This window comes from Hyperoodon ampullatus (genome assembly GCF_949752795.1).
Source record: "Hyperoodon ampullatus genome assembly, chromosome: 17".
NCBI classification, from domain to species: Eukaryota; Metazoa; Chordata; class Mammalia; order Artiodactyla; family Ziphiidae; genus Hyperoodon; species Hyperoodon ampullatus.
The window spans coordinates 5,601,482-5,673,570 of record NC_136930.1 but is presented as its reverse complement, the minus strand read 5'-3'; the positions used below and the strand labels follow the sequence as shown (position 1 = coordinate 5,673,570).

Sequence of the window (72,089 nt, the reverse complement as noted above, 5' to 3'; positions counted from 1 at the left end):
GTGGCTGTAATATTTCATTCTCCTTTCCCTGAAATCTCCTTTTATTAGTGTCAGCTGCCGAGAAAAGAAGGCCTTGTGTGGGGAGTTTTGTTTTCGCTGAGCTTTGCTTTCTGGGAGGTTTGGGTGGGTGAGGAAACCACTGTATAATGTGACATCGGTGTCAATGTAGTACAGGACAGGAACCTCACGTGAGGGGCAGTGGGGTGACTGTTCATAAATCCAACTAGTTAAATGGAAGCAAGGAGCTTAGGGCAAGGGATTCTGACTTCTTGGACATGGAATGGAAGTTAGAGCCAATTTCCTCCAGAACTCAGAAGGAAGGGAAACCATAGTTACTACTGGGAGAAGTACTTTTTTGCCTGTATTTCTCTCTCTTTGGGAAGCGGGTAGTTAACAAATACGTAAGTATCTTGACACAACTTTTAATTTTCTCACCTTTGGGAGAGGTTAAGATTAAACTGTGCATTTAATTTTATAGATGAAGACATGAGAGCTCTGAGTCACTCTTCCAGGCCACTCAGGGATTAAACTGAGATCTGGCTCCAGGGCCATGTTTATTCCACCAGGCTACACGAAAGTGACAAGGACCCCTGGAACTGCTGGGAAGCATACTTACCCTGGGGGTGGGGAGGACCTCTGCTGACTTCTGCTCTAAAAAGCTCGTTGTCCATATATTAGTGACTCTGTTTATTGATCTGTATATTCAGATCCCTAAGGAGATAGGTAGGAGATTTAAAAGGAACAAATGACCTTTGCCCTATCATCATTTTCATTTTATCTTTCAACATCGGTTCTTCAACAGAGTCAGTCTTCTTGGGTGAATCTGTTCCAGAAAATAGAAAGCTTCTGTTCTTTTTTACAGAAATTGTAGGAATTGGAAAGTACATATGATGAAAACATGGGAAAGGATTCATTACGTGCACATAAGGGACAAGTAGGCTGCAGTTAAACGTGAGAGTTCAATAAATTACTGGAAAAGCAAGAAAGCCAGTTAGATGTAAATAGTTACAGGTGAGATCAGATGCTAATCACAAGCAGCTGAAAAATGTGAGCATTACCAATCACAGTGAGGATTTAAGATCTAGTTTAGAAAGAGGAGGTTAAGGAAGACCTTAGCACAGCTGTTTCTGACAAGTGAGGGTGACAGAGGTCAGAGCGGGAACTGGAGAACTGGAGGGTGGACATGGAAGCAGCTCAGGGGTCAGCAGAGCACGTCAGGGGCAAACTTGGCTCAGACTCCACCGAAGAGCGAGATACAGGAGACATGGGGACATGCAGAGTGCAAGAACATGCAGGGAGAACAGGTGTTCTCCCTTTTATCTCTAATGAGAGAGAGAGAGGGAGGGAGAGGCAAAGTGGGAGAGAGTAGAAGGGGAGGAGGGAGGAAGGGAGGGAGGGAAGGAAGGGAGGAGGGAGGGAGGAGGGAGGGGAGGGAGGGAGGAGGGGGAGGAGGAGGGAGGAGGGAGGGAGGAGGGAGGGAGGAGGGAGGGAGGGGGAGGGAGGGGGAGGGAGGGGGGAGGGAGGGGGGAGGGAGGAGGGAGGGGGGAAGGAGGGAGGGGGAGGGAGGAGGGAGGGAGGGGGGAGGGAGGAAGGGGGAGGGAGGAAGGAGGGAGGGGGAGGGAGGAGGGAGGGAGGGGGAGGGAGGAAGGAGGGAGGGAGGGAGGGAGGAGGGAGGGAGGAGGGAGGGAGGAGGAGGGAGGGGGAGGAGGAAGGAGGGAGGGGGAGGGAGGAAGGAGGGAGGGAGGAGGGAGGGAGGGGGAGGGAGGGAGGGAGGGGGAGGGGGGAGGGAGGGGGAGGGAGGGGGAGGGAGGGAGGGAGGAGGGAGGGAGGAGGGGGGAGGGGGAGGGAGGAAGGAGGGAGGGGGAGGGGGAGGGAGGAGGGAGGGAGGAAGGAGGGAGGGGGAGGGAGGGAGGGAGGAAGGAGGGAGGGGGAGGGGGGGAGGAGGGAGGGAGTGTTATTTTAGGAAATAAACACTGAAGCAGATTATGAAGAGTCAAGAAGAAAAACATACTGTCCCAAGTGAAGACTGAGTCACAAAGTGACAACGTGGCACAGATTGTTGAATTTTTTAGTGACAAAAAACCTAAGAGAAGTGGATAATTATGTAATCAAAGTACTCAACAGCACAGAGATAACAAGGGATAATTTCACACTGAGTGCCCCTAGTACACAGAGATTGAAAGAATCACGAGTGGAAATAATGAAATCAAGTGAAAGTTTAAAACAGCAAGGAACAAAGAAGAGAGTTTTAAAAATGTAGAATAGAAGACAAACAGGTCAAGCGTCAGGAGGTTAATGGGAAAAGGACAGTAGTTGTTAAACTGTGAATATCTCATATAATTCCCATTACCTGTCAAAGGTAGGTATAGCATAGAGGTAACTAAGGCACACAGTTTAAATGCCTTGACCAGCTGGTAAATAAAGTCAGGGGTCAAACCCAGGCCTGTCTCCAAGCCAACACTGCACCACGATTGATTTTTTTTTTTTGTATTAATGAGCATGAACATTTTTGGAAGATTTTACTTTAGCACACATTAAATATTTCCTTCTATATGGCTAAAAACATTATCCCATTTCACAAAATTAATTACAATTTTCAATATACCTAGTGCACATTTCACAAGTTGTCCTCAAAATATGATGGTCTGGTCTATCCAAATCAGGATCCAGTCCCAGTTACAGCAGCCTAGTTGTATTCCTTACCTCTCCTTTAATCTAGAAGAGTCTTTTTCTTCATGACACTGATCTGTCCTGTAGAATGTTTCATCATCTGGGTTTGTCTGATTACTTCTCTGTGGCAGCTTTTAACTTATTCTTCTATGTACTTTCTTGTAAACTGAAAGTTACATCTGAAGGCTTGACAGATTCAACTTAAATGCTTTAGTTGAGAATACACCCCTGGTGATGTGTAGACACGTAGGCAGTCCACTTGGGGACGCACGGTACCTGGTTGTTCCACCATTAGAGCGGCCAAGTTTGGTCACCGAATTAGTGTGAAGATGGCCTTATTCTTAATGTTGTACAACTTTAGCCTCCCTCCTCCTCCGTCGTACAGTTAAGACCTCGTCCTTATCATGAGCGTGATCTTTTGTGATGTTAGTTGGGCAAAGCACATACAAAATTCACTGCCCCATCCATCCCTCATCTAATAATTTTAATACCAACTGATCATCCTTGTCTGAGTCAGTGATTTCACTGGGGACTGCAAAATGATGATTTTACATTTCTGTTTGTCACCATCTACCTCTCCTAGCTGGTATTCTTTTTTTTTTTTTTTTTTTTTTTTTGTGGTATGCGGGCCTCTCACTGTTGTGGCCTCTCCCGTTGCGGAGCACAGGCTCCGGATGCGCAGGCTCAGCAGCCATGGCTCACGGGCCCAGCCGCTCCGCGGCATATGGGATCCTCCCAGACCGGGGCACGAACCCGTATCCCCTGCATCGGCAGGCGGACTCTCAACCACTGCGCCACCAGGGAGGCCCCTAGCTGGTATTCTTTAAGCCAGCTTTCCCTTATCAACTAGGGCTACTGGTTTCGAGAAATAAAGGTTTTCTTGGAAAGGCAGAATAAAGGCATAAAGTTTTCAAAGTAAGGGGTTGGTTTAATGACTACCTCCATTGGTGACAAACTGGTTTTAGTGACTCATTTGATAATCACGAATGACTTATGGATTTTCATGGACCCAGTGAAGTTCAGTTAACTACGATCTTGATAATTTGGCTCAAATGGTGTCAAATAGGCCAGTGAGAACTACATCAACTTGGCTTTTGTGCCCTTTTGACATGACCCCATTGGTCTTTGAAAGCTTCTTTATTTTTAGTCCCCAGATAATCTGGGCTCACCTTGTATTTCCCTTTCCCTAACCTGGAGTCAACCACTTCTTCAAAGGGCTCTGGCTATTTTTAGTCGGGAAAAATATGAGAGACCAAAATTTGGGCTAGAAATGGTAAGCAGTGCCCCACTCCACCCCTCAACTGCACTGTAATCGCATGGCAAATCTTTTCTAACAGCTTTATACTTATTGTAAATTTTTTCACATCATTATTTTACTAGACATTTTTCAAAAGACTGAATAGTGTACTATGAAGGAACCATAATTTTTGTTGAATAGGTCTGTGCCGTTAGATTCTAAAATAATTTTTTTTAAAGGCTGTTAAACATTAGGCCCAGGAAAATTGTACTGGCCTGCAAAGTTTTCACTGTCTTTAACCTGTTGCTTAATGTTATCCTTTACCAAGCTATTCCACAAATATTATTAGACTAAAATGTTTTTAATAAGAATTCTCAAATTCTCTTACCAGTAGACAGTCCCAGAAAAGCAATCCAAAAGGAAGAGAATAAACAACACGTTATATTTTCTCTGGATTTACTCGTTGGTTTCCGTTTTTGGCATCACTTGTCCATCTTTACTTCCGTCGTAACATCTGTAGGCATGTTATGTTGGTTAGTGCTTAATTTTGTGGAAAAGAATCAGAATTAAGAACTGAAGGACGGTGTTCTGATCTCCTGGTTCTGGAGATGAGAAAATTGGGACTCAGAGTTGGTGGTGGAGGTGTGATGAGGAATTTAGGATGTCCACCTCTATGCCAATTCTCTCCATTTTCATTTACAATTCTGCTACTCACATCTCTGCTAGTGGCCTTGAGGATTGTGAACGTGCACGCACAGTTTTGTAAGAGGGAAAGGCAAAGATCAAAATAGAATTTACCGTGGTGAGAGCTGGTGACTGCAGATAAAAAAGGATGAAGAATTGAAATCAGAGTAATCAGAATTTAGCTATAGGAAACAGGAGGGGATATGGCGTGGGTAAAAAAAACACAAAACAACCAAAAAACAGAAACCCCAAAAAACCAAAAAAAAAAAAAAAACCCAACACAGTAAAAGAGTTAAGAAGTCAGTTTATGGCAGTGCATTAAAACAGAGAATGTCTTATCAAGATTTGAGACCTTAGTGGGGCATTTTAAATGCTTTCCAGGGAGAACGCTCAGTGGGTAAGACACCAGTGATGGACATCTGGGCCATGTGTAATGGGCAGTATTGCACTGAAAAACCCAAGGCCCAATACATTGAAACTAGCAATATTTTTACGATTCAACATTGTTACATTTCTAAAGATGCTAATTATATTTAGCCAAGTATTCCTTATCTATACTGCAAAAGGTCAGAGAAAAGCAGTGCTAAATGATATTGGCGTAATTCCTAGTTTTTATTTTAACAACTAACCTTCATCCTCTCTTTATTTTATTAAAATATCAAATCACTATGTTGTACACCTGAAACTAATATAATATTTTAAGGCAACTATACGTCAGTAAATAAAACAACAGACCAACCAGCTGAGGGAAAGATAATGATGAGATTCTTTTACAAGGCCCGCACGCCGTCTGGTGGAGGAATAAGTAGCCAACATCTCGCACACAGATGCCCTAATGTTACCTTCTCAGAGGCAACTAAAAGTCTTGTTTTACTATCAGCAACACCTTGATCTTTGTAAAGGTTAACAGGGCCTGTGGCCTTAAACATTTATTGCCAGATGATGACATATGAAAAATTTTTTTTCTTCGCTCACTCGACCCCATGTGGCTCCTCTCCATACATATGTATTGGTGGGAAGAAATGCAGTTCTTTCTCCTCTGACATCCTGGGCTGTTAATTTTAAGATTGGAGTCACCTCGTGAAAGAAGTTAAATTGTAATCAACAACAGCATTTTTGAAATCGTTAAATGCTGCCAGGCAATGTCACCTGCTGTAGCAAACGTTGTCTCTCTGCCCCCACTCCCCCATGTTTTAGTACATTAAAATTTTGAAGGGCCTGCATTAAGAACTTTTCAGAGTTCTAAGTTTATTAATCTTTTTGGCTTTCTTTCAAGATATTCTGGCTTATAGTTGTATAAGAATACTAGATTCTTGTACTAGATCAATGCAAAAAAGAATTTGATATTTATATCTCCAGTTTAAAATAAAGACATAATATTCTTTTAGAAAGTGTCAGACCCTTTCAAATAGTTTGCTTTTTCTGTTCCATCAGTCTTGATGTAATAAAATTGCTAGGAAGACGGCAAACATTGAGGGAAAATATAACAAAACATTGAAGTGGTTTAGAGTACTCCACACAAGAGTTAAATGGAACCAAAATTACCAAATCATCATAAATTAACATTTCACCTGAGGATGTTTCTGGTGGTGAAACTAAGAGTTACCTTATTAGCTGAATATCCTTTACAATGTTACTTCATATGCTGAAAATTACTTAAAGTGCTGAATACTCACACTTTTGCATACGCTTAAATGCAATTATTTAGGTAAAATCTTAGCCTCAATTGGACAACCATCCATTTAAAAGTGGAGTTAGGGGACCTATTTGTAGGTATAAAACAAAAACTTGTCATAAAATAATATAAAAACCTCTAGAAGTGCAAACATATCTTACAATTTTATTTTCATTAACAGATTAAGGGAGATCCTCTTATCTTAAAAAATAATTTAGAGGAAGAAAAAATAGTTTGTGAATCGCCCCGTGCTCCTTTGCACCTGGGGAGATGAGATCAGATGAGCTGTGTGCCACACACTCACCGAGGCACGGGTGTGAGTTGGAATCAAATCTAGCCTTTTTGTTGTTTTCATTACATCTAAAACCAAAGGTTTAAGATGCCTATGGATACCATTCCTTGTTAAAAGTCATGTCTTATTTCCAGGACTGCACAGAGAACCTACTTCACTTACCATTATAAGCTTTAGTGCCATTTCTCATGTCAAATAGAAATACTTAAGATTTTGTACTTATGTTAAAAAAGAGAAACATGCAAATTAAATAAGTACTGGTTGAGTATTTTAACCTATATAAAAGGGTGCTATTCAGGAATATCAAAATTAAGAGAATTTTATAACATCATTCTTTCTGAGAAATAATTTCAAGAAGAACACTGAAACTCATACATGTTTGCAGAGATCATCCTTTTCTGTTTATAAAAGTTATTTGGAAATCTGTAACTCCAGGTCATTTCTGCCTTCTTTGCTTGCGTGGAAGATTGGGTAATAGGGTTAATTTGGAGAACAAGAACAATATATAATGACTAGTGAGTTTTCTTTATCAGTTCAGCCAAATTGAGAGGGTAGCCAAAGTCAACATCTCCACAAACTAGCTTGATTTCAAAGGCACGAGCAATGTGCGGTTATGGCCTTTAGCGTCATCTGAGTTTCTGCAGCTTTTCAGTTAACAAGAGTGTTGCCATATATCTTAGCACACTCCCAACTTATTGTGATTAAATCAGCTCTCGCATTTTGGGGTATCAGTATTAAAGTAACAAATGAGGATGGGGTATTACATTCAAAAATAAAATATCAAGGGCTAAACATTTTAAATAAATGATGTGATATTAATAAATTAAATAGCTATTATAAGACTAGTAATATTTTAACTCTGACATGAAGATCAAATCTACAAGAACAACCGTACTTAGAGTAAGCAAATAGAACAGAGCCCACGGAGATTGGGATTGACATATATACACAAATATATATGAAATGGATAACTAATAAGAACCTGCTGTATAAAAAAATAAACAAAATAAAATTCAAAAAAAAATATTGGTGATGTGGCCACAAGGCCATCTTTGTTCCTTTGACTTGCCCCGAGTAACAGCTAGTAGTGGCCTTCCATGGTCCCATGTTATTTTTTTTCTAGGAAAAACTCACCTTCAAGAACATTTAAAAGGATTGTTTATATTTATATTCTCCTTCCTGAAAAAGTTGCAGAACGTCTTTAACCTTAGTCAATTTCATTTTAAGGGGGGTTATTTTCTCCATTCCTTTGTAACTCGGAATGCCAAAATGTAAGTCCTTTCACTGCTAATTATTAAAATATAAATATGAATTGATTAAAAATATAGTGGTGATAGTGGACATCTTTCTAGTATATGTCATTAAAAAATGCTGGCTTTTGGGTTGAAATACATTTTATCATATTAAAGAAGTAACCATCAAAAAAAAAATAATAACTGAGCCCACTGAGGGGTTTCTACCAGGTCTTTATAGAGCAGTGTTCTTCCTTATCTCTAAACTAGAATCACAGCCCCTGCTACTGGCTTTCAGACAATCCCAGGCATCTCACCTACGGCAGGCTTCTCAGGAGCACATTCTTCAGCCCTCTTCACCCCAATTCTACCTGGGGAAACGCCCGGACCCCTGCTCACAGATACAGGTGTTCCCACTCTCAGGATGAGTCGAGGCCCCCACTTCTAGATCCACTTTTCTCCTTCTCCTTCCTTTAAACCCAAACAAAATATACAGATGTTTTCTGTCACCAGTATCGACTCTATTGGAGCTATTCGGAATCTCCTTTTTAAAACGAATGCATATATTCTTCCAACGTTCAGAGGGTCCCAATCTTAATTCACTGATTTGTTACTTATGGACCACTTACTGAGGGACTCCTAGGTCCAGGTTATTGTTTTAGGCTCTAAGGACACAGCAGTAGGTTAAAAACAAGCCCTGCTCTCACAAACTCACATTCTGAGAATCTGGGGTGATAAAGTTAATTCATTTAGGGAGACCCATGGAATAATGGAGGCCGTCCTAGGGGCTTGCCCATGCCACAGACCTAAAACTCAACCAGCCTGATTTCTAGGAAACACCTGACAAGGAATCCTAACACCCACCAATCACAATCCTCCAATTCAGCTTTAGTGAGCTCACCTCACCCTAGAAAATGGGCCCTGCCAGCCTCATAGGAAGCCCCCCGCCTCATAGCCAGTCGGGCCCTGTGTCCAGGTTGCCTCTTCTGGGCTCTGTGAACTCACTCCTGCCCCCAAACCTCCCTCACTGCTTGTAGGGCTCTGTACTCCCCAATCCATGGATTGTTTTCTCTTGGATAAAGGACATCAAACTCATCACCAAATTGTTTTAGTTGTATAATTGTCAGGGGGAGCAGGAAAAAGCGCCTGAACGTTAGGAGGTAGGGATAAAATCAAATAAATGGACAAGGAAACGCTGGTATTGCGAATGCTATAGTAAACAGGGTAGTGGGGCTGAGAGTTGTGGACAAGGGAGGATTTTAGACCAAAGCATGAGTGGGGCTGGGGAGTGGGGGGCTCTCCGAAGAAATCACATCCAGGCTGGGGTCACAGTGACACTGACCGCAAGTGACATGCTGCCCGCCAAATACAGGATACAGGATTCGTGTTAAAGAATGGAAAGTCAGATTAGTTTGAATAGCCGTAGAACACCTTTGTACACACTGTTTCAAACAGTAACATTTGGGACTTCCCTGGTGGCGCAGTGGTTGAGACTCTGCCTGCCGATGCAGGGGACACGGGTTCGAGCCCTGGTCTGGGAAGATCCCGAATGCTGCGGAGCAACTAAGCCTGTGTGCCACAACTACTGAGCCTGCGCTCTAGAGCCCGTGAGCCACAGCTACTGAGCCCAAGTGCACCTAGAGCCCATGCTCCGCAACAAGAGAAGCGACCGCAATGAGAAGCCCATGCGCTGCAACGAAGAGTAGCCCCCGCTCGCTGCAACTAGAGAAAGCCCGCACGCGGCAAAGACCCAACGCAGCCAAAAATTAATTAATTAATTAATTAAACCCCCCCCAAACAGTAACATTTACTTCCGTTACAAACATTTATAATAGGTTTTCAAGGGAAAAAACACTCCACCTCTCAGCCTTGGTGTTATTATCATGTATTTATAACATGCATATATGCAACTTCTATTTGCATATAAGTTCACTGCATTAATAAGACTGACCTCTTCAGCTCAGGGAACGTGAAATCTGACATTGATTTGTAGGAAGGATGAACATTTCTTTCTAGAAGATGTTACTTCGTCCTATGCCCTCCTGTGCTCAAAAGCCCAGACCCAGTTAAAAATCCCAGGCTGGGGGCAGGACCCCCAACTTGTATCAGCCATGTTCGTGCTTTCACTTCCAAGCCTACTGATGTTCTGAGTATTTGTAGTATTTATTGTTGCTACTTCCTAATCAACATAGATTCTGATAGAAAACTAAAACTTATACTTTCTACCATTCTTGATTCTACGATTAAAAATGATAAAATCTGTTGACAACAGAAGAAACAAGCCTTTCCCACAGGGACAAAAATGAAAAACAAAGTGGGAAAAATGTTAACTACAGAAACTACCATGTCGGACCTTTTATAATTAACAATGTTCTAAAAAGAACACTGAAAGGTGCTCTATGCAGACAAGGAAAATACAAACCAAAAAGCAGACACAGAGGCATAAAATCAAAGGACATCCACTCATTTTAAGTACTCTTCTATCCCCAGGGTTAGAGCAAGGAAAGTCACTGTTGTACATACGTCTGTGTTGACATCTACACAAATAAACAGCAGCACTAAGAGAGTTTACACTCAAGAAGGTAAAGAGCAGAAGAGAATTTTTGGAGGAAAAAAGGCAGTTGCCTTTAATCTCATGGACCTCTTTTATTGGTGCCTAATTAACACACATAACTTCATGCAAGAGAAGTGCCAACTACAACTTGTCGCTCGCCACCTGGCTCTACAAGGATGAAGTCAGTCACCAGCGCAGCCACTGACCTTCAACGTCCCCTGAAAGGAGTTCGGGGCTGAGATCAGGAGTGAGGCATCTGTGCTCTGGGAAAAACTGGCAGAACAGGCCTTCAGATAGATATTTTCAAGATTTTTTTTTTTTTTTTTGCAGTACGCGGGCCTCTCACCACTGTGGCCTCTCCCGTTGCGGAGCACAGGCTCCGGACGCGCAGGCTCACGGGCCCAGCCGCTCCGTGGCATGTGGGATCCTCCCGGACCGGGGCACGAACCCGTGTCCCCTGCATCGGCAGGCGGACTCTCAACCACTGCGCCACCAGGGAAGCCCAAGAGAAGATTTTATGAGCTCAAATTCTTGCATCTCCTCGTATCTAGAAGAGCACTAAAATCACAATGGGTGACGTCTGCTCCACGGGACTGGCAGCAAGCCTCTGGCAACATGTGTGCTTGACTGCACGCCCGCCCTTCGCTAAAATCCTATATAGCACTGACCTTCCCCCATCTCCTTGGAGCAGTTCCTCAGGGCTATCTGAGACGCTGTCTCCAGGGCTATAGTCCTCATTTTGCCCCAAATAAAACTTAACTCGTAACTCTCATGTTGTGCTATTTTTTTTCTTCAGTCACCAGGAGCCAATTGAAAAACTACTGTATTGCTGATTGTATGACGTCTCTAAGTCCATGCTAATAAGTTGCTAATTATCTCCAAAGAAAGCAAGAAAGGTTGTGATATACTCAACAGAATGGACTTATTTCTACCTACTGTAGCTTTCCTCTGAGCAGCCTAAGAAGCCAGCTGAGATCACCTCGTCAGGACTCAGGAAGCTGTAAGGTTGCAGCTCCCCAGAATGATTCTGAAAGTCTCTTGCTTCATAGCGTGAAAAAAAAATTCAAATGAATAAATTTTAAACATCTTGATGAATTTATTGAACACTTCACGAATGGGCAGCAGCCAATCTAGCAAACAGAAACGAGCTCCCAGTAGCTGGTCAAGCTGAGACTTTTTTAGGCAGAAGAGGGTGGGAACAGGAAGGTACACTGGCAGAAAAGCAGGTTGGTTATGGCAAAGGTCACCTTCCTTTAGGGGGTGGCAAGGGTTTATCAGACAGATAACCTCATTAGTGCTGATCAGATTGTCGATTGACTGGTTTAAGATTCCATTTCTGGGAGAGCCCACGCTGTAATGAAGTCAAGTCAGGGTTTGGTGACGTGGGCCTTGGCATTTAGGGGCCCCATTTTGGGCTATGGTCTTGTTTTTAACAATATAGAAACATTTATCTAAAAGAAAATAAATCATCAAGTTCAAATTTTCTAAAAAAAGCTCCCCGCCCTCCTATTTTTTCAGAGACTTAGGTCATAGCCCTAAATTCTAAAGAGGTCAAATTGTTAAGTATTAAGCTAAGTAGACTATAGCTAGTTGTTAGTTCTGGGCCACGAGTAATTTACATGTGCCGTACAAACACCATGCACACTGTTACACATATGCAATGGGGCTCCTTTTACAAAACATTTACTTGGAATTAAAAGATACTTTAAAATTAGATAGAGGATTATAGAAAGTGTTTCTTAGCCTTTATGACAACACTGGACACATAGGTATTTATGTGCATCGCTGATTAGGGACAAAAACTCTTAAGTGGAGAACACGAGGCACTTTATCAACAACACATGTCGTGACAAGGTTTTCAAGAGATCCAGTGTGGCCAAAGTGAAGAAAAACCTGCACCTTTATTTTGGTGGAATAAAAACAGAATCAGTAATGGGAAACAGATAACATCGCTACAGTTCAGATCCTTCTGCCCATCAAAAAGACGTACCACGAGAAATGTTACCCTTACAGTGCTCCACTAGGCCACTCAAATAAAGCTGCAAATCAAAGGAAATTTTGATAAGGATTTTCAATCACTTTCAGTGAAAACATTCTTTATTGGTAAGTGAAAACGTCCTTACTTACACACGTCATGCAAAACAACTGACGTCACACAATCTCTTCTGAGAGGATTATAAATTTTAAAAGTTACAGCAACTGCAACAGTACAAAGAATTCAGGAAAACTCTAAAGGAAGCAAAACACTTTGTAGAACACACGAAAGTACTGTTCATCCCTCTGGATGTTTGATTCTCCCTCCCGATGTGAATCTATTTTGGAACCATTATATACAGAAATGGCAGTCGTTTTTGTATGTGCGTCTACAGGCACTTCATCTAACTGACTAAAAAGAAACTACAAGAATAACGTTTCAAATAATTTCACAGGGTTTGGTTAATTGTTTTCTCCATTTTGTTAATCCAAAACAGGGCAATGCCCTTCTATTTAAAATGTTAATTTGTTTCAATAGATTATTTCTGCAGGAATACGATTTTGCTCCATGAAAATGTAGTTTATCCCTGGTAACCCTTCTGAACAGAGGCTGACTTCTTGAACGGTCATTTACATATTCTCCAGGTTATTTTCAACTAGCGGAAAGGAACAGAGATTCCCATTCCGAGAAGACTCAGGACTACGCTTCGTGCTCTGGATTACGACACTGAGAACAAGTTTTCTCTGCGGTGCCGAGACCAACACTTGCGCGGTATCCGCCCCTCACACGGGTGAGTTCAGCTCCTGGAAGCGAGGGGAGCCCCGGAGAAAGGTCACGCCCAAAGCTCCTCCTGGCACATTCCAGTCACGTGGCAGCGAGGAGGCACAGTGGGCGTTGCCAGACACCCTGCAGCGAGCGCTGCTGTAACGAAGACCTACAGGTGCAGAGGTGGCCTTGCGCCTGGGCGGCGGGTAGAAAGAGCCGAGGCCGCCTCGAGCCCCGCGGACGGCAGCCAGCCCGGGCTCCGAGAAGGCCAGGGGTGCTCGCGGCTGCTGGGAGGACACGCCTACGAGCGACAAGGACCTGAAAGGCGCTGCCAGTGAGGGCTCAGGGGGGAATGCGGACGGAAAAGAGATGCCGGCGACATGGCGGCAGGAAGCTTGGCTGCAGCCGCGGGGACAGCCAGAGGCGTGAGGGAGAGACTCGGGACACTGAGCTGAAAAGACATCCAAGCGAGGCGAGGCGGAGAAGGCGCAGCCTGCTTTCTCCCTACTGATGAGGGTAAAACGTGAGAGGAAGCAGTTCAATGGAAGGAAGGACTGTTAAAAAAAGAAGGAAACAGGACTTGATGACTTGGTAATTCTTCGTTTACCCGAACGGCAAAGACATTAAGAGATTCACTGTCAGCAAAGACGGCTCTAAGGAAAGAGATGAGATTGTGGCCTATAACTTTTTGCTAATACCTGAGAAAGATAAAAAAAGAAGGTCACATCAAAGGCTCTTTAAAGAGATTAAGAGTGTGACTCACAGAGCCCCTCAGCCATCTCAGAAAAGGCCAAAAACAGAGCTGGATTATCTAGGAAAGCTCTGGGGAGGAGCCTCCGGTCTAATGCAGCAACTTCTGTAACAGGCACAGAAGACCCACGGACACTGCCGTCTTAAACTAAAAGGGACAGACACAGAATGAAACGATAAAAGATGGCTGAACCTCCCACGATTCCACAGGCAAGAAACAAGCTGACAAAACTACTCAGCTGCAGACACCCGCTACCTTTCATGTATAAGGAAAGACCCTGAGGGAAAGTCACACGTCTGCGGGATGCTGCTGGGAGCCACAGAAGATTATTCGCAGGCCCGAAACCTAATGGACTGTGCCTGGCTGAACTTCTAAATCGCTTGGCACTGCTGGCTCCTTCTTCCCTTCCAGTTTCTATTTTTTTGAACAGGAAGGTTTGTAACGATTATTCCATGCCTGTCTTACCCTTATATTTGGGAGCAGATACCTGGGTTTCTAGGTTCACAGATGGAGAGAAGTGTGTCCCAGGATGCACACCCAGATGCTCACTCATACTTTAGATGAGGAGATTATCCCGGATTATCTGTGTGAACCAAATGTAAGCACTAGGGTGCTTGTAAGAAGAAAGCAGGAGAATCAAAGTCGGAAGTAAATGATGTAAGGCCAGAAGCAGAGACGTGGAGGGATACGGCCATAAGGGAAGGGATGCCACCCGCCTCTACAAGTTGGATGAGGCAAAGAAGAGACCACCCTGGTGCCTGCAGAAGGAACCTGTGATGTGTCACCGTACATGACAAAAGGGATTTCAAGGGTTCGGTTAAGGTCACTGTGGACCTTATGACGGGGACGTCATCCTGGATTATCTGGCAGACCAATCTGATCACATGAGTCCTTAGAAGCAGAGACTCTTTCCCGGCTGTTCTCAAAGAGATGTGATGACCCTGGAGCCAGAGACATACAGCATTGCTGGTTGTGAAGATGGAAAAGGGCCACAGGCCAAGGAATGCAGGTGGCCTCTCGAAGTTGGAAAGGCTCCCCTAGAGCCTCCCCAGAGGAATGCTGCCCTGCTGACACCTGACTTTAGCCCAGTGAGACCCACGTGAGACATCTCACCTATAGACAAACCTAGGCTATTTTAAGCCACTCAATTTGTAGTAATTTGTTACAGCAGCAATAAAAGACTACAATAAAAGACTAACCAGGAGGGGTGACAGGAAATGGTGTCTGGGAAGAAGGAAAAGCTTTTCTCTCATCCTGCTGTAGCCTCCCTTACTCAGGAAATATGTGGCGTCAGCAGAAACGCAGACATTTACGCTGGTAACTCTTCAGATCCAGTCTGGCTGACAGAATTTACATTCCTGTATTTCTACACTCATTTTGTCTTGCAGTAGACTACATTCTGGGTCGAACACTTAGAACAGTGTTTAGTATATGTAGTGGGTCTAGAACAACGTGCTGAATGAATAAGTGAATGTGATCACGGCAGGCTCTGCGAGGGACTGGAGTTACTCTAAAGTGCTGGTGGACACATCTCCTCAGGAACTGCTGACCTTTGTCTTTGTTTCTAGTTTAGGATGGTCAGAGTCCTGTAAAATACAAGGCTAAACTGTATTTTCTGACATAAGTAAACAGCTAAATCAGCAAGGAAAAAGGATGTGTAAAATCTTAATAGGAGAAATAATTATCGCATGATCAAAGTATTTCAAAATCAGATACAGATACTTTTCAGTACACATTACAGAAAAATTTTCAAAGTATTTGATCAGAAGATTTCTTAATGGATGTTGATCAATGCAGCATCAAGAAACTTTAGTGCAGATTTTACCAAATGCATTTATCAAAATGGGGTTTTGTTCATTTTCTCTGCAAACAAATGTTGTTGCATTAAGTCTGATCATGTATCAAATTGGTTTGCCTGAATATTTAAAAGCTATCAACAGAAGCCAGCCCTTGCAGCTAAAACCTCAAACATATTTCTCAAGATCTATTCCCAGTCCAAATTTGTCTAGACTAAAGCTGGAAGACAATAAGAATAAAACCAAAATTTATCTGTATAAATAATAAAAATAACTTTTTACGCTCTAAGTGGTTTCCTCACTAATATGGCACATTATCGTTCCTACATGCTACTGCATGGGTAGGAGCAATATCATTTTAGTTGCTGGAGTATCACAGTGTTAAGAATATCTGCTTCTTGTAGTGTCAGGCTTTCATCTGTTAGCTCTTTGTTTGGAAATGAAGTCACAAGAATAAAGTCAAGAGTTGCAAATTCAGGACGGGACTGTACAATAAAGTCCCGAACATCCAGGATCCTGAAGAAATAAGATAAAAATAATTTGTGATACAAAAGTTTTATTGTCAATTAAGCTTTTAGCTAAAACTAGATAATAAAAAAAATCACACAATTCTTATCCTTATTTAAATGTGTTGTAACCGTCTTTAATTTCAATGGATGTATTTACCTTGGCTTTATGGTAAAATGTGAGGATTAACTTTGGAGCGCACCTGACATTTACTCTCATTGTAAACAGACACAATCTTTAGGTGAGTTATGCATCAAAGAAATGTCAACAATGTTATTAGACTACAGGGCCTATTTTTTCAGAGTATAAAATATCTTAGCAGCACATGACCCAGAAAAAGGTACCTCAGATGAGCCTGTGTCAGTGTGAGTCTATAACTATGAAAAGTGTAAGTTATAAAAATAATTTTAAAAAATTACTCTCACATACATACAGTAGCTCAACTAAGATCATAAATGTATCTCTTAGTGGGATACAATGAACAAATAAAAATAATATCTTATTAGCACAACAAATGTACAATGAATGTTAAAATGATATTTAAAACTGTTTATTTGAAGTACTTGATAAGAGCACAATTAAACTTTATTTACACTATAAATTTATGTTATAAAGAATTTGCTATGTAGAAAGTTAATCCTAATCAGGGTTGTCATAAATTTTTAAAGGAGTAAAGTCCAAATCAGGTTTTACTAAAGCAAATCAAATCTGATTCAACTTCTCATGGTTTTAGCAACGGTGCAAAACTACAGCTTTTAACAATTTTCTTTATTTTTGAGTGGTATCTGCATTTGCACTAGTATTTGGACAGTTTTCAGAGGATGTTTAAGTACTAAGTGCTTCACTTCTTACACACAGCTATTATTCTCTTAAAATTTTTGTTTTCTGTCAAAAACTTACTTCAAAAGTAAATGTAAAGAATTTCCTATTCTTCATGACTCAGGCTGCATCCAGTTTTACAAAGATAAGTCACCCCCAGCTTACCTGTGTGTACTATTGAATCTTTGTATCAAACGGCTCCCATCTGCTAACCTGATCTGAATTTTGGTCGTTGGCACGGAATCATCAATAAGAACAACTGCATTAAGTAGTGACTTCTCCTCTTCTTCTGGGGAGGAAGGCGTACTGACTATTTCAGGTGTGAGGCTAAGAAAGAAGAATTAAAGAATCAGAACGTAAGTCTGAACACATAAGATGCACAACAGCCTGAAGACAGCAGAACAACCACTTAGACTTTCACCTGACCTCCAGTCATCCCGCCACGGCTTCTGCCCCAGTGGGAACACGGCTTCCTTGGGGTCTCCTATTCTTCTTCCACTTTCTTCCATTATATTAAAATTACCTTGGGTCCTATGATTCTGATTTAGTTTATCCAGCCTCCTTCGAAAGCCTAACTCTGTATTCCTTCCTCCCCAATCCCTTTGAAATTTCATGAGACTCTTCAGCACAACGGTCTGCAGTCAGAAACCTGAGCAACTTGGAGTTAACGTCCAGGACTGACCATGAGCACAGACTTGGTTTCAGATCCCAGCTCTGTCAACTGTGTGAACTCAAGTACCGAAATTAATCTCTCTGAATCCCAGTTCTATCAGTTATAAAATGGGGGGGAAATAATAAGATGTCATGTAGGTCTGTTATAGTAAGTTCTTCATATAAGTGCTTGGAACAGTGTTTCAAGAGGTATCAGCTATATTTGTACATATCATCAGCACTAAGCTATCAACTTAAACTTAGTTGATATTACTTTAAAAATCTGCTTTAAGTAGTTACTGCTTTACAACAGAGTAGTTCCTAAGTGTGAGTGAGAAATGAAATTTAATATATGGTGATGAATTTATAATGAACCTCATGTGATACAATCGCTTAGCACTGGACCTTGGTTACTAGTGACCACAGTGCCTTCTGACGCCAGCAGGATGACCCATCGTTGTAAGTCGAAAGTGAAACTCAAAAATAGAGTGCTCTTTTGATTAAGCAATTAAAACAAATTAAAAGAAATTTAGAAATTCTTCATAGACATCAAATCTTAATCCTCTTTCAGTCATCCTGCGGGATTCTTTGATAGTCTTGATGTTGATTCTCTCAAATACTGGGACTCTGATGGCTCCCTATAAATGACTGTCTTTTGAAAAAAATAAAATAAATATATACTTATCAGTATAAAAGTCCTATGAGCATTTGTGCTTTAGTCTAGTGTAAACCTAGCTCATCATGACTCCAATTCCCACCCAAAAACTTTCTTAGTGTATCTGGCAAAGTGGGAAAGTTAACTGGTACTTACTGCTAACACTTCGCCTTTCCTTAGCTACTTCCTGACACATATTTTAGAACTAATTTCAGAATGTATACGATAAAGAAATGGAAGAGGAGAAAATGATGATCTGCCGTCACTGTTCAGGTAGTATTAAGGAATTTCCTGTCAAGTTCGGAATTGAGGACTGAAACAGCTGCCCCGCCAAGGTGGGTTACTCTGCAACAGTCCAGTGTCCCTTACACAGGGAGGGGGACGAAACCCAAAGAGGGGACGGGAGTCAGTGAGCACAAAGGGCCTCTTCCCTCCCCCCTTTGCATCCTTATAACCAGGTCTACCCACTGTCATCACCACCACCAGCACAGCCTCTGCAGCATTTGCTATTTCATTTAGATCCTGGAGTGAGGGAGGCACTGCTGCTTAGTGGGCAACAGCACGGATGCAGGGGCCCGACTCCGGAATTGACTCTGCCGCTTATTAGACGTGTGACTCTGGGCAAGTCACTTAACCTCTTTGTGCCCAAGGGCTGGAATGGCCTTTCGAGATAATTAAGGCCAACCACATCATTTTATAGGAAAGGAAAACTGAGTCACAGAGATTGAAAGATACCCTCAGAGTCACAGAGACAGGCAGTGAACAAGCTGGTTAGTGTGTTGACAAGAGCGAGGAAGGAAGAAAGACCATTCTATAGCTGTTAGGTCTGCCTCTCAGGACAAAGTACTCGACCTGTTCTTTTTGTCCCTGGCTTTCCTCAGTTTGTGAGATCACTCCAGTTTTTTAAGTATAATTTTATTTCTTTCAATGAATTTGAGATCAAAAAAATTTGGAATAATGAAAAAAAAAGTCATATTAACTTTAACATTTAGCTCTCAAAGTCACGGCTGCAGGTTATTTCAGACTTCCTCCTCATCATTCAATTTATCAAGCCATAGTGACATTTTTAATATACTGTATGTATGTTTCCAGAATTAACATTAAAAAGAAAAAAATTTTTTAAAGGAAAAGAAGAAAGTTAATTGATAAAACAAGCTTTCCAGGCGAACTGGAGGAAAGGATGTAGCTTGTAAGCAGAGTGATTCCCTCTTCAGACTGAAAAGAGGGTGCTGGGGATGGATGTAATGAACTCAGAGGCTAAGAGGAATGTATTAAGAAAGCTAATGCTTGTCAGGCTCTGTTTTGCCGGCAGAGCTGCTGCGAGTGAGGGGCGGGGTAGAACGGGCGCTGTGGGAAAGCCGGGAACGTCCGGGCTCTGCCGTCCGGGGGCGGGAGAGGGGCGGCCTGCCTGCCCGGCACGGGTGCGCGGGCGTCCCCAGAAGCACTGACTGCACAGGGCAGACGGATCCAGTGGCTGTGCAGTCAGGCAAGGGGCTGCAGAACCGCTGGTCAGAGAGCGAAGCAGGGGCAGGAAGGAAGGGGCTGTGAGACGTTAGAGAACAGGGCCCTCCAGGGTCCAGGGACCAAGGCGAAGGCACACCTGAGGTGTAGTGGCCGGACTCGGGGCAAATGGCAAACGGAAGCTTTTGGATGCACAGTGTGCCAGACAGGCAGTGACTGTCCTGAAGCAGAGAGAGATTTACTTCAAATCATGATCTGTATCATCATACATGCCAGCTCAAAAGCCTACCGTGAACGTCTATCAGAAATGCTAGCCCTGCCCGTCAAAAATGATTCTGGGGCTTCCCTGGTGGCGCAGTGGTTGAGAGTCCACCTGCCGATGCAGGGGACACGGGTTCGTGGCCCGGTCCGGGAAGATCCCACATGCCGTGGAGTGGCTGGGCCCATGAGCCATGGCCGCTGAGCCTGCGCGTCCGGAGCCTGTGCTCCGCAACGGGAGAGGCCACAGCACTGAGGGGCATGCGTACCGCAAAAAAAAAAAAAAAAAAAAAAAAAAAAAAGATTCTGAAGTTTTCTAGCTCTACCTGGCTCACCAAGCTCATTTTTATTAAATAATTGTATTGTTCTACTATCAAAAATTTGTAGTTTTACATCTACGGTTTGCTTGCTCCTATAATATTACGTGAAGGTACTGGGTAATATTTCTATCGCATTTAGGTTTACCCCATTTTATTGTGGTCTACAAATAATTAAGTCAATTTCCATCTATGTAAAGTTCTGTTTGCAATTAGACTGCCAACTATGGAAGGCAATGGAATCATTTCTCATTCTGTTTTGTTTGCTTCTTTTTTTTTTTTTTTTTTTTATTAGTTGTTTGCTTCTTTTTAATTACTTCTCTGTTCAGTAAATAGTTGTCTGGAACTCTTGGGAAATAAGCCATTTTAGAAAGTTACTTTCTAAATAGAAAAAGGCTGACTGTTAGAACTTTTATGTTTTAATATATTTCTTAACATGAAGCCCTCTAAAATGCTCTACGCAATCCTTCACCTTCTTAGAATATACATAGCCAAATATTCCACATCTGGATCCATGTACATCACACAGGCTCACACCACCATGCTAATCTCCTGTGTAAATTTCCCGTGCATCAGAAGCTGGAAATTCTAAAGACTACATTTCTCAGACTCCCTTGCAGCTAGGATTTTGTAGGATTTCACCCTTCCATCAAGCAAATAAATACATACTTGTACGGTGAAAGTTAAGACCGTGGCGTGGAGATGATGCAGCTCTTCTGGTCCCCAAGGTCCTGGAGGCATCTGACTCTCCCAGTGCAGTCATGATGGGGTGTTCTAGCTCTGGGCCCCAGCTCCACAGGCTCTGAGCAACTGATGGGGCACAGGAGGTGTTTTCTCTAGAAAGTTCTGTTTGCTTCTCCTGTCTAAGGAAAGCTTGGTTTGCTATCTCTTCCAGAAACTCTATAAATTATTCAAGGCTCTGTAAGAAAACCCTTACTATTTAATCTAGCAAATGGATTCTGTTGTCTATAATCAAAATCCCTGACCAATATGGCTAATGATTAACACAGCATTATCACCACTTATCTTTGCCATTCTTCCTTCATCATTTTCTCCTCTTTTTTTGGTCATTTTCTCTAGTTATTTCCCTTATAAGTAAGAAGGCTGGCCTTTGTAAGATACTATAATCAATCAGATAATAAATCATTATTTTCATGAGTTCAAACTGCCAATTATAATCACTGGGTCTTCTTAGCTATCTTCCCTTTAGGCAACCTTCTTCAATTTCAGTTCTAGGTTTACTATACAACTGACCCTTGAAAAACACGGGTTTGAACTGGGCAGGTCCACTTACGCATGGATTTTCAACAGCAAACACTATTACATGATCTATAATATAGAGTACTACACGATCCGAGGATGGGGAATCGTAGATACAGAGAGCCAATTATAAGAGGAGTTTCAACCGCTTGGAGGGTCGGCGCCCCAAACCCCCGTGTTGTTCAAGGGTCAACTGTACTTCTACTAACAAAGATATGCATTCTAACTTTGATTCTTGGTCATACACTTAAATAATAGAAAAAGAAAGCGCATGAAACAAAGCGATGACTGGGCATTTAACCTGTGTTTTAATTAAAAATCATAATCTCAATAAATATTAAGTAAAAAATGAGAAGTGCTAGAAAATATTAAAAAACTATCTGGGGGTTGTAGTTATTAAAAAAACGGAGGGAAGAAGCAGGACAATTCAGCAGAAGCCTGACTGTGCTGAAGTAAAGAGAGATGAGGGAGAAAATTTCCAAGTAGACCTGTCCTTAGAAAAGCCAGGTTAACACATGTTCCTGTATTCTCTACATGTCTCAGAAATCAGCCTCTAGTCGGAGAAAAAGATGCAGAAGGGGAGACTTGAGAAATGAAAGACAGGTGCAGAGAGCTGATACTGAATTCTTTCCTATGTTGAGAAATGAGACGGGAAGAGAGAACTGGTGTGCACAAGGCAACTGAAAAGAACTCGGAAGGGAAGGAATCACATGAAAGGGAACAAAGGGTGCACAAAAGGGTATGTTGGAAACATGGCCAAGGCCGCAATTCAGCATGCCACCTGCAGTAACGTGTGGACAAATGGAGGGTCATGGTTACCAGCACACGTAACAAGCTTTATGAAGAGGCAAGCCATGGCTATTATAAAGGTGTCCACTCATACATGACACCACGCACACTGGTTTCTAAATTGTGCTCGGCAAAGTCCTAGGGTTCTTTGGAAATGTCTGAGACAATTCCCTCTTCCTGCAACAAGAGGAGTTCTCTGTGTTCCCATAACTTGAAGAAAGAGTTTGGCTGCTTAAGATATATCGAAAATAACCAACTTAAGCCCACTGCTTTGGCTTCAAGAGCTTAACAATTACCTACGGCAGACGGATGCTTACAGCTGTGATCTAAGATACCTACTGTTTTATCTAATCAACAGTTCCCCCTGTGAACCCACGTAATCGTAATCAGAAAGAGGCAGGATGGCACAGTGGTAAAAAGCACAGACTCGTGGGCCAGAGTGCCCAGTTTGAAGCTCACACACTAAGCACTTCCTCGCTCAGTCACCCCGGGCAAACTGCTGCATCTGCAAATGGAGTGATAACAGGATCTACGTCAAGGAGCTGTTGTAAAGATGAAATGAGGTAATGACTGTAAAAGTGCTCTGAGGGCCAGGAATGTGGTAACTGCTATCTAAGTATCACCTATTAATATTATCACCAGATTGGCACATCTAATTCCATCAGCAAGGTCTTCACAGTTTATATTTTAGTTTTTACTTTCCAGGTTGTTTTGCTTTTCTTATTCTCAAAGAAAGTTCATGTTGAACAAAGACAAGTATTTTTCTCATTTTAGGGTTTTACCTTCCAAGTTTTTGTCCTTCTCCACTAAAAGCCTTGAACCTCAATCTAGGTTTTCTGTATTCTTCATCCTGATGATCCTCCATGTCCAGATTCACGTGGCCTCTGTGAACCAGTCGCTGAAGCTCCAGGGGAATCTCTCTTAAAAAAAGAAAAACCACAGTGAGATACCACCTCACACCTGTCAGAATGGCATTAATCAAAAAGAACACAAATTAACAAATGTTGGCGAGGATGTGAAGAAAAGAGAACCCTTGTGCACTGTTGGTGGGAATGTAAATTGGTGCCGCCACTGTGGAAAACTGTATGGAGGTTTCTCAAAAAACTAAAAATAGAACTACCAAATGACCCAGCAATTCCACTCGAGTATATATCTAAAAAAACACAAAAGCACTAATTCCAAAAGATGCAACCACCCCAAGGTTCATAGCAGCATTATTTACAATTGCCAAGATATGGAAGCAACCTAAGTGTCCATCAACAGAGGAATGGATAAAGAAGATGTGGTATATATATACAATGGAATACTACTCAGCCATAAAAAAGAATAAAATTTTGCCATTTGCAGCAATATGCATGGACTTAGAGGGCATTATGCTAAATGAAATAAGTCAGAGAAAGACAAATACTGTATGATATCACTTACATGTGTAATCTAAAAAAATACAACAATCTAGTGAATATAACAACAAAAAAAGAAGCAGACTCACAGATATAGAGAACAAACTAGTAGTTACCAGTGGGGTTGGGGGGAATATTGAGCTAGGGGAGTGGGAGGTACAAACTATTAGATGTTAAGACAGGCTACAGGGATGTATAGTACAACACAGGGAATATAGCCAATATTTTGGAGTAACTGTGAATGGAAGGTAACCTCTAAAAATTGTATAAAAATAAAATAAAAATTAAAAAAAAGGAAAAAGGTCTTAGTAAACTTTTTGAAAAATGAGTCTACACTGTTGAGATTGTGATAGTTAAGTTGTGAACTTGAAAACAACAATTTTTGCTTAATTTATAATTTAAAAATTTCCGTGATGATTGACTAGTTCTCGTAGATCTTTCTTTCTTAAAGGTGCATCATATTATTCCTTAGTGATTCTCAACATAGGGATTTTGTTGTCACGGGGAGGCTGGAGTGCTTCTGACAGAAGGCCAAATTGTAGGGAAGCAATTTACACCTAAGTCGGCATTAGAAAATCCCGACGAGGACGTAAGAGTTAATGTGAATATTTATTTTTAAACACCCTGGAGGAAGTTTGGAAATTTGACAGGGGTGACTTTGATTGTCATGTGATTCATGCATGCTGCCCTCTTTCAGGGTCAGGATCAGGACAGGAGATGCTCTGTCTCGGGGTCTCAACTTACACAGTGAAGACTTGTCGGGGGTTCCACAGAACCACTGAGGGTCCCACCAGGGGGTCACATGGATGACAAAGCTGTTTATAACGCCTGAGCCTAAAACCTAAGGCTTAGGCTCTATCTTACATATAAGCAAAAAAAATTTTATTTTATTTTTTTTGGTATTGTATAAATATGCTTTGAACTTTTCAGGAACTCATCTGCCATATAAACAGAAGGAACATTGCACTTTGTTTTGTTTGGAACTGTTCCAAGTGCCTGACTGCAATGCCACTTATAGTAATTAAGTTGCCAAAGTCACACACCTCATTATTCTGTTTTTTGTGTGTCGCATCTACATGAAAAGTGCTAGACTGCACACAGGTGCAGTCTAGGTCAGTCTATCTGTCAACTTTGTTATGTCTTGTGGTGTAATCATACTTAGGCATTAGATGTTGAAATATGTTTAGTTTTATGATAAATTACCTTCCTTTACTTCTTCACCATATTTAAGATAAATTTTATATGAATGTTTTTAGAAATAATATGCATAGATTACGTTATCTATAAATTCTTCTTTGAGGACAGTGAAGATAGTGTTAAAAATATTTGTTATAAAAAAGGGACAATGATTATACAGCTGACAACCACTATCTGACAATCATTTTTTTCAAGGAGTCTTTTCTAAAATTGTTCTTGATCATAATTTGTACTTGAGGATATGGTGTAGCTCAAATGAAAAAATTCTCTTAGTATACCATGACTGACTACTAGCCTACAACGTCCGTCGAGTATTTTCATTTGATAATAAATTAGTTTTGATCTATATTATAGCACATTCATCATCATGTTCTTTTCTTCTTCCATCTGGAAGTAAGCGTCATTTGAGCAGTCACGTTGACCTTTACTCAGCAGATGAGCACTGCCCCCACCCAGTGGCTCCCAAGCTCTGCCCGGTGACTCTGCAGGTTTCCAAGTCCACAGCACTGACTTCAACTCTTACCCTTCTATTTACCACCAGCATACACTGCTTCCCAGGTCAGCTTCCCACCTTTCTCAATGATCTCCCTCCCGCTTACAGCATTTCTTGCTTTTCTTTGGTATTCTGACATTACCTTTGTAGAATTCAAATACAAAATCCATGCTAATTAGTTCTAAAATGCCTTTCCTTTAGAGTTCCTTGCCCACCTCAACTCCCATGAGTTCCCATCTCCACTCCACTTCAGCCACTCTCCTTAGACAGATTTCATCACTTGGAAAAGCCCCACCTTCAATTCCTGGATGGAGTGTAACCTCCTGCTCCAGCCCCTTCACTGCCACTTACATCTCCCAGTTCATGACCAGCCTGATACCTTTCTTGAGTTGTATTTCTACTTAGGGATGATCACACTGTCAGCTGGTGAAAGCACAATGCAGAAAAGCTTTTATAACCGTAGCGAAATCACTTGATTCCTCATCCTTTAGCCAGAAGGCCTGGTGAGTTATATTGTTCTTTAGATGGGTGGGAACACTGTAAATCTGGTTTCCTTTCACAAAGTATAACTTCAAACTAACCTTTTGAAATCTTCTGCCAGCAGTAATGCCACTTTAAAAGCTTTCTAATATAAGTTGCTGAAATTCAGGCATACATGCAATGAGTCACCCTGTCAGTAGTAAGCAGGACAGTGGCTTCGTGGATGAGCAGCTACCTGCTAATCAATTCACTAATTTATTACATTACAACACCTCTGCTCAGAATTGGGACCATAGCTTCACTGGATGTTAAAAGGGACCAATGACCACTGCTCCCCGCCACCAAGTTAAGAACCAGTGACTTACAGATAGCAACATGTCCTTTATATACTTAAAAATACCCTTCCCCCCAGCAGCCACTTACAGAATATATTCCAGTATCTCACTCTTAAAAACCAGTAGAGCACCACTGATCGGCGCTCTGTTTACAAGAAAAAGAAGTTCCACCCTCAGGTACAAATAGAACCCAGGTAACACATCTTACCCTCTCTTAACGGACTCCAGAAACTGAGCATTTGTTGGGTCACTGTAAGGTCTCAATTCTCCATCGTCTAAGCTGAAACCATTGCTCCACAGTTTAAGCAAAATCTGAACCTTTTGGGTGTAGGAAAAAAGAAATACAAGAACGTGTCTGCATTAAACAATTTTAATTTTCAAGTGTGATATTTATGATTTACTTTATTTAAAATATAGTTATTTGTGCTATTCTTTATTCAGCTGAAATAAAGAAATAAACGAAGCCACGTGTGAGATCTATACTTAGCTTAATGAACTGACAATGGCTGAAATAGCAAAGGTCCCATCGCTGGACCCTGGCCTTGAAGTACAATTATTTCCGGTTCACTGAGAAGACCAAAGTCCTGAGAGCATCCAGCTGCCACTCCACACCCACCCTTCTCCATCATCTCTACCTGTCTTCTTTTTTTTTAAACATCTTTATTGGAGTATAATTGCTTTACAATGGTGTATTAGTTTCTGCTTTGTAACAAAGTGAATCAGCTATACATATACGTATGTGGCTGCTTCCCACTAGCTATCTATTTTACATTTGGTAGTGTATATATGTCCATGCCACTCTTTCACTTCGTCCCAGCTTACCCTTCCCGCTCCCCGTGTCCTCAGGTCCATTCTCTACATCTGCATCTTTATTCCTGTCCTGGCCCTAGGTTCTTCAGAACCTTTTTTTTGTTTTGTTTTAGATTCCATATATATGTGTTAGCATACGGTATATGTTTTTCTCTTTCTGACTTACTTCACTCTGTATGACAGACTCTAGGTCCATCCACCGCACTACAGATAACTTAATTTTGTTCCTTTTTATGGCTGAATAATATTCCATTGTATATATGTGCCACATCTTTATCCATTCATCTGTCGATGGACACTTAGGTTGCTTCCATGTCCTGGTTATTGTAAATAGAGCTGCAATGAACATTGTGGTACAGGACTCTTTTTGAATTATGGTTTTCTCAGGGTATATGCCCAGTAGTGGGATTGCTGGTCTACCCGTCTTCTTCTCTGCTGCAGAGCTTAACTATTTATGCCAGGGGGCTAGACAGAGCCTCCAGAGACCCTCCAAGGCTAAACTATACATGTTTAAAATGAAACATAACTCCAAAATTTCAAAAGGTAAAAACAAAGAATGACTTTAGGCATTTCTATGTTTATAACTCAGCTAATTCTATATCATGATGTTATGTCATATATAATAATTGTTATAACATATATGTAAGCTCATTTTGACAGTGAGTCATACATTCTTTCAACAAAGAGTTACGTATCTCTAAGTGCAAGGCAAAACTGAGATATAAAATACAAAATTTAAGTATGAAAACTTATACATAATTGTAAGTCCTTTTAATCCATGCTTCAAAAAATAACAGAACAAAAAGAGATTATATTATCAATTTTTAATTTTATAACAAACGGTAGTAACTAGAGGCAAAAATCTACAATTTTTCATTTTCTTTCTGTACGTACATCTTGCAACTGATTTTCTCCATAGATGTATTCAGACCGCTTACAAAAGGAATTACCCAATCTGTATCCTCCACCTGTAAAAGACTAAAACACACACATAGCAAATGAGCTAAAAATTCACTGAGGCTTATCAAGCAAAATGGTATGATAATGTATGATAATATATTTTAAAACTATATCAATTATAATTAGCCAAACTGGTTTATACTTTCCAGGAAATTTTTATATTAAAATAAAGGTCTTATATTACAGAGAGGTATACTCTAGTAAGAAATTATGTTTCTTCCCACAAAAACATTAGTGACTCAGAAGATGAAATAACTTAGGCCAATCTTAAACTAAGAAATGCATTTATACACTGAAATAATATTTTCAAGTAGAAACAGACTTTAAAAACCCACCTTTAATATTTTATGACAAGTCTTATAATAATTATAATTTTTTTTGTGTGTGTGTGCGGTACGCGGGCCTCTCATTGTTGTGGCCTCTCCCGTTGCGGAGCACAGGCTCCGGACGCGCAGGCTCAGCAGCCATGGCTCAGGGGCCTAGCCGCTCCGCGGCATGTGGGATCTTCCCGGACTGGGGCATGAACCCGTGTCCCCTGCATCGGCAGGCAGACTCTCAACCACTGCGCCACCAGGGAAGCCCTAATAATTATAATTCTTGAATCATATTTCACAAAGTAAATAAGAGTTTCATAGAGAAAGGAAGAATTTTATAAATGAGTATAAATCACCCTGAAGAAAAGCTCCATACTTATAAGCTGCTTTGATTCAACTGTAACAAATCAACTAGACTGTACTTTTTGTTTTGTTATACTAATTACAAGCTCTTCTATTTTTCAGGTAAGATAGCTTATGAGGTAAAACTGCTGTTTCTTTTAATCACCATTCATATCATAAATGAGCTATTAATCATCACATTGCTTTCCTTTCTATAGACTAAATTATATCAATCCTATATTTTTCTTACAGAATTGGAGAACTTGCAAGAACCAAAATTACCCGAGACTTAACTGAAAGAGAATTTCAAACTGTGTGTAAAGAACGAAATGATAACTAAAATTTAAGTTTCATTTAACAAAAGCGGTTCTGAGCAGTGGATGACTCTCACAATTACCAGACAGGCCCCCTAGGCACACTGGACACCTACTGAGCCATAATCCCTGAGGCCACATGGTGGTTTAGAAAACCTCCCAAATGATTTTGATGAGGGAACTCAGGTTGGGAAATGGTAATTATAAGAATATATGACAATTACACACAAAAAGATACTTGAAGTCTTCTTTGATAGACCAGTACTCTGCCAGCTGACATAGTTATAAAAGCTGTATAAAAGCTTTATAGGAATTTAAGGCACAAAAACAACTCAGTGGAGAAAGGAGAGCCTTTCAACACACAATGGTGAAGCAATTGGACCTCCATAAGGAGAATAATAAACCTCGATGTAAACCTTATAGAAAATTAACTCAAAATGAATCATAAGTTTAAATGTAAAAAGAAAAACGATAAAAAATGTTCTAGATAACATGAAAGAAAATCTTCCGGACCTATAGTTAGTTAGATGAAGAGTTCTTGGACAAGATACCAAATACATAAAAGAAAAAAAAAAGGAAAAACTGAACTTTATCAAATTGAAAACTTTTGCTCCATGACAAATCCTGGTAAGAGGATGAAAAGACAAGCTACAGTCCAGGAGAAACTATCTGCAGACCATACATCTGACCAAGGACTCCTACCTCTTAAAATATACACAGAACTCTCAAAAGTCAACAGTAACAAAACAGACAATCCAATTAGAAAATGGGCAAAAGTCCGTTTACTGAAGAGGATAATAAAGATAATGGCAAATAAACACATGAAAAGATGTTCAATATCACTAGCCATTAGGAAACTGCAAATGAACATGATTAGCCATTAAGAAAATGCAAATCAAACCCACAGTGAGTTATCACTACACACCTATCAAAATGGCTAAAATTATAAACAGTGATATTACCAAATGCTGGCAAGGATGTAGAGAAACCAGATCCCTCATACACGGTGGAAAACGGTTAGGCAGTTTCTTAAAAACCTAAACATATACATACCCTTCGACCAGGCAGCTGCACTCCTGGGCATTTATCCCAAAGAAATAAAAACTAATTTACATACAAAACACAACTGCTCACAGCAGCTATATGTCTTCCTTCCTTCCTTCCTTCCTTTTCTCTCTCTCTCTCTCTCTCTCTCTCTCTCTCCTCTTTCTTTCTATCCATTTCGTTAGTTAGTTGTGCCGGGTCTTAGTTGTGGCAGGTAGGCTCCTTAGTTGTGGCTTGCCAGCTCCTTAGTTGAGGCATACGATCTCTTAGTTGTGGCATGCGTGTGGGATCTAGTTCCTAGCCAGGGATTGAACCCGGGCCCCCTGCATAGGGAGCACGGAGTCCTAACCACTGCGCCACCAGGGAAGTCCCAGTAGCTATATTTCTAATGGCCCAAAACTAGAAACACCTAAAATTTCCCTCAATAAGTGAAGAGTTAACAAACGGTGGTACATCCACACCATGAGCGCTACTCAGGAATAAAAAAGAAGGATCTACTGATACACTCAATAACCGATGGATCTCAAGGGCTTAAGCAGAGTGGAAAAAGAGCTACTCCTAAAAGGTCACACACTGTACGATTCCATTTGTATAACATTCTCGATATTAGAAAATTACAGAGATGGAGAACAGATTAGTGGTGGCCGGAGGTCTATTGAGGGCGGGGCAGTGGCAGTGACTCTAAAGGGGGCCACCAAGAGGAGCCTGTCGTGATGATGGACAGCATCCAGATCGAGGAGGTCACCAATCTACACCTGTGGTAAAATGACACAGACCTACACACAAACCCCGCACCAAGGTTAAATTCTTGCCTTTGCCACTGAACTATAATTATGTAACAACCGCTGGGGGAAACTGGGTGAAAGGTGCATAAGACCTCTCGGCATTCTTTGGCAAATTACTGTGACTCTATAATTATTTCAAGATAAAAAGGTAAACAGAGAAGTTTCATAGAAATATTAAGAAACTGCCTCAACTTTCGACCATTAGTAGAAAGATTATATAGACTTATAAAGCAAATATTTGAAACAAATATACAGTTAGAAAAACAATGTTTGCAACTAACAGAAAAATCTTTAGGAGATCAAATATATAAACAGCAGATTTAGTTTTTTTTTTAAACTTTAATGTTACATTGCTTTTATATTTTATTATTTATTTATTTATTTTATTCCTTGGCCACGCTGGGCGGCATGTGGGAACTTAGTTCCCTGACCATGCCCCCTGCAGTGGAAGCTTGGAGTCAACCACTGGACCACCAGGGAAGTCCCAATAGCATATTTAGTTTTAAAAATTCAGCCCTTACCTTAGCTTTGTCATCACTTGAAGCTCTTGTGGCTTCATTCAGAGGGACAGCCCCATGTTCCCTTGCCTCTTTGAAGAGTTCATTCACAATTTTCCCAGTTGAAGGTCGAACTATATGTAATCCACTGCATTCATGTTCACTTGAACAGAACCTTTAAACATTACAGTTCATGAATAAAGACAGAATACAAACATAAACTACTTTAAGGCAAAAAGCTGCACAGTCTTAGGAAATGACCTTTATTTAAAGAGAGCCATTTCTAAGGCCTTTGTGGAAATATTTAATTTTAAAAACAGGATTAAGGAATTAAGTAGTATCAATAGTTTGCAGAGATTCTGGTAGCAAGTTCAGCATCCCGCCTGAGAACTAACTAGTTTGTTTCTTCCTCACTTACCCTCTGTAACTGCTTATCTATCACACGAATCTCTTTGACAGCTGACAACCAGAAGCTAAGCCTCTTCCCCCAAGGAATCCACATTCAGTAGGACCTGGTCAGTGAAGAGACTTCTATATTTAGATGCTGTAAATATGTAAATCTAGACCACAGAGCTACACATAGAGTTTACTCCTCAGAGAGTTCTGATTGAAAAATTATAACCTCCCTGTGTTAAAGGTAAATAACTTAGACCACAAACAATTTTCTCAGTGTTAACTATGTAGTGAATAATTTCTCCTTTCTTTTCTATTTCATAATGGTCCTAGGGAATATAAACATTTCCTTCACATAAATTAGTACCCTATTTTATCTTTCAAGATTTTTTACAATCAAGAATATCAGAAAATATAACCAATGAAATATCAACATGGAGACTTCCAGAATAAGGTGACAATCAAAGCTCATATCCTTGACTACCGATACTCTCCAATTCAGTTCCTAATTTGCACTGAACTGACTCACAAAACAAAGGGGGAAAATTATATCAGCACTGGAGAACAGGAACAGAAGTCACCTGCAAGACTTCCCCAAAATTAGTATATGCAAAACTAAACAGGAAGGGGAAGGTCAGCTCAGCTCTCAATTCACTGTGAGTGGAAGAGAGGTCTACACGGAGAACAACGGACACCAGCAGAACCCCACTAACAAGGCCAGCTCACCACTACTGAGGGTGGGGTGAGGTGGGAGGGATCCAAGCTGCCAGCGCTCTGGTCAAGTCCACCGAGGACTAAGCTCACCCAGGGCAGGAGCCTACGGAAGGCTTCCTGCCCAGTGGATACTCAAGAGGGCCCAGTACAGACAAGCAAGGCCGGACACTGCCATGGCTGGCTCTTACGACGGGGATCAGCGTCAGAAGGCGCTTGACAGCAGATGCCATAAATGGCGGCACTGAGAAGGGAAGGGAAGGGACGGGGAAGGGGAAGCAAAGCTTCCTGCTGCAGCTACTCCTGTTGGAGCCCCTCCCCTCCTGTCTCCTGTCCCTAATCTGGCAAAGTACAACGATAGAGTCCCTTTTTCTCAGCCTTGGTGAGAAAGACCTTACAGGAAAAACCTGACGTAGGAAAAGATTTACTAACTTCTTTATGGTCACTGATTTTTTATTACTGGTGTAAGAAATCTTTGCCTACCTCAGGGTCTCTTTTCTTCTAGAAGTGTTATTGTTTTCCACAGTCCATCCTTCTCCTCTTTCATAAGTATGCCTATATACTTGACTCTCCTTCTCTATTTAAGTTCATCTGATCATCAACGTTTGCCACTCCCATAGATAGCAACCTCCTCTGTACAGAGGACTCGCAAATGTATGTCTTTAGACCCTCTTACTTACGGCCCGGTGCTGAACTGAAAAGCACCTACTTGAATCCAGTTCATCTCTTCCCACTAATGATCACATTTTCCCTGGACACCAGATTAAGAAGCTTGCAGTCTTCCCTCTTTCCTGCTCACTTACTCTCTCTATTCCACATCATCACGTTTCGACAATAAATTCTTTGAAAGTATCCCACACCAATTCCACCCCTTTCTGCTCTATTCCACGGACACCATCCTAACCTCAAACTTTATGACCCCATTCTCTGGATTACTGCAGTGGGCTTCTTCTTGACTTGTCTCCTTATCCTGTTCTTCCCATTACTATTCATCTTATACGGCACTGCCAGACCTACGTTACCAGAAGTATAATAAGAATAACTAACATTTATCAACTGCTCATTTAATCCTCGTAACAATGGCATTATCCCCACTTTCCAAATAAGAAAACTGAAGCTTAGGGAATTAAAAAAACTGGTCCACGGGCAAAACCTTATCAGAACAGAGGAAAAAAGATAGAAAACTGAGGTGTGTCTATGTCTAGAATCAAAGCTTTACCGCTCTACTATAGTTTTTATGGTAAAAGCTACAGTGAAAAACATATACTGGCTTTCCCCTGCCTTGCGCACAAGAGCAGCTCTCCTTGGCTGTCAGGGCTGGCCATGATGTGGCTGCATCCAGGACTGGATGCATAATGTGTGGGCCGGCGGCAAAATGAAAGTAGGAGGGCTTCCCTGGTGGCGCAGTGGTTGAGAGTCCGCCTGCCGATGCAGGGGACATGGGTTCGTGACCCGGTCCGGGAAGATCCCACATGCCGCGGAGCAGCTGGGCCCGTGAGCCATGGCCGCTGAGCCTGCGCGTCCGGAGCCTGTGCTCCGCAACGGGAGAGGCCACAGCAGTGAGAGGCCTGCGTACCGCAAAAAAAATAAATAAATTAAAATAAAATAAAATAAAGTAGGAGTCTCCTTGCTCAAAATGTATTGAGAATTTCAAGACAGTAATACAAAGCATTAAACCAAGCTCGCGGCCCTTCCCGGAGAGGGGCTCTGGGTGAAGGCTGAGGCTCCACGTGCATGAAGCACACAGGGCAGCACGCCGCCCACCCAGCCTCACCTTCCGAGAGGCTACTCAAGTTCTGCTGCTCCTTTCTGGCTCGCTCTTGGCATTTTTATTATTTTTTCTTCTGGGCCTATTTTGTTCCTTGTCTTCTGTGCTTATCCACATCTTAATAATCTTTTAAGGCCCAGCTAGGTACCAACACTGTGCTAGACATCTTATAGACTTATTGAATTCTCAAAACCATACTAGTGTCTCATGACTTGTAGGGGACGTTCTTTTTAAGTTCTTACATTTTTGGACAAGTAGACTCACATTTTTAAAGTTCTATTTGTGACAGAGAAGCTTTTGTGGATGAATATGTAAAAGCAGGTGTCAGGCTAACTTCTGTGAGTTTTTCTGTAGATCCGGCCCCTCCTCTTGTAAAATAAAAATAGATCACACTACGTCTAGAGTACTTACGTTTCACATTATGTACACAGTGAAAATATACTGGCTTAAAATGACAATGAACAGATGAATGTTTTGATATTTAATGTTGTCCAAGAAGGTGGACCATTAATTAAGACCGTTTTCTGTACCAGACAAAGTGGTAGACATGCAATGAAACCCGGCAGATGTCAATGCTGAATATGAAGTCAGGAGAACTGCATACTTAGTATTCGAAAATATCACACTTCGCAAGAAGAAAACATTGCCAATAATTTGCTTCACATTGTATTTTAAGCAGATATGAGCATCAACCAATATATTTAAGGCAGCTCCTCTTTTTGGATATGTAAATAATTCTAGAAATCAAATCTGAGGCACAAAGTCCTTAAAAATTGCATTATCAAATTATAACTGTTAACGGCAACACTGTTTCAGATAGCATAAAATAAAAGAGGAAAAACCACTCGTTGAAATATCTTAAGGATTATATTCGAATAGCAAGGAAAATATTAATACACTAATCTTATTTTAAGAAGTCAAATATTTTGATTTGTTATACCAACAAATTAAGTCATTCAAAATCTGCTCAAACTGGGGAGCAGTGGCCAAATAGTTAATGAGTAAAACTTTGGTACATTAATATTTTCAGCGCTTTCAAAATTTCAGAGACTGCATAGATTAAGGAAGCAGTTAAATATAAAATATTTTATATATATATTATATATATGTCTATGTATGTGTGTATAGGCATATACACATACACAAACATACATATTAAATAAGAATTAAATGAAAGGGAAGGATATTCAAACAGTGCCAAGATACCAACCTGCAGATTATAAAGGAAAAACTGTACCTTCTGATGGAGTGGGGTGGTGGCCAGCACCTTGACCAAGTGAACATAGCACCAATAGTGGGAAAACCTGAAACCACACGGCTCCTGATGTGATATAATACATAGCAGAAAACATCACTAACTAGTGTTCTTAACAAATATGTTTAACAAGAATCTAATCGTGAGGAAACAATGACCTTGAATGTAGGACATTTTAAAAGACATCTGGCCCTGGCTCTTCAAAGTCAATGTGATAAGCTTTAGATTATATAGATGAGCTAAAAGCAGACAAGAGAAAGGTTGGGAAAAATGCTCTGGATTCAGATACCAAACAGGCATCATGAGTGGAATGCATGGCCCTTGGCTGGATCCTAAACCCGAGAGTATCTGACTACAGACTACGGATTAAATGACTTATGCAACTAGTGCTCATTTTCTAAGGTGTGATACGTTATCAAGGTTATAAAGGAGTGCGGGCTTCTTCTTAGGAGGTGCAGGCTGAAGCCTCTAGAGATGAAGTGCTAGGATGGCTGTACTTTACTTCCAGATGGTTGAGTAAAAGACAGCGTGTGCACCAATGTACTGCTGTGTATAACATGTTAACAACTGGTGAATATCGGAGCAGACACAGCATATATTCATTGTCCTTATCTTTGATTATCTATGGATTTAAAAATTTGTAAAATAAAAAGGTGGGGTGAAGATTATAAATATTGTTCTTTCTTTCCATTCAGGTCCAGAAAGGGATGTCATTTTACCTCCTCTATAGAAAGAAAGAAGGTAGACTAGTGACAAACAAAAAAGAAAGAATAACTTCCAGTGAATTTTTCAACTTTTGATAAATGAACAGACTTTCTGAAAATGCGATATAATGGGAAAATTCAAGTTTCTCCCCAGTAATGAGATTTGCAGTACTAAAAGGACATTGAGGAAAACATTCCTGGAAACAAGAAAACTCATGACAATAAAATATACCTGATTCTCATCTCTTAAAACTTCACTGTTGGTTGTTTTTATAGCTCAGGGATTTTAACAATAGCAAATACTATCTAGAAGATCACTATTAGATGGGTCATCACCCAACAGAAGGAAAGACAGATTCCTGAAGTTATAGATTCTTAAATGAAGGACAGAAGACACAGAAGGGCTCCATGGATGGGCTTTAAGAAACACACAAACCCTTAAAAACAACTGACAAAATTGTACATAAGTCTTGCTCTGGAGAGAGGGGGTATAACTTTCATCAGATCCTCAATGAGTCTAATGACTCAAAAAAGAACCACGGTACCCAAGAAAAATACTATTCAGTATATTATCCTATGTGATGTCTATCAAAATATTAAGTATTTAAGATAATTTTCCCGTAAGTTTCTTCTGGCTTTCTGACTATTAAAGTTTCAGAAATAGTATCTAAAAAACATTTATTTTAAGAAGTTATAGCTAAAAATAAATTCCCAGGGCCATTTAAAATAATGTGGGATAGTAAACTAAAAAGGGATACAAGTTTAAAAACCAAAACAAAACTTACCTTTGAGGTGGTGTTCGTGGGCTTTTAAAGGCTGTAGCATGAGGTCTATCAGATTTGGAAGCTTTGCATTTCATTTCATCTTCATATAATTCTGCCAAGGCCAACTATAGAATAACAGATTTGTTATAAAGTATAAAGACACTAGAAATAAACCCTTCTATACAATGACAAGTTATGAGTAGAAAATTAACTTGTAATTGAGTAGTAAAGATGTCTAATGAAAAATGAAGGCTGCCGTTTCAGAAGATGACTCCCTTCCAAAATAAAACCACTGCATCTCTCATTTATAAAACGAACCAAAATGCCACATATAGTAGAATAAATTAAAGTTACAATAATTGTTTAATTACTTTCAATGAACTATTCAACAGTTTCAAAAACTATTTGGTAACAGATCATTTTCAAAGTTGGACCTACAATTCTTTGAAAAATACTTGAAGATGTTTCACACTAATGTCAGTTTGCTCTCATCAGATCCCATAAAAATATTTCACTTAGCTGTTCAAGTTTTCAAAACCTGAGTACATAAAACAATTCCAACATTATTTTACTTAAAAGTTTACCAGACATATAAATTTCATCAAGTTTAGGAAAATGAGCTTCTTTTCAATGAATGACATATACAGTTTATATAACTTTTAGAAAGCAATATTACCAAATTATGCTTTATAGATATATGGCTGGATATCTTCAAAATGAAATAAACAAAGCATGGTTTTTGAAACTGGAATTTTAAGAAATTATCAAAATATTTCATTATCATATAAGTTATTTTGTTGCCACTTCTGACTTCCGTGGACAACTCAAAAACTTTCCTTTATGCCCCTTATGGCTATTTAATTATAATTGGCATGACCATAATCTTTGGAAAATTAAAAAAAAAAAAAGACAAAAAAATCCCCAAATCCCCCCAAAACACAGATGAAGTGCTCCTTCTAGAAACATGAGAAATATGAAAACTATCTCCAGGGATTCTTTCCTCAGTAGGAAAAGAAAAATAGGGAATTGGGGCAAAGTTAATTCTCTGAAGATTCCATTAATCAACCTTTAAAATATGCACACAAGAAAACAAAAATGAGTCTTTATTTTTGCCACCTAATTTTTTACCTCCACCCCATACACATATGTCAACTTTCATATTTCTAACATGGCAATTTTGCAGGAAATCCTAATTATAAAAGTGCTATGTAGCCTAAAAGAACTTATTAAAATCCTAACTTAGGCTCTTACTGTGTGAGCTTGGGCAAATTATTTAACTTCTCTGAGCCTTAGTTCCCTCATCTTCTAATGCCTATTAAAAAAATACCTTAGAGGTATTACATAATGTATGTGAAGCACAAGACAAGTGCTCCGTTACGAGAAGAGATTATTAAAAAATGCTCAGCAATGATTGTGTCAGTGTTTCATTTTCCCCAAGGTTTCTTTTCTTCCTGCAGTGTTATCTATATATCTCCTATGGTCTTTTCCTACTTATCCTCTCCAAAAGGAGAAAACAAACAAAACAAAAAACCCACCACAAAACAAATGACAGAGACAGAGACAGACAGACACTCTGACTAATTGGGCCCAAAGTTTTCAGAAATTTTTACCTCCCTGAAATTTCTTCAAAACCGTATTCCTTTATGGATTTCCTCATGAGCTGATAATATTGCTCTATGAATTACTTTTATGCTATTCCTATTCCCATCAATGAAATTGTTATCTGTATGTCAAAAGGCCATTTCAGCCATCCTTCAAGAAGCCTTTTCTAATTTTCTTAACTAAAGTGGTATTTCTTTTCCAAATCCTCATAGCACATTTATATTAAACATTGCATTGTCATCACTTGTGTACTTTTCTCACTATTTCATCCCCCCTACTATAATTTAGGTTTCCCAAATTGTTTCTAACATAGCACATGACAGGCACCCAACAAATTCTTGTTGAATTATGTAGACTACAACTCAACATGAATCATAAAGAGACACAGATAACGTTATAGATTTAGAAACTGAGATTATATTTGCTATAGTTTTGTACCCTGTTTTTTGCTCTAAGAAGATTTGAATAAACCCTGTAAATCAAATAATCTTCTTCTATAAAATAAATGAATAATGCAAACAATGCCTCTTGACTCCATGGAATGTGGAATATATATTAACAAAATAGGAATATGGAGAAAATTACATTACAGCAGGGAGTCCACCTAGCTGAAAGGGCCAAGTTATCACCAGTACATCATTAACTTAGAGGAAAATGAATGATATTTAGAGGGAATTAATGCCAGGATCCATGATGTACCTGAAGCATCATATGGCATAAGTTCATAAGCAAATATTTTAAACAAAGTTAATCTATATTATTTGATATAGCAAATGACACCACATCAGAAGAGGAAATTAACTGATGCACTGGTTAAAACCAGTAGAAAACAACAACAAAATCTCAGTCAAATAAAGAGATAAAAATGTGTGCATTGTGAAGTAAAGATGCACTGTGAATTATCAGGACAGACTTCCATGAGCTAAACAACTAGATTATGAAGATAATTCAATTACACAGAGAGAATAAAGTGTGTAAGCCCTCATAATCTTTTCTCTAGAATTTGAAATGTGAAGAATGTGAGAAAAGAACCTGAAATTGTGGGTGAGAACATCAAATATATAGCAAAAGATTAAAAGTACTGGAATTCCCAGTCTTAGAGGGACAACTGCCAGAAGGTATAACACAGATGTTTCAATCTAGAAGAGCAACATCAGCATCACCTGGGGACCCTTGAAAACTGCAGATGCTCAAACCCCAACCTAGACCAAGTGATTTAGAAAATCAGGGGTGGGGTCTGGTGTCCGTGCTTAAACAAGCCTTCCAGGTGACTCTGATATATGTTAAAATTGAGAACCAACGATACGGGACACTGACATCAACAGGACGAGGGTACTTGTGACAAGTGCAACACAGTGCCAGACATCTGTATGCTTTTCTTACTGATAGAACTCCCCTCTTTGCCCCATCCAAAGCCCACTCTGAACCCTAGGAAGTACTGAAGTTATTAACCCCAGTTCTCCTCAACTCCAACCTATATGGAAACAAAGAAATAAAAACAGAAATCTTTTTCTTTTGATATCATTCTGGAGGAAACCTGGGACAGAAGCATATGATCAAATACCTTAACTGTTAATCCCGCTGTGTGGATGGACTGAGGGGCACGAGAAGAGACAAAGGGCTCTGAAAATGTTCACAAACACTAACGAACACTGAGGTTTTGGGGGTGAGTACTGTCACTAACAATCCTATCCCAAACTTTCCCACTGAATGTTCCCAATTTTGGAGGAGGAAAGGACCTAAGATCTACTCTCAGTCTGAGATCCATGGGAGATTTCTGAATTTGTGAGTCAGAGGCTCACGGTGCTGGGAGGCTTTTTGGGAGACGACGATCCATCTTTCCTCTCGTGGTGAATGAGGAAATCTCTCCTAATGTAGATGCCGACAAACCCTACACTGCATGGCAGCTAAGAAATAGGTACTTAGTGGTACTTTTGCTATTTCCAATTATACTGTGAAAGACTCTTAGAGCGAGTTGTCAGGAAAGTTAAGGAGTATCTACTGAAAATTGAACCAAATGGGTAACTCTTGAAATAAGCATGGCTAGATTAAACAATAAAATAATCCCAAAATAATCAATATCCAAGAAACCAGCTGGGGAGACAACATTATCCAATTGTTTTAAATCTTTGATACATACTCTATTTCTTCATATGCCATCACTTGGTTGTTTTCAGGTTTCTTTGCAAAGTCTTCACATTCTTATTAAATTCTAAGGGAAACACTATGAATACTTAGTGTATTTGATATTCCAAATCACATTCATAAAAAATCAGTTATCTACTTGAGCCTACCTACCAGGAAGTAGACAGGGGATGGAAAAAAAACCCCCCAAAAACCCTAAAAAACCCTGTTTTCTAATTGATGGTGGAAAGGAAGGAATTCTCACAATTGGTGACATCTACCACAATATCTCCAACAATTTATCGTATCTTAATCCAGTGGATGAAGTACAAATTTGTCAAGTATCAGGTGATCATTAACCAAGCTGTTCTCATTTTTCATATAAAAAGAAAAAATAGATTTAAATTAGAGAAAGGATATTAAGTCACATAGTTTTACGTTTAATAGCATTAGTATGGACTAACCAGTCAAAGTTATAGTATTTTTCTCCTTTAAGGGAAAAAGAACCAAATATTTACTAAGCAAGTCTGATCCAGGATAATATGGGATTGAACAGACACTTTATAGACATTTTTTAAATTCATCCTTGACACCACCATCACCTCTAGTTTACAGATTAAGACACCGAGGATCAGAGAGGTTAAGACATTTTTCTGATATTCACATAACTACTAAGTGTCAGGGTCAAGATGCAAACCGAAGTTGTTCTGACCAGAAGCTCCATTTTTTCCCTGACAGTCCATTTTGCCTCTTAGGGATACCGGTCTTCAACAGAAAATACGAGGTGGATGAGACCTTCCTGCCCCTTGATTCTGTTTACTGCTACTGAACTGACTTACGAACACTGGAACTGTTCTACATTGAGTTCATCTCCTAACCTGACACAGATCTCTCCATTCTCCAAATTTGTCATTTTATGCACTGCTTATTTTGGCACTAATGCATACTCCATCGCAAAATGTTAAATATATGCGTATCTTATTTCTGCAAAAAATAGGTAGAAATGTCTTTTATACTTCTATGCCCTTCAACAGTGTCCCAGCGCCAACTGTGGATTTGAGGTCCTATTCATCTCTGCATTCCCGAGCTTAGCAGTATGTTACATGGCAGGTGGTCAATATATGTTTGTTCAAAGAAATAGAATGAAGGTGTAACAATGAAGTAATAGAACTTTTCTACCAAGGCTTGTGGATTGAATGTCATTTATTTTTAATTATAGCTCCCTACAGATGTTTACTTTTTGAATTTTATCAATGATCTTACAAAGAGACAGTTAAAAAAAAAAAAACCTCTAAAATGAGTAGTGTGATGCATCTGGCGGAGCAAGATTTGGTGCGCTGGTATTTAGCTAACTAATGTCAATCTCCTGTAACATTACAAAGTTTTATTTCTCTGTTTCTTATGTGCAATGTTTTCTAGACTGTAAGCTGTTACAACTAGGCTGCGCAGCCGTAGGACGAAATACTTTTTACTTCACCCCTTTAAAAGGGAAAAGCTATCTGATAAAAAGGAACCCTTTTTACACGTTAAGTAATCGAGCCACAAACAGCATGCAAGACAAGACCAAACCAGCCCACGCTGTGACTCGATTTCCCCACGGCCACCGCAGAGCTTTCTTCTGCAGTGAGTCTGACCGGAGCATCAACCTGTGAAGCACTCAACCCTAACCCCCCAAACGCCATTCGACATCAGCAGCTGCTTCTTAAACTGCAAGTGGGGCGGACGGGAAACGAGGCAGGGGCACCACTGACAGCCGGGCTCGGACACTTGTTTCCACCGACGCCGCTGCCCTGCGCGCCGCCTGGGGCGGACCCGCGGCGCCGGAATCACAGTTCGGTCCCCGGGCCGGTCTGGGGAAGCTCGGCCGCGGCCAGGGCGGTTCCACACGCCCCCGGCGGCGCCGTCCCCGACGCCGCACCCCCGCCCCGCCGCTCGCCGCACCTGCAAGTCCCGCGCGCTCGGGGGCCGCGGCCTCACCGCCCTCGGCCCCTCCTCGCCGGCCTGGCTGCTGCCGCCACCCTCCGCCATCTTTCACCCGCTCCCGGCACCGCAGCCGCCGAAGCGTCTCCCGCGACTTCCGGGGCCGGTTGCCTGGCAACCGCGGGGCGGGGCGGTCCCTGCGCGCTCCCGCCTCCCCGGCTCCCGTGCGCGCTTCTTCCGGTGCCCGCCCACCTGTGCGGTCCCGCTTCTTTCCTTAAAGGAAGTTGGCTCAGAATTTCCCCGCCAGGAAGCCTCTGCGTAAACCCGGAGGCTGCTGGGCGCCGCCCTGGAGGGCAGCACGGACTTGCGTGTTCTTTTAACCCCACAGTGGAAACGTCCTCTGGATGTTTCATCTGATGAAAAGTGCCACCGTCCTTTTCCAGTCTCGGTCACATTCTCTCATTTTCCTGCCAAGGACTGGGTGGTACGTCGCCCCCAAAGCGTGAACTGATGTTGAGGAGAAAGAACCCTGTAAACTTTCTTTGCGATCAGAACTAGAGACTTCTAAATTCATTTGAGATTTATTCAAACTCCTGTCTTATCCCAAGCACCTTTATGCCCCCAGATGCAAAGGTAAAAAGAAGTAGTCCTGGTCATTATAAAACTCACAATCTATTCCGAGAGGGAGACGTATAAACAGATAATAAAGTGCCATTTGCAGTAGAGCTTTGCAGGAAACGTTATGAGTGGAATGTGGGGTGTGAAGGGGAGTATTCTGTTGGCACCTGCTATTTGCACCATGCTAGGTGCGTTCGACTGTATGTGTAATCTCGTCTGTTCCTCTGCCAGGTAAGTGTTGTTATTACCGTGTTATACCTGAGGAAAGCAGATGACTAAACTCACCCTGTTGTAAATGGCGGTACCGGATCCTAAGCGTCGTATTTGTTGGTTGTCCAGAAATTCTTTTTTTGTTGTTGTTGTTGCTGTACGCGGGCCTCTCACTGTTGTGGCCTCTCCCGTTGCGGAGCACAGGCTCCAGACGCGCAGGCTCAGCGGCCATGGCTCATGGGCCCAGCCGCTCTGTGGCATGTGGGATCTTCCCGGACCGGGGCACGAACCCGTGTCCCCTGCATCGGCAGGCAGACCTTCAACCACTGCGCCACCAGGGAAGCCCCCAGATATTCTTTTGAGTACAACATTCTGCCCTAGAAATCCCGGGCTTTTCTTTATAACCCATAAAGCCAAAGGCATTTTGGCTGAATCTTGAAGGATAAGTACCCCTGGTAAACTTTGGACCAAAAGGGACCACCGGGAAAGGCATGGGTTTGAAATACCATGTTTATCCTGATAAAGTACTGCATGGCTGAACCTTAGGAGAAATGACAAAAGATGGTTGGGGGTTGGAGAGTGTGGGTGCGGATCTAGACTGGAGATGTAGGCTTAGGACAGATGCTGAACGGTCTTGCCTTAGTGAAGCGATAGAATATTACGCTCTGGGCCAGTGATTCTCAAGGCTGATGCTTATTAGAACTCCCCTGCCATCCTCTCACTGCAGGAACTGAGATTTAATTAGTATGGGGTTGCACTCAAGCATCATGTTTTTATAAGCCGCTCCCCAAGTGGACTTTGCTTCTGGCCATGACAGTGTACCTGGTACTGGATTTGCCTTTACACTCCCAACAATGAAAAAACTAGACAAAATATATGAAACGATTATTTTCAGACATTGAACTATAGGCAGTACAGACCTGTGTTATGCCAGAGAAGGGAAACAAGCAAAATGAGCTATGTTTGTCCTGGCTTTCTGCGTGGAACTCTCCTACAATGCTGGTGGGAATGGAGAATGGTACAGCTACTTTGGAAAATAGACAGTTTCTTCTAAAGTTAAATATTCAGTTATCATAAGATCCAGCAATAACACTCCTAAATACTGACCCAAAGGGAATGAAAACATATGTTTACAAAATATTTGTACCCAAATGTTCATAGAAGCTTTATTCATAATAGCCCCAAACTGGAAACAATCCAGATGTCCATCAACAAATGAATGGATAACATTTCGAGAAATTCATACCACAGAATACTACTCAACAGTAAAAAGGAAGAAATTACTGATTCACACACCATGGATGAATCTCAAAGACATTATCTTGGGTAAAAGAAACCAGATGTCAAAGAGTAAATATTGTCTGATTCAATTTATATGAGACTCTAGAGCAGGTAAAACTTATCTTTACTGACAGCGGTTGCTTAGGGTCAACTCTTTGGGGGAAGGATAAGCTTGGGAAATTTGAAGAAGGATATGTGGGAACTTTTTGAAGTGATGAAAATGTTTTATATCATTACTGATGGTGATAATTACACACGTGTGTGTGTGTATGTATGTGTTAAAAACACATTGAGCTATATACTTAAAATGGGTGTACTTTATTATATGTAAATCATACATTTATAAAATTAGTTGAAAAAGACCTCCCCAGTTAATTCTGTTGTGCAGCCAAGGTTGAGAACCACTGGTCTAAGGCAATTGGGAGCCATTCAGTGATTTGTGATTTAGAAAGATAACAGAGGCATCAGTGTGTAAGATGAATCAGAGTTACAAAATTAGAAGATTATTACAACAATGTGGGGTGATTAGGATTAAAGTTTTTATTTTTTTTTCGCCTTCACTGTGCAGCTTGCAGAATCTTAGTTCCCCAGCCAGGGACTGAACCTAGGCCCATGGCAGTGAAAGCACCAGGTCCTAACCAGTGGACCGCCAGGGAATTCCCAGGAATAAAGTTTTATCAGTGACAGTGGGTAAAGAGAGAAGCAATAATTGGTAGAGATATTAGGACCAGAGCCAATGGGTGCTGAAGTCTTACATGGGGAATATATGAAAGAAGGAGGAATACAGAATGACATTCAGGGTTTTGGTTAGGTGATTTGGCAAATCGTGCCTCCTATAAATTATTGAGTTGAAAGGGAGAAGCAGACTTGAAAAGACAGAAACAAGTTTGTTGTGGACATTTTGTGGTTTCGTTTTGCTTTATTTCCTTCCAGTTTTATTGAGCTATAACTGACATACAGCACTATATAAGTTTAAGGGGTACAGCATAATGATTTGACTTACATACATCATGAAATGTTTACCCCAGTAGGTTGAGTGAACATCCATCAAATGGTAGAGATACAAAATATAATAAAAGAGATCATTTAGGAGATCATCAACTTAAAATAATCCTGTATATTTATAGGTTGCTGTATATAAACCTCATGGGAACCAACACTCTGCAATAGATACACACACACACACACACACACACACACAAAGAGAAAGGACTCCAAACATAACACTAAGCATAGTCATCAAATCACAAGGGAAGAGAGGGTTATGACATTTTGAATTCAAAATTTATGTGGGACACTAGAGGGAACATACATCACAGAGCAATTGCAAATATGGGTCTAGATGTTAGGAAGGAAGAGAATCTTGGTTTGGAGATACAGGTGTGGTGACGACTGGCCACGAGCGATAGCAGGGTAGATGAGGCCTCCTGGGGCCGTGTGACATGCGATAAGATGTGAGTACTGAGAATACTCAGAAAAACCAGCACTGAAGGGCTCAGTGGGGAAAGGATAACATTCAGACTGGACCTAGGGAACAGTCAGAGAGGGAGGGTGAAGGCGAGAGACTGGACAAGCCAGCGACACGGCGGTTTCAAGCAGGAGACCAACGGTGTCGTTTCCTATGGATAATCAAGATTAGGATTCCCTGGTGGGCTAGTGGTTAGGACTCAGCGTTTTCACTGCTGTGGGCCTGGGTTCAATCCCTGGTCGGGGAACTAAGATCCCACAAGCCTCGCGTATGGCAAAAAAAAAAAAAAAATTAGGACTGGAATGTGTCCACTGGATTAAGAGAAGAGATTGCTGTACCAAGTTTACTATGAATTTCATAGAGAGGAAAATCCAGATTTTAGCAGTTTGAGAATGACAGGACAGTAAAGCTGTGTTTTCAATGTACTTAAAGTCAGAGGTGTGCAGGACATGGCTTATCCTGGCTCGGGAGAGCCTGTGGTTAAATTTTCAGGAATTTTACAGGTAAATGTGAAACACAGCCATTATTAAAAATGGAGGGGAAGGGGGAAGGATAAATTCGGAGTACAGGATTAACAGATACACACTACCATATACATAGATCAGCAACAGGAATTTACTGTAGAGCATAGGGAACTGTATTCACTATCTTGTAATTACCTACAATAGAAAAGAATTTTTAAAAAAAGGATATAGCTATATACATATGTATATGTATGACCGAATCACTTTGCTGTACACCTGAAACTAACACAATATTGTAAATCAACTACACTTCAATAAAAAAGTAAAAAAAAAATTAAATTACATAAACTTGCAATGAAATCATATTAAAAACCAATGTAATAAATACTAAAAATCATTTCCAAATTATTTAAATACATTTTATAATTATCTATGCCATACATTTTATTATCTATTACCTATTCTAAATATATTTTATTATCATCTATACAGCTGTTGTATCTACATGGTGGAAATACCATGTAATGGCACGCTATGGTACACCTCTTCCCAGCTCCGCATTCAGTGACACCATGTTGGTAGCTTGAAATTCACCATGGTGGGAGTATTCACAACTCAGAAATTGGCAAATGCCACACTTAAGACCTTGATTTATTATTTTGTTCATTGTCTACTCTGAATTGAAGAATGTGGTGGAGAAAATGTTTACAAGGCAGTTAAGACTTAAAAGTGTACTGTGTCTGTAGCTGCTATACTGGGAATAGCAAAAGGGAAAAAAAAGGGGCATTCTTTCAGTATTTGAAAATGACTGACTGATACAGGGAGGAAGTAGCTGCTCGTGTCATGTCATTGAGTTACTATGTATATTGTGTTGTTTCACTCGCAACTTGAATCAAAGTATCAACCGACATTGGTGACATTCATGACAGGCAGTCCCTCTCTTTTTAGCTTGCGATGGAAGCTGTAGGACCTCTTCCCATTCTTCTCCAAAGAAATGATCCCAAGTACCTCACTTCCCCTCCATTTCTTACTATTTTATATTCTCAAAGTGATTGAGGGGGTTCGAGAATCATGGAACTTAATTCATTCTAAAGTTTCTTACCATTTACCATAAGCTACAAATCAGTCTTTTTTATTTATTGAGTTATTTATTTTTGTCTGCGTTGGGTCTTTGTTGCTGCGTGCGGGCTTTCTCTAGTTGCAGCGAGCGGGGGCTACTCTTTGTTGTGGTGCGCCGGCTTCTCACTGCAGTGGCTTCTCTTGCTGTGGAGCACGGGCTTCAGTAGTTGCGGCACGCGGGCTCAGTAGTTGTGACTCACGGGCTCTAGAGCGCAGGCTCAGTAGTCGTGGCGCACGGGCTTAGTTGCTCCATGGCTTGTGGGATCTTCCCAGACCAGGGCTCGAACCCGTGTCCCCTGCATTGGCAGGTGGATTCTTAACAGCTGTGCCACCAGGGAAGTCCCCAGAGTCATTTTTAATTCCTCTTTTTCCTTTAACCTCACAGTTTATTGTTTACCAAATCTTTTGATTTCTCCTCCAAAATATCTCTTCTTCACCCTCATTGCACTGACATGGTACAAATTCTTTTTCTTTTAATTGAAATAAAATTGCAATAGATTTAAAGTGTACAGTGTGATGATTTGATATATGTAAACCTTGTGAAAGGATTCGCCCCGTCTGGTTCCTTAACATACCCATCACCTCACATATTTCTTTTTTTTCTGGTGAGAACAGTTAACTTCTACTCTCTTAGAGTAGAACTTCAAGTCTCAAATTTCAATTATGCAACACAGTCAACTACAGTCATCATATTTTACATTAGATCCTCAGACCTTATCTTATAATTGAAAGTCTGCAAGTAGACCTCTTTCCGGGAAAAGACTGGGAGATGGGCATTTCTGTCTGCTCCCTCTGCACTGAGCCCTGGGGTGACAGCCAGTTAGGAGCTGTTTCTTTGTTTGCTACCGTCTGATAGGTCCTACTAATGCAAGCCCCACTGGCCACCAGAGCCAGGCAATCAAGGGGTGCATCTCCTGGGTTGCATCTGCAAAAGCCAGGCATCAGATGTGCGTACAGGCTCCTTCCAGGGAGAAAACTGTGACTTGGAGGCAGACCTAGGGAGTGGGTGGAGATGCCACTACCAGACTCCCCAGTCTCCATGGGGGGCAGCAGGTGGCCCCTAGGCATGTGCTAAATTAGGGGCCTGACCCTCAGGCTGCAGATTTGAAGGAATGCAAAGAGACCTCTTTTAGGTAAAAACTAGGAGGTGCGCATTTCTGTCTGCTGCTTCCGCGCTTAGCACTGGGGGGCAGCCATGAGGTGTCCTCACAAGCCCATTAACAACTCTTTCTTTATTTGCTTTAGCTTTGTAGGTTTCACGGAAACCTACAAACCTAAGCCCTGTTGGCTTTTAGAGCTAGGTGTTTTGGGGGCCTATCCCTTAGGTGGAAGTTTTAAAAGCTAGGGCACTAGATATTGGGTTGAAACCCCTTGCTCCCCAGGGAGAAGCTGGGAGTTGTGAGTTCCCTGCTGACTGTATGTCACTGCACCGGAGGTGGGGTTTATGATGAAAGTTTCAACCTTTCCTACCCGTTTTGATGTGGATTTTTTTCTCATTTGCCTGATGTGGAGGAGTTGTCCAGCTAGTTTTTGCATTTCTTTCAGAAGGAATTGTTCTGTGTGGAGCTGCAGATTTGAGGTGTCCATAGGAGGAGGTGAATTCAGGAACCTCCTATGTTGCCGTCTTGGACTGGAACTCTTCGTGGGTTTATTTGTAGAATTTCCCTTTCTCTCTGAAATTCCTCACCTCTTCACCCATTAGATCTCTCTTTTCCTGTAGATTCTTTAGCGTATTTCTTTTATTTATTTAAGAATCCCTGACTGCTGATCCTAACATCTGGTCATTGCAGGGCCTGTTTATAATAACTGCTTTTTAACTTTTTAGAAATTTCGGGTCACATTTTCTTGCTTCTTTGCATAGCTAATATTTTTTATTTGTATATTGAATATTGTAGAGGATACATTATAGGAGCTCTGAATTCTTTCATCTTTCTCTGAAAAGTGATGTTTTTTTGTTGTAGGCAGTAAGTCCTAAGACATAGCCATTAGTTGTAAATGTGGCCCTTTATGGTATCGTGACTCTTCTGGTACTCAGTGGAAAACGCAAAGTATTTACCAATTCCCTCTCATTTGGCATGACTCGAACTCCAGACGCTGCCTCTCAAGAAGGGAAAGATGCTGAAATCTCTGCCCAGCTCGTTTAGGCTCTACCTTCTGCTGCTTTCTGCTCTGTGTCTTGGACTCTCATCTTAGGTCTGCACAGTTAGGGAGTTAGTCAAGGATTTGAGAGGAGTTTTGCACAGATTTGGGGACCCCTTCCTTTGGCTACCTCTTTGCTAGGATTCCTCCTCTTAATTCCCAGCCCCGAACTCTGACCTCTGAATCCTTGGCCCGATGAACCTGTCCCTTTCTACTTGAGCTCCATTTTCTGTGTGCAACACAGTTAGTGCAGCCGTTAGATGAGTAGTCAGTAAATTTAGATCAACGCAGCCTGCTTCCCCTCTTTTAAGGCTGAGATCGCCTGTGACATCTGCCTGTGTTTGGTCATGCTTGTGTCCAGAAATTCTAAGTATTATTAGGAGGAGATCAGTCTGATACAACCTATTCTGTCACTGCTGGAAATGGAACCTCAGTTTGCTAATATTGTTTGGAAATTTGCATTTATGTTCATGAATGATATTAGCCTATAATGTTTCTTTCCTGTAATGTCCTTGTTAAATTTGGAGATCAAATTTATTCTGACCTCACTGAGCATATGGAGAAGTATTCCCACTTTTTTAAATTCCATGGAGGAGTTTCTCCTACGTTGGTGGTTTTTTCTTCTTTAAATTTGAGTAGAACTTATTAGTTAAGGCATTTGGGGTTAGACTTTTCTTTATGGAAAGTTTTCAAATTACAGATCACAGAGCTGTCTCCCCAGTCCTGGGCCTCAGTTTCCCTTGCTGTGTAGACAGGTACCATGAGATCCTCCGGACTTGTCTCTCTGGACCTCTCACCATCTACAGAGTTGTAAATTCACTTCCCAGACTTACTCTTAGCCCAGGATCCAATCTTTTCAACTAAATGTATTCAGGAAGCCTTCAATTCTGTAGAAACATAAAAAGATTTTTTCTGAACGCCACAATGACTTTATGCAAAGCAGATGCTGCCAGCCTCTTCGACTTAACCTCACCCTCTCCTCTCCTCAAGAATGTCAGGAAGGTGCACATCGAAGCTCTAAGTGTATGTCTGTTATGTTTCCTTCAGTTTATTGTAAAGGCCTCTATTTTTCTGTCGTTCGATTTGCTTCTCTTTTCTGTTCCCAAAGTTGAGCATCTTCTAAAAAGTATCTCCAAAAAGCATGACTGGACACTTAGATATTCTGGAATCTAAATGTTTGTGGTTGACATAAAAGAATACGGAAGTAAAGTCACCTCTACGGGTTTTGCTGATGGGAGATTTTGGGCTCAGATGGTCCTGGATCAGCATGATGACATCACTGATCACCTTGGAGACAACTGTGGTAGATGGGGCTGGTGGCCCTCTGATAGTAACTCCTGATCATATCATTGCTTCTCCTCTGCTTTTTATGTTTATATGTATAATTGATGCTTGAACAACATGGGAGCTAGGGGCGCCAACCCTCCGCATAGTCAAAAACCTGCCAGAAGTTTACAGTCAGCTCTCTGTATCCGTGGTTCTGAATCTGAGCACCAACCGTAGACTGTGTAGTACTGTAGTACATATTTACTGAAAAAAATGCACGTCCAGGTTCAGTCCTGGGCAGTTCAAGCTGTGTTGTTCAAGGGTCAACTGTATTCTCTTTATTTACCAGCTGTTTCTTTTATTTCCCCCAGCTGTTCCTTTTAAAGACAAATATTAGATCTACCTATAGAAGTAACAACCTTTTATTTTATTATAATCTTGAGTATTAGATAATCTAAGTTCTTATGACTATGTGTAAGATAAAATACCCATTGATATGGGGGTTCTTCTATATGTACAATTAGCATATGTGTACGCATCAGTCAGGAAAGGCACTCTCCTGGTGACAAAGTGTCCACATGTCTCAGTGATGCTTACAGACCACGGGGTGACAGTGAGTCAATGGGGACGGTCTCTGTCTCATGTTAGCTTCGCTCAGAGACCCAGACTGATGCCACCTCCACCCTCTGGGACAACCTCTGCTGTCACACAGGGGAAAGGACATTTGGAAAATCATGCTCAGGTCTTAAAGCTTTTGACTGGACCTGGCACATGATGCTCCCATTCGTGTGTCCTTGGCCAAAGCGAATCCGGAGGCCCTGCCTGACTGTCCAGGACTTGGGGGATGCAGGAGAGCTGGAGATGTGATCACACGGATGACTATTTCAGTGTGATTCACAAGTTAAGAGCACGGGAGCATCCAAGGTTTTCCTGCACTGGTTCTAAAGCACTGGTCCTGGGAGTAAACAGGACCAGTTTCATCTCATTCTGAAATTGTAACAGAGGTACAGTACAGTGGCCTAGTAAGTGTAACTAAGAAAATGCAGTAGTGTAATAATCACTACACGATTCCCCAAAAGCTGTTCTTTTTATGTGTAAAGCCACCGAGGTCTTCCCTCTGTCGTCGCAGTAAGAGAAGTTAGACCTGTTCTCAGATAGTGGCTTCAGAATTATGTGAACAGAGCATCCCTCTCATACAGGGGCTCCGCTCTTCACAGGCATTTCCCTCTTCATGCTTCCTTCCTGGTTCTCAGCTCTGTCATATGTTACTGTCTTTGTTTGTTAGTGAAGTATTTAGACAGGGAAGCATCACCCGGTAGAGCAAGGACAAAAATAAAGAGTAACAGCCACCAAAATTGCAGCAGTGAATTTCTGTTCACCTGCGCCTAAAAATAGAGCCGTTGAGTAAATGCACAGAACTTAGCAGCTCCGCGGAGGCTAGCCAGGGAGCGTTCAGTAAAGGACTAGATTCCAGTATGACCTGACGACACATCCAGGAGGACCGGGTGCAGGCCTGAGACCTTGGCCTTGTCCAGGGGTGGTCCTCACTCCTGTTGACCAGTCTTGGGCACTTCGGCAGCCCATAGACAGACTACCTACAGCAGAACCTCCTCCGTGGGCCCTCGGGAGGCCACACAGGTGTTGAGAGACTGACGCCTCTGAACTCTTGGGAAACAACACCAGCTCTGGGGTGGCCAGAGGCCCTGCACCTCTGTCAGCCAGCTACGCACATGTCACTGCTTCCTGTGCTTACCTTGCTGGGAAACACCGACCTACAGCTCTGCGTTTGTCTCTTTTCAACCACTGCTGTAGTGCTGACTCAGAGGTGTGTGAGCTTTATGAATTTACGCAGGCCTCCAGTGAAGGACCGCAGTGCTACTCCTGGAACACTGGGTTTCTACATTCAGCTGTGCCTTCAGACTCTGGGTCTGTGTCTCGCAGGCTCCTGCTCCCCTCAGCCCCCCAAATCACCCAGGACACAGAATTCAGCTTCTTTACTGTTTTCCGCAAGAGGCCGACCAATCTTCTTTGCTGAAGACTTGGAGGGTCCGGGTCGGGGCTCAGCATCTTTGATTGCTCAAAGCAAACTCTCCTTATTTATTTTTTTCCCTATTATTTTATTTTATTTTTGGCCACACTGTGTGGCATGCGGGATCTTAGTTCCCCAACCAGGGTTTGAACCCGTGCCCCCTGCATTGAGAGCACGCAGTCTTAACCACTGGGCTGCCAGGGAAGTCCCGAACTCTCCTTATTTCACATGTATTTTCTGTGGCCTCTGTTCTACCATGTTGCCCTGTCCCCAGGGTGTGGGGGCAATTTCTCCCTCTCCAGTTCCCAAATGCAAACTTTATCCCCATCCTTTATCAATCAGACCAAACATTTTAAAAAACAATTATTGCTGATCAGTCCCTTGCAGTTTATCTGCCACTCCAAGTTATTATCAAGCCACCTCTGTTAAACAAGTTCCCTGACAAGAACTCTGGTGAACACAGTCAGCTAAATAAGATTCGTGTGTTTTGGATCATTCAGGGATCATTTGAGATGACTTCCTGATTGTTCTTGGCTTTACGAGATGTTTCTTGGCCTGCAAATGAAATGCTCCTGCCTTAAAAAAACACAACAGCCCAAAAAACACCGCAAAACAAAAAAGCACGTGTACTGTGAAAAATGTCCATCAGAGGGCGCACCAGCCCACAGACTTGAGCTGTAACGAGATTCCGGCGCCAGCTTCCTCTCAATCTTTGTTGAACAAAAGAAGGTGGAATTCTGAGGGATACAAGTGTTACATAAGATATACATTAAGAGAAGATTAAATACATTATTGTGGTTATTTTTTATGTAGAATATAAAGTTGAGTTTAGGAAAAGAAAGAGAGAGAATTGCTGATGTGAAATTTGCTGCAGTTGTTTCCAAAGGGCCTGATGCAGGATATGCAGAGCAGGGGTGCGTGGGCAGGCGAAGGCTTTTGGCTCATGCTGTGGCCCCCAATTTTGTCTCCATGTGTATTATTATTATTACTGATACTACTACCACTACAGTTTTGGGCAGAGGAGTTTAATTACCTGGTAGACCATCCAGATGGGAAAACACGGTGAAGGAATGGAAAAAAGGGTCGTAAACTTAGAAGCAAGGCAGACACTTGTGGACCAGTTTAGGTTTAGACATTCACCAGATTGGACTATTTTTTTTATCATTTAACATAAAACTTTTTACCACAAGAACAAAGCAGTGTATTAAAACTGACTTTCGGAATTGTCCAAATTATTTTTTAAACACAGAATTTCCCCTACATTTCTTTAACCGTCCATTTGAGGAGAGGGCAAATTTACCCCAGATACCAAAATTTCATGTTAGAACTTAGTTTATACTTATATTACAGAGTGCCCTGAATTGATACCCTTCTCTAAGCCCCAGGTTTATATCTTCCCTTTAAAACGTGTAAGTATCTTTTAATTAAACTGTCATTCTCAAAGAACTTCCGGAGAAACAATTATGAATTAAACACCTATAACTTCATCTTCCTTTCTGTTATAATGTAGCGTTTATCATCTAACCCACAGGGGTCTATCACGTGAGTAAGGCTGAGTCCCTTGTTTCCTCCGAGTACCTGACTGCAACGCCTGAGGTACCAGCTGCTGTTCTTCATTCATTACTCCTTGTTTGGGAAGGTTCTCACACAATCATTTTGGAGCCCACGGTCTGACCAGTTTCAAGTGACTGAGATTGTCATGCGCTGATTCTCTCGAAGGTATTTTTCAAATATATCCTTTCTTCACGTTCACTGTGTGTTTAACATTTTCTTGAAGTTCACACACTTTTCTCTGTTGAAGATGCTGGTGTCTCTGAACAGGTCTGATGGCTTTCCTCATTCTTGAGTGTAAGATGTTTTACTGCACTGTCACAGGAGTGTGAAGGCAGGGCCTTGTTTTCCTCGGTGGTCCTCCAAGTGTTCACTCGCAGGGTGTTTTCTTTCTTTCTTTTTTTTTTTTTCCTTTTTTTCTTATTTATTTATTTATAAAATTGGAGTACAGCTGATTTACAGTGCTGTGACAGGGCGCTTTCTGAACTGCTGCTGGGGGCGTAGATCAATCGGCTCAGGCCTGGGCAGTGCTGAGTCATAGCTGAGTCCCATGGACTTTCCATCTTGAAACTGCAATCTTGGTTCACCTCGAGGGAAGGGAGCTTCCTCCTCCACAGCCCCAGCTCCCGGGGTGGGGGAGTCCAGCTCTCAGTCATCCAGGCTGCTTTTCTCAGCATCCCATCCTCCCCGGAGCACAGAGAGCTGGGGAGCAGCCTGGCCAGGCGCCATCCCATCCCAGTGGGGGGCACTCGGTGGGCACCCGTGTACATCAGTGTCACAGGGCTGCCATGACAAATTACTGCAAATTGAGTGGCTTACGATCACAGAAGTGTATTCTCATGGTTCTGGAGCCCGGAAATCAAGGTGTCCCCAGGGTTGTTCCTTCCGGCGGCCCGGAGGGAGAATCCACTCCCCGCCTCTCTCCCAGCTTCCGGCAGTGGCCCTCCGTCCTCTCTGTCCCTTGCCTTGTAGATGCATCACTCCAGTCCCTGCCTTTGTACTCACATCACCTTCTTCTCGGTGTCGCTGTGTCCTCTCCTTTTCTGTCTCTTCTAAGGATTCTCTCACTGGATTGTGGGACCACCTCATCCAGGACGATCTTATCTTGAAGCTCACATTAATTACATCTGTCAAGACCCTTATTACAAATAAAGTCACATTCTGAGGTTCAGGGTGGACATGAATTCAGGGGGGACATTATTCAACCCAGTACACCACATATATCATTCTGCCTACCTGGGGCTGACATGCCCTCTTAGAGGCATCCAAACCACTTTGAGGATGATTGCTCTAACAGGCCCACACTCCTTTGCAAATTTGAGATTATTTAGATTGTGAAATACTTGTTATGGAAATGTTTAAGTTGGAAATCCATTCATGTCACCAAAGAAATTTTATCATTACACTTATCAATGAAAGAAAAGAAAAAGACATTAACATTGAAAACAGACTTTCATTTATGTGAAAATTTGTGCATAGTTGTAAAGCAATAAAAATTTTATTGTATATTAGTGCAAATAGGTTTTTTATCAATGGTGGTCATCAAGAATTAGCTTCAATCATTTTTTTTTTTTTTGGCGGTACGCGGGCCTCTCACTGTTGTGGCCTCTCCCGTTGCGGAGCACAGGCTCCGGACGCGCAGGCTCAGCGGCCATGGCTCACGGGCCCAGCCACTCCGCAGCATGTGGGATCTTCCCGGACCGGGGCACGAACCCATGTCCCCTGCATCGGCAGGTGGACTCCCAACCACTGCGCCACCAGGGAAGCCCCACTTCAATCATTTTTAAAGGTCTTGATCAGAGATTGCATGTAGACATGTCAAGTATGAAGTCATGTATTAAAAAATTGTATTAGCAGGAAAAAACTTAGAAGTACATTAAATTTTTGAAAATACTTTTGGAAGCTTAAATTTAGTATTTAATGTCATTCCAAATACTGTATAGATTTTATAATAATTTTGTACTATAAAGAAGACATCATGATTTTTTTTACCAACTTCCACGTAGATGCTTCTAAATCCTCTCTAGTTTGTCTCAGAGTATAGGACAGTTTTTTTGCTATGTGAGTCATAACTTAAAAAAGATGTAACACATCGCCTTGAGAACTTTCTATGCATAAGCAAATGCATGTACTTGTTCATGTGTATACATATATAACATACATTTAGCATATATATTTATAAAATTATATTTATGTAAAACCATACATTAATATATTTTGTATTATAAACATTTATAAAAGTCTACATGTTTACACAAGTGGAATGATAGTACACATATAATGCAAAAACTGGCCCTTTTTCTTTAAACAGAAAATTTAGTTATCTTTTCTTTTTTTTAAATTTAGTTTTTATACAGCAAGTTCTTATTAGTCATCCATTTTATAAACGTCAGTGTATACATGTCAATCCCAATCTCCAAATTTATCCCACCACCACCTCCGCCACTTCACCCCTTGGTGTCCATACGTTTGTTCTCTACGTCTGTGTCTCAATTTCTGCCCTGCAAACCGGTTCATCTGTACCATTTTCTATGTTCCACATATATGTGTTAATATATGATATTTGTTTTTCTCTTTCTGACTTACTTCACTCTGTATGACAGTCTCTAGATGTATCCACGTCTCTACAAATGACCCAATTGCATTCCTTTTTATGGCTGAGTAATATTCCATTGTGTATATGTACCACATCTTTTTTTTGGGGGGTGGTACGCGGGCCTCTCACTGTTTGAGAAGGATGGGTGTTAGCTCTTCTCTAAGTGTTTGATAGAATTCACCTGTGAGGCAATCTGGTCCTGGACTTTTGTTTGTTGGAAGATTTTTAATCACAGTTTCAATTTCAGTGCTTGTGATTGGCCTGTTCATATTTTCTATTTCTTCCTGGTTCAGTCTTGGAAGGTTATACCTTTCCAAGAATTTGTCCATTTCTTCCAGGTTGACCATTTTATTGGCATAGAGTTGCTTGTAGTAATCTCTCACGATCTTTTGTATTTCTGCAGTGTCAGTTGCTACTTCTCCTTTTTCATTTCTGATTCTATTGATTTGAGTTTCTTCCATTTTTTTTCTTGATGAGTCTGGCTAATGGTTTATCAATTTTCTTTATCTTCTCAAAGAACCAGCTTTTAGTTTTATTGATCTTTGCTATCATTTCCTTCATTTCTTTTTTTTTTTTTTTTTTTTGCGGTACGCAGGCCTCTCACTGTTGTGGCTTCTCCCATTGCGGAGAACAGGCTCCGGATGCACAGGCTCAGCGGCCATGGCTCACGGGCCCAGCCGCTCCGCGGCATGTGGGATCCTCCCGGATCGGGGCACGGACCCGTGTCCCCTGCATCAGCAGGCGGACCCTCAACCACTGCGCCACCAGGGAGGCCCTCCTTCATTTCTTTTTCATTTTTTTCTGATCTGATCTTTATGATTTCTTTCCTTCTGCTAACTTTGGGTTTTGTTTGTTCTTCTTTCTCTAGTTCCTTTAGGTGTAACGTTAGATTGTTTATTTGATTTTTTTTTTTGTTTCTTGAGGTAGGTTTGTATAGCTATAAACTTCCCTCTTAGAACTGCTTTTGCTGCATCCCATAGGTTTTGGATTGTTGTGTTTTCATTGTCATTTGTCTCTAGATATTTTATATTTCCTCTTTGATTTCTTCAGTGATCTCTTGGTTATTTAGTAATGTATTGTCTAGCCTCCATGTGTTTGTGCTTTTTACTTTTTTTTCCCTGTAATTGATTTCTAATCTCATAGCATTGTGGTCAGAAATGATGCTTGGTTTGATTTCAGTTTTCTTAAATTTACTGAGCCTTGATTTGTGACCCAAGATGTGATCTATCCTGGCGAATGTTCCATGCACACTTGAGAAGAAAGTGTAATCTGCGGTTTTTGGATGGAATGTCCTATAAATATCAATTAAATTTATCTGGTCTATTGTGTCATTTAAAGCTTGTGTTTCCTGATTAATTTTCTGTTTAGATGATCTGTCCATTGGTGTAAGTGAGGTGTTAAAGTCCCCCACTATTATTGTGTTACTGTCGATTTCCTCTTTTAGAGCTGTTAGCAGTTGCCTTATGTATTGAGGTGCTCCTATGTTGGGTGCATATATATTTATAATTGTTATATCTTCTTCTTGGATTGATCCCTTGATCATTATGTAGTGTACTTCCTTGTCACTTGTAACATTCTTTATTTTAAAGTCTATTTTATCTGATATGAGTATTGCTTCTCCAGCTTTCTTTTGTTTTCCATTCGCATGGAATATCTTTTTCCATCCCCTTACTTTCAGTCTGTATGTGTCCCTAGGTCTGAAGCAGGTCTCTTGTAGACAGCATATACATGGGTGTTGTTTCTGTATCCATTCAGCAGGCCTGTGGTTTTTGGTTGGAGCATTTAATCTATTCACGTTTATGGTAATTTTCGATATGTATGTTCCTATGACCATTTTCTTAATTGTTTTGGGTTTGCTTTTGTAGGTCCTGTTCTTCTCTTGTGTTTCCCACTTAGAGAAGTTCCTTTAGCATTTGTTGTAGAGCTGGTTTGGTGGTGCTGAATTCTCTTAGCTTTTGCTTGTCTGTAAAGCTTTTGATTTCTCCATCGAATCTGAATGAGGTCCTTGCCGGGTAGAGTAATCTTGGTTGTAGGTTCATCCCTTCCATCACTTTAAGTATATCATGCCACTCCCTTCTGACTTGTAGAGTTTCTGCTGAGAAATCAGCTATTAACCTTATGGGAGTTCCCTTGTATGTTATTTGTCATTTTTCCCTTGCTGCTTTCAATAATTTTTCTTTGTCTTTAATTTTTGCCAGTTTGATTGCTATGTTTCTCGGCATGTTTCTCCTTGGCTTTATCCTGTATGGGATTCTCTGTGCTTCCTGGACTTGGGTGGCTATTTCCTTTCCCATGTTAGGGAAGTTTTCAACTATAATCTCTTCAAATATTTTCTCAGGTCCTTTCTCTCTCTCTTCTCCTTCTGGTACCCCTATAATGTGAATGTTGTTGCATTTAATGTTGTCCCAGAGGTCTCTTAGGCTGTCTTCATTTCTTTTCATTCTTTTTTCTTTATTCTGTTCTGCAGCAGTGAATTCCATCATTCTGTCTTCCAGGTCACTTATTCATTCTTCTGCCTCAGTTATTCTGCTATTGATTCCTTCTAGTGTAGTTTTCATTTCAGTTATTGTATTGTTCATCTCTGTTTGTTTGTTCTTTAATTCTTCTAGGTCTTTGTTAAACATTTCTTACATCTTCTTGATCTTTGCCTCCATTATTTTTCTGAGGTCCTGGATCATCTTCACTATCATTATTCTGAATTCTTTTTCTGGAAGGTTGCCTATCTCCACTTCATTTAGTTGTTTTTCTGGGATTTTATCTTGTTCCTTCATCTGGTACAAAGTCCTCTCCCTTTTCATCTTGTCTATCTTTCTGTGAATGTGGTTTTTGTTCCACAGCCTGCAGGACTGTAGTTCTTCTTACTTCTCCTGTCTGCCCTCTGGTGGATGAGGCTATCTAAGAGGCTTGTGGAAGCTTCCTGACGGGAGGGACTGGTGGTGGGTAGAGCTGGGTGTTGCTCTGGTTGTTACTGGCAGAGCTCAGTAAAACTTTAGTCTGCTTGTCCGCTGTTGGGTGGGGCTGGGTTCCCTCCCTGTTGGTTGTTTGGCCTGAGGCGACCCAACATTGGAGCCTACCCGGGCTCTTTGGTGGGGCTAATGGCAGACTGTGGGAGGGCTCACGCCAAGGAGTACTTGCCAGAACTTCTGCTGCCAGTGTCCTTGTCCTCATGGTGAGGCACAGCCACTTCCTGCCTCTGCAGGAGACCCTCCAACACTAGCAGGTAGGTCTGGTTCAGTCTCCTATGGGGTCACTGCTCCTTTTCCTGGATTCCAGTGCGCACACTACTTTGTGTGTGCCCTCCAAGAGTGGAGCCTCTGTTTCCCCCGGTCCTGTTGAAGGCTTACAATCAAATCCTGCTAACCTTCAAAGTCTGATTATGTAGGAATTCCTCCTGCCGTTGCCAGACCTCCAGGTTCAGAAGCCTGACGTGGGGCTCAGAACCTTCACTCCAGTGGGTGGACTTCTGTGGTATAAGTGTCCTCCAGTTTGTGAGTCATCCACCCAGCAGTTATGGTATTTGATTGTATTGTGATTGTGCCCCTCCTACCATCTCATTGTGGCTTCTCCTTTGTCTTTGCATGTGGGGTATCTTTTTTGTTGAGTTCCTGTGTCTTCCAGTCGATGATCGTTCAGCAGTTAGTTGTGATTCCGGTGTTCTCGAAAGAGGGAGTGAGTGCACGTCCTTCTACTCTGCCATCTTGAACCAATCTCTAGTTATCTTTTCTTATAAGTATGCATAGAACTCTGTTATTTTAAAAAATGGCTGCACAATGTTCCATATGGTATAGCTGTATCAATGCCCTATAATTTATTTTGTCAGTCTCCTATTAATAACATTTAGATTGTTTCCAAATTTATTTCATTTTTGCTATTACCAGTAATGCTGCAATGATTATTTGTGTAGAAATATCATTATAAATCCCTAGGCGTGGGATTATGGCATCAAAAGCTATGTGACTTAAATTTCTGATGGATGCAATAGTCCGCCCTTACCCACAGGGGATACATTCCGAGACCCTCAGAGGATGTCTGAAACCACAGATCGTACCAAACCCCGTATACACTGTGCTTTATCTTATACATACATATTGATGATAAAGTGTAGTTTATAAATTAGGCAGAGTAAAGAATTAACAATAACAATATAAAATTATTTTATAACTAATAATAGAATAGAACAATTATAACAATGCACTGTATGTAATACAAGTTATGTGAATATGGTCTTTCTCTCTCAAAATATCTTATCGTACTGTATTCACCCTTCTTCTTGTGATGACGTGAGGTGATAAAATGCTCACATGATGAGATGAAGTGAAGTGAGTGACCGTAGGCATAGGGACGTAACGTTGGGCTACTACCAACCTTCTGCCAGGACATCAGAAGGAGAGTCATTGAGCTGTGATGCTGTTGGTGGTTGGATGTCAGGTGTAGACGATGTTGATTGTTGGGGCTCCTGCATAAGACGGAGCAGCGTGAGATTTCATAACGTTCATCAAAGCGGCATTCAATTTAAAACTGATGAATAGTTTATTTAGTACTTTTGGACTGCAGTTGACCTGGAAAGTGATGGCACACATGACGGGGGACGGGTGAGCTTTGAAATTACCAGCAAACTTTGGCACCAATTTACACTCTCACAGTTTTTAATTGTTGATCTGAGAGATGGAAAGTGCTGTTTCCTTTCTTTCTTTAATTATAGGTGAGAAAATAAAAGGGAGAAATGAGAAATTAGATTGCTCATACTAAATAATTCAGTCAACAGTCACCTGTAGGAGATAACATAAGAACTTCAGAGAGATTTAGCTCTTAATTGTTCTATGAGTCAGTTAAAAAAAAAAGGAAATTATGATAAATACGTTTGATAGGAAAACCAACTTTGCTTTCACTTCAAGAGTGTTTTAGCCATTATTGTAATGGACACTGACAATGAACGTGGTGCCTGTCATGCTGGAAGACCAAGTTATAGAACTCAGATCACGGGACTGAGAACTAGGAGACCTGGAGAATAGTTATATATATGTAATTGGTCTCATATCATCATCTTTTGTATAATTAGCAGTGTGATTGTGGCAAATCATTGAACCATTTAGCCCTTCTGTGTCTGTTTCCTCGTGTGTGTAAAGAATAAGGTTAGGATCTTGAGACCTTAAAAAATGTGAATTTAGGAATGTCTAAATTGAATAAATACGGCTATTGATGAGGATTTCCAAAATGAGAAATTTTCCTATCCTATTTCTCCAGTAGGTGGTGATATTATAACATTCAAAATAGTTACTGATCTAGTAACTAACTGCAATTCTCCCCTTAGGATTCATTTTAGAAATATTCTTTGCCATTGTAGTAAAATTTTAAGGTTATATACAAAGAGTACATTTATAAAATTTATTATGTTACATTTAATATATTTACTTAGGGTATCAATCAATTGTTAATTTGTTCTTTTAATGTCTATAAAATCAGACTCCAAATCTAATTACCTCAGACATGACTTCCAATCTGTTACAGTTTCTTTAATTCAGTTAATTTTATAAATAGTTTCAGTTTTAATTAATCCATTTAATTAGAAGACTAAGAGTGGATATAGATTGAACTTTGTTTATTTTACTGAAACTGTAAAAATACTGTATAAGAAGTTATTTGAAGGAAAGCCTCAAATAAGGTCTCTGGATATCTTTTTAGAAAGTCAACATTTATTAATTGTATAATTATACAGAAAATCAAGGACATCAAACCAAAAACTGAAATTTCACCAGAGTTGCAAGATTTTAGCATAATTAAAAAAATCAATTTCATACATACGTTAATGACATAAAGTTAGACAGAAAATAAAATGTCAATATGTTATGTAATAACAGCAACAAAAGCTTTGCATAAATGGATAGTGATTTATCTTTTAACATAAAATATATATTAAAGAAATACAATAAAACCTTATTGGGAAAAATAAAGGAAGACACATAATTACAGAGATTAAATATAGTGAACATGAAAATACTATTCTAAGTTAAACATAGATTAAATATAAATATTTGTTAAGAGCCTGTATGGAAAATTTTATACAACTAAGCCCGTATTATAGCAACTAAGCCCGTGGGCCACAACTACTGAGCCCACGTGCCACAACTACTGAGCCCATGTGCCACAACTTCTGAAGCCCACACGCCTAGAACCCATGCTCCTCAGCAAGAGAAGCCACCACAATGAGAAGCCCACACACCGCAACGAAGAGTAGCCCCCGCTCGCTGCAACTAGAGAAAGCCCATGTGCAGCAACGAAGACCCAATGCAGCCAAAAATAAATAAATAAAGGAATAAGTTTATTTAAAAAAAAGAAAAAGGAAGGCTTATAGAAAACAGCAGTCTTCTGTTCTACTATTTCTACTCCAGAAGTTCGGCCAACAGAGCTGTGACTTTCCACACTGTCTGTTTCTTCAGGTAATCAGGTCCATTTTATTTTTTTTAAAAATGCTTAAATTGCTATTTCTTTAGTAGTAATTTAAAAAATTAACTACTGCACAGACTTAGGTTTTGTACACCCCTCACCCCCATGTTCTCCCATGCTCGTGTCAGTAGACGCTGTGTGTTATCATGACTTTGTAAATATTGCTTGACAGTAAGTCAAGTGGTTTACTGTGAATATCTTTCCTTTCCTGCAGAGTTTTTGTCTTTAACATTGAGTCTTATTATTTGTATTTATTATGGTTGGTCTCACAGCCGTGTTGTGGTAACTGAAATTTATTTGATTTATATTTCTTTCCTGCCTCCAGTGAAATGTGAGCACTGGCATTATTTGTATCAGTTCTGTATATATTCAGAACATGAAACTTTTATTAGTTATGTTGTCAGTTTGGGAATTTCGTTGCTTTCTTTTTAAAACATTTATCCGTGTCATTTTACACATCTTTCTATTTTTTTCTGACATATATAGTTTTAGTGTGTGTTTTACACTTTAACTCATTTAGAATGTATTATGGTGTATGATGTGACATTTGGATCTAATTTATTCCTTCTTTGTACCAACATCCAGTACTCCAGACATTTCATTGCCAGTGATTTTTCCCTCGTTGGCCTTGCTTTATTTGTTTGCTTTTAGAATTATGTCTAGCTAATTGTTCATGTCATTTGTTCTCTCAAAACCTGCACTATTCTCATAGAATTGATGGTTTGTTAATAATGTCTGTACTGGGATTTTCTTTCTACGCAGTTGAACTTTATTTCCTTGAGTATGGTTTTAGTGCTGCTGACTCTGTTTCCTCTAGCATCTCTATTACTTGGTGGTTAGATTACCCCATTCCCCTCCCGCATCATCTGTTTGTGTCCTCAGCTGGCAGTTGACTTGGTTGTGCTTGGGTGTCATCTTTTTTTTTTAATATTTATTTATTTATTTGGCTGTATCAGGTCTTAGTTGCAGCATGGGGGATCCTCATAGTGGCATGTGGGATCCTTCGTTGTGGTGCACGGGCTCTTTGTTGTGGCACGTGGGCTTCTCTCTAGCTGTGGCTCGCGGGCTCTAGAGCGCTTGGGCTCAGTAGTTGTGGCGCACGGACTTAGTTGCTCCACAGCATGTGGGCTCTTACTTCCCCGATCAGCGATCAAACCAGAGTCCCCTGCATTGGAAGGTAGATTCTTAACCATTAGGCCACCAGGGAAGTCCTGCTCAGGTGTATCTTAAGCACTACAGTTGTCCCCCCTTATCTGCAGTTTCGTTTTCTGTAGTTTCAGTTGCACATGATCAACCATGATCCAAAAATATTAAATGGAAAACTCCAGATATAGACAATTCATAAGTTTGAAATTACATGCCATTCTGAGTAGCCAGATGAAATTTCGTGCTGCTGGAGATGTGTGTCATCCCTTTGTCAGGTGTATCCCACCTGCAAGTCACTTAGAGGCTGTCTGGGTTATCAGATCAGCAGTCGTGGTATCTCAGTGCTTGTGTTCAAGTGACCCTGATTTTACTTAATAATGGCCCCAAAGTGCAAGAGCAGTGATGCTGGCAATTCAAATATGGCAAAGAGAAGCCGTAAAGGGCTTCCTTTAAGTGAAAAGGTGAAAGCTCTTGAATTAATAACAAAAGGAAAAAAATTGTATGCTGAGGTGGTTAAGATCTATAATAAGAATGAATCTTCTATCCATGAAATTGTGAAGAAGGAAAAAGAAATTTGTGCTACTTTTGCTGTTATGCCTCAAACTGCAAAAGGTATGACCACAATGTGGGATAAGTGCTTAGTTAAGATGGAAAAAGAATTAAATTAGTATGATAAGATATTATTGAGAGAAAGAGATAGACAGAGGGAGAGTGATCACATTCACATAACTTTTTAATAGTATATTGTTATAGTTGTTCTATTTCATTATTAGGTACTATTGTTAATTTCTTACTGTGCCTAATTATAAATGAAACTTTATCCTAGTTATGTTTGTATAGGAAAAAACATAGTATATACACACTTTGGTACTATCTGTGGTTTCAGGGATCCACTGGGGGTCTCGGAACGTATCCCTCGCAGATGAGTGGTGACAACTGTATTCTATTAATGAGAGTATCTTCACTTATTTCCTGATCTTTTGCTCTTTACCTCAGAAGGGAAAAATTTGAATGGCATCTTGGTTGGTTTATTTTTTTGCAAAAATAGTCATGGTTGTTAAAACAGTCAAACTTTGTTGCTTTTCTTATATTTGTTGTTGGATTAGCTCAGAATAGGCACTATGATTATTATTTCAACATCTGTTCGGAAGTATCAATACTGTGATTTATTGAATGAGATTTTCACTTGGCCCCTGCAAAAGGAAGAGGGAGACATTGAAGACATGTGAAATGAGTAGCCTATTAATTGATTTAAAAAATCATATTCATGAGCAAGGACTTTACCCAAGGGTACATACTAGAATGCAAAGGATTAGCTTCTGACGGACAAGGCCCAGGGTCACTTGTCACCTCTTCTTGGAATATTTACTGACCTCCTTGGCCCAAAGTGATCCTCTGATGCACAGCATTTATTGCCTCTGCCACTGCTTGGTCATTTATATTCTGCCTCTTAGAGCTGTCATCTTCCTACGTGTTGGTCTTTTTGGCCCAACTGAGTGATAAGCTCCTTGAAGGTGGGTCTCAGTAAATTCCTTCTCTTGTATGTCTTATGGTGTCTAGATCAATTTTTCATGTAAAGTAGGTGCTCAAGAATATTAACTGATTGAAACTTAGTAACTTTTGGTCATCAAATCCCCTAGTGTAAAATTTTACCAATAGGCACACATCTTTTTTGTGTTCTTGTCAGGTATCTTTGCTGACACATTAGATTTTGTGACTTCCAATTTTGCCAGATCAAGTGTGACACAATATTGCTAACTTCTACCTAAAAGGGAGTCTTGGAGGGTCCTGTACACCATGTGTATCACCAGCTCTCTTGTCCTTTTCTTTTTTGCAGAATTGTACTTTTAAGGATGTTTTTCTTCTCATAGCAAGACACACAGGAAGTTCAAAAATACATCTATAAATGTACTTCTCAGAAAATGTTCAGGTGTGCAGGATTACTGATTAGAAGCAGGCTCTCTCCTAACTGCAAGAATATCCTGATGGCATTATTTCCTTTGTGGCTTAAATAACCGTCTATTAATCTGAATGTGAAACCATGGGTTTCAACCTCTTTTTAAGTTGTTAGAAATTGCTAACCACTAGCTTTACAACAAGGGTAAAGCGAAATTTGTCATTTGTTTTTTGAGGTTGCAGAATAAATGAAACTTCAGGAACAAAAGGTAAATTTGGCCTTTGTTGCACTGACTGACGTAAATTGCTCAGCCCAGCGATAACGGCAAAAATGCACAGTAAAGATGATAAACCAAGGTTATGATTGAACAGGTAACTTCACAATGGAGAAAAACTTTACAGGTTGAGAATACAGCCCCATAAGCATTCAGAGTAGGGTTATGTTTATAGTGAGTCTCTGTCCACTGTTATTTAAAGATGAAGATCTGTTTGCTTTAAAAAAAATATATTTATTTAGCAAGGTTTTTGACAATCGGAAAGAACTTTTCACAATATCAGAAAGAAATAGATTCTCCTAAGACCATATTTGTAAGGCGACTTTATAACTTCATTGAAATCGACAGCCTGCACTTAGTGTGTATTTTATTAGGCTAAATCATTAAAAGTTAGATTGATACGTTTTCAGGTCTAATGCTATGCCTTCAAACAGCTGTTCCATTTGACCCAAAAGATGGCAATGCTATTGTGAAGTGGTTCATATGTTTTAAATGAAGCAGGATTGTCTATTGTTTCATAATTTATTCTTTTGATGGTGATCAAAAAAGAGAAAGTGCTGCCTGCCTCATTGCTTGAGAAGGCTCAGGAAGCACCAAGGACCTTATTGGGCCTTGGGTCTGGGATATCGCCAAATCAGGGGGTTGGCTGTGTAAAGCTTGAAATGTGAGCACTGAAAATGTTCTAAATGGGAAGCATTATAATGATCCCACTTTCATAAAATGCTCCTTCCTCTCCATCCCCCAACAATGGATCAAGCCCTTCAGGCTTTCTCTTGCTAAGCTCTCACTGGCACCAGTGAAAATCTTGCACAAAAGAAGCAGAAGGACTGGACTTCATTGAAATGGAGCCACTTTGTACATATGTAAAAATTGCATCCATTAATTTTGTCACTGAGATGGCTGGTTAGTGACATAGTTGAGCTAGAAGTGGGAATAGTGTAAGGCTGGACTTTGGCGCTTACGTATGAATCAGCATCTGTCTGGACCATACACGTGGCTTATCTTGGGGGGGATTATCCATGGAGTTTAGCGGGGAAAGCGTTCTTGGGGATGGACAGAAACAAAGGAAAACTCTAACCACTAAGAAGGACTTAGAGTTTTTATATAATGAGAGTGGCCTAGGAGTAAATAGAAGTACATTGTACACAGTGAGTGCGTTGGTCCAACACGCGTCTCTTGAGTGTCAATTGGAGACAGCACTGTACTTGGCTCTGGGGTATAAAGATCCATTAAGCAGACCTCCCCTCATAAGGAGCAGGAAACAAATGCAGTCAGAATGCTATCTTCCAGATGTATATATAATACTTTCTTCAAATCCATAATTACGTAGCACCTTTTGTATGTATAGGGAACACAATTCCCTATATATATTTCTGACATTTTCTACACATTTACATTTTTCTATTTAAAACTGAATACGTAAATGTCCAGTTTAAGACACATGAGCATCCAATTTAGGTTTTCTGTATTTTAATTTCAGCATGATAGTAATTTCACGCTTGTCACAATTATCTTTTCCTTAGTTTCATCACTTTTATTTTTTCCATTTCCATCCATTCTTACAAACTTCAAAGCAATATTCTGGAAATTGCATCTCAGCCTGCTGACTGATCAAGGTAGTAATCTTGCAAAAGTGCAAATGTTTTCGGAGAGATTCTGCCCTGCACGGTGGCTTGAACTGTGTGTTAAGGAGCTGGTGTACGAAAACCCAAACTGGTGCCAAAATAAAAGTGTTCTAGGCGCAACAATGTCCGATCACAAAAATTCTGCTTGTAAGAAAGACTAGTAATTTGAAGGGCTGCCTGTAAATCAGATCATTTTAGTTTAGTGCAACGTGGTAAGCTGGGCATTAGAAGTGTGCATTGCCTAACTCATGGGAATGGGGAAATGTTATTAGAAAAAGAATAAAACCCCTAATCCCAAGAAATTTAACATTTGAATAACTTATTTGGTTGATGATGGAATAAAAGCAGCTGTACAAATAGAAGGTACCAAGAGGTTAAAATCACCTGATTGTGAACTCTGTATCCCAGCTTGGCATGAACTTGAAATTTTTGGCTCCAGGTAAACATTTGGAAGTACATCTTTCCTATTGCCCATCATGTAGTTTTCTGGTTGCCAAACTTTTTTTTTTTTTTTTGCGGTACGCGGGCCCCTCACTGTTGTGGCCTCTCCCTTTGCGGAGCACAGGCTCTGGACGCGCAGGCTCAGCGGCCATGGCTCACGGGCCCAGCCGCTCCGCAGCATGTGGGATCTTCCTGGACCGGGGCACGAACCTGTGTCCCCTGCATCGGCAGGCGGACTCTCAACCACTGCGTCACCAGGGAAGCCCTGGCATGTGTAATTTTTAAGAAGACTCTGTTGATTTTAATTTAGAAGCAGGGTTGAAAAACTAGAAGAGATAAACTCTAAGTTTCATTTCTCAATTTCAGTAATTATGTGTCCATAATAAAATAACCAAGTTCAGGTCTTCTGTAAGAAAAGTATCGTGCTAGCTTATAAATAATATACATTTAATAGCTTCTCATCCTCACGTGATGGTGTGAGGGCGAAAGGACATATGTCGATGTGGACATTTGTCCCCAGATGTCAAGATCCCCAGAAGTCGCACCTCACTGGCCAGTGAGCTCTATACAGAGATTCAGTTGTTTTTCCACCACTTGCCCCCTCTTTCTGCTTTAGAAAGCATGCAATGGTTTAAGATGTTTGGCTATTTTACTTGTGAAATTACACTTTGAAAATTTAGCCTATTTTCTATCAGGAAGCAAGAAAACGTCAAACCTTTTCCTCCATGATATCACTTCAGATGTCCCCCCGACCCTGAGCTTGCCTGTCCACTGTCAGATCTTCTGTTCCAATGTAAAGTCAACAGCGTACGTAATAGGTCCTATTAAATAAATGACTGTTGATCATCTCCCATGATGTCATCCTCTAGAATAGAGTGCTTCTATTCCTGTTCTATTTGATCTTTTCCTTTTATTTGAAAAAAAAATAACAAAACAAGCAAAAAGTCTTTTGAACTTTTGAAAGAAGGCATAGAAAACAGAATCCTACTAGGAGGAACCCACCCGGACATTGATAGAATTCATTCATTTCTCAGATATTTGTTGAGCACCAAGTACATGCCAGGCTGGGTGTCCCAGTGGTGACCAAGTCCTAAGTCCCTACATGCCCAGGGCTTTGCTTATTGGGTGGGGGGTTCCCCAGAAATAGGGCTTGAAGTGAGGACTATGGGAAAGTGATGAATGCATAGTTAAGACATTTCAAAGCAGATAAATGTCATATTTGGGATGTGAGAAACCCACAACACAAATCCGTATCTTCAGATAGTCATACAGGCACTAAAGGTAATTAAAAAGAGGGATAAGATAGTGAGAAAGGAGTGGGGACAATTTGGGCTGAATTGTCAGACTTCAAAATCCAAACATACTTGTCGTGGATTTTCCCCAAACAGGAAAAGGCTATTCCCTTCTGCCCTTGTGGGCGAGTTGGTCCCGGGTGGGTCCTGAAACATGTCAGCGCCGGGCCCCAGCCTTTCTGGGAGGGGAGGAGGCTGTCCCATGGCTCTTCACGCCTTGGGAGGACTCTGCCCCTGCAGACCTTTTCCTCCCAGACTGTGCCTTCACCTTAGGGCCACGGTACCTGATCCCATAGCTCGCGTCTCACTTAGACCCTTTTCCTATGGTTGCTCAGAGATGCTTTTGTGTCTTCCTAGCCCTCATTTTTATATTGAACGTGCTCTATCTAGTTAGAAAGTTAGCTTTCATTTCCCTTGTGTTCCAAGAATTTTATATTTATATGTGTTCCAGGAATTTTATACGGGCACAATTTTTATTAATGATAAAGTCATCCTAGCTATAGGCTGGATGCAACCACAGTGTTTCTGTCCAGCATTTTAGGGTTGTGCTAGGCTTCTGGCTTCCAGGTTCTGATGTGTGGCATTGGCATGGCATTTGAAATGAGGCACCTATCAAACCCATCTCTAAGAGCCACTGCAACCTCCAGGAATATGTCAGAATGTTCAGCCTCTGGTCCAGCCCTGAACCTTATAAGCCACTCAGCTCCCTATGGCCTAGAGTTGGTGCAGAACTTAAATATCTATCTTCTTTGCTGTGGCCATCTTATACGTGGCATGCATGAGCCACACACACACAGACACACCTTCACGTAGTTCATAGTTCACGTGTGGAATTGCTTGCCTGTTCCCAAATATCTTGGGGCTCCTTTCACCCAACCCTTTGCCTTTTCTCATCCTTAGAGCTTGCACTTATTCCTTCCACCTGATAGTTGAAATCCTCCCTTCCATCTAACTGTATGTGACACTTACCCTCATATTTCAGCGTCTTCTGGCTGCCAAGGAAAACCCACCCTCCTCTAGGAGAGGCTGTGTGTGTCGGGGGGTAGTGCTGGATGAGCCTCCAGAGAATAAGATTTGGTAATGTAAACAAAAGTGTATTTAAAACACTATCTATGGAATTTCCAACTTTATAAAAGACAGATTAGGGAACAATTATTCTCATTCAAAAGCATTTTCTTCAGTTACAAAAGGATTCATCATAGAATTGTCCTCATGCATTTTAAGCATAATTTGATTAACAAAAATTTAATTTATATGAAAACTCTTAGGTATAAACTGTGTGAAATAGCACATTTCTATTATTGCATCCTTCAAAAATTATTATTATTATTTAGGTTGGGTGGTGAATGATGTCTGCTTTGACATATATACTGTGGTTAGATCTATATTACACTAAATAGAATGTTTGGCTATTTTTTAATTGTAGAATAAATGAATTTTTGTGTCTCTCATGTCAAATGGAAATTTCTGGGATGAAGTGGAAAATTATATCCAGTAGTTTAGAGAGTTTTGAGATAAATAATTAGAATAAACTGTCTTTTCATATAAAAATGTGCTTTGAGATTCGCAGAGCAGCAGGGGGAAGTCTATACTGATCTATCTGCTGTTTTTGCCAAACTTGTCTTCTTTTATTATATTCTTGCAAGATGGTTGACTACCGTTTGGTGGT

The 72,089-nt window shown here is 40.7% G+C and overlaps 1 protein-coding gene across 1 annotated transcript; it reads right to left on the bottom strand.

Annotated features, from left to right (window-relative positions):
• Window positions 1–15,984: 15,984 nt before the first annotated feature.
• Window positions 15,985–42,668, bottom strand: UBXN2B (UBX domain protein 2B; the record flags this gene model as incomplete). The annotated part of the gene is made up of 8 exons (XM_079722621.1): window positions 15,985–16,147; window positions 17,123–17,284; window positions 23,131–23,268; window positions 26,462–26,571; window positions 27,958–28,041; window positions 31,344–31,494; window positions 36,936–37,039; window positions 42,582–42,668. 8 exons carry the CDS (start codon window positions 42,666–42,668, stop codon window positions 15,985–15,987), a joined length of 999 nt encoding a protein of 332 aa, XP_079578747.1.
• Window positions 42,669–72,089: the final 29,421 nt, after the last annotated feature.